This window comes from Neofelis nebulosa, chromosome 4, assembly GCF_028018385.1.
Source record: "Neofelis nebulosa isolate mNeoNeb1 chromosome 4, mNeoNeb1.pri, whole genome shotgun sequence".
Lineage (NCBI taxonomy): Eukaryota > Metazoa > Chordata > Mammalia > Carnivora > Felidae > Neofelis > Neofelis nebulosa.
Genome location: NC_080785.1, coordinates 6,954,487 through 7,021,727, shown reverse-complemented (window position 1 = coordinate 7,021,727; position 67,241 = coordinate 6,954,487). Strand labels below are relative to the sequence as shown.

Sequence of the window (67,241 nt, the reverse complement as noted above, 5' to 3'; positions counted from 1 at the left end):
TTGCCTTATAGCAAAGGCTCATGGACGGACAGACGGACAGACGGACAGTTGGGTTGACAGATCTCACCCTTGGAGCTGCTCCCTGTGGCCCCTCCTTTCACCTAGCTGCCTCTGGGGCCCTCTCCCCTCCTCACCTCCTCTCTGCTTCAGGGCCTCTGCTGCCCTTCTGGCCGACTGTGGCAAGCCTGTCAGCCTCTTCCTGCCCCCCACCCTCCAATCCGGTTTGGCCCCCATCTCCTCCCACACCCCCCCTCCAGCTCCCAGCCCTCCCAAGGCTCCTCCCCACCCCGTTAGGATAGGCAGCCAGCCCTGGAGACCTCCCACCTCCCATCCACCCTCCCGCTTCCCCGCCCTGACTTGCCGCCTGACCTTCACCCCAACCCTGGCCAATCCACCCTCCCCTCCACTTCCCCTTGGCTGAGGAGCCCAAGCATTCAGCGGTCTTGGCCCGGCTTCTCCATGGAATATGGGGCTGCCCGGCCCCCTGTCCTGCCTCTGTAGGGCTGCCGTCTTCTTCAGCCCCTCCTGGGTGACCAGTCCCCGGCATCCTCAGACCCACATTTCGGGAAAGCCTTCCCACAAATACAGACATCCTTCAACCCGATGAGGCCTCAGGAGTCATTCGACCCCTCCTCTCGCCTCCAAGGCCACACGGAGAGAGAGGAGTATGGTGTCCAGTGACTTATCACCAGCAAACATGTTCAGTCTTGATCCTGCGTGTCTCATCCTTGGTGCTGATAGATTCGGAGGTCTCGTGCGAGTCCGCAGGCATGTCTGAACGGTGTGATGGAATTCACCAGGCTAGTGTGGGACGAGGGGGAAACTGTCCAAATACCACTCAGCCGCCATGCATCCTGAGCAAATAGGAACCAGCTCTGGGACCTGGTGGGCCGGGGACCAGCACTGCCATTTCTCTGGCTCCGGGCCCTAGGCTAATTACCCCAAACAGAGGGTCTCATTTACCGCCCCCCCCCCCCCCAAATCCCCGGAACTTCTGCTTCCTTCTCTGCAAGGTGGCCATCAGAAACTCCACGCTACGGGCTTGTTTTGAGGATTAAATGAGGACATACGTGGAAAGTGACTGATGGCCCAGGGTTTGGCACAAGTTTCCTCCCCTTCCCTATTCACTCCTGCTGTGCTTCTCCACAGAGAGCTGACAGCTTCCTTTGCCATGTGCTCTGGGGGTACCAGAAAGACCCTTGGCTTCTGGTAGCTCAGTTACCACGGCTCCTTCCCAGCCGGCTTGTAGAACAGGTTCTGTGTCTCAACCATGGTTGTCTCCTTCCCGGCTTCTTTCTCCTTGTGAATTTGTATCTTTTTATTCATTTACCATCGTTTTGATGGAGTTTTGGAAGGGAGTAGGGATAAACACATGTGTGATCCAACGTGTTTAATCAGAGTCCATGAACTATTTTTATTTATACACACTATATACACTGTACTTTATATATGTGTGTGTGTGTATATGTGTGTATATATATATATATATATATATATAGAGAGAGAGAGAGAGAGAGAGAGAGAGAGAGAGAGTTATGGGCTAAATTGTGTTCCCCTAAAATTCATATGTTGAAGTCTTAACCCCAAGTACTTCATAATGTGACTGTATTTGGACTTTAAAGAGGTAATTAAAGTAAAACAAGGTCATGGGGGGGGGGGACACCAATCCAGTATGACTGGTGTCCTTATAAGAAAAGATTAGGACACAGAAGGAGGGCCACGTGAAGACACAGGGAGAAGACAGCCATCTACAAGCCAAGTAGAGGAGCTTCAGGAGAACCAACCGTGTGGACACCTTGACCTTGGACTTTTGGCCACAAGAATTGTGATCATAACTTTCTACTCTTTGAACCACCCGGTGTGTGTGTTACAGCAGCCCTAGCAAACCTACACACACACGTACAGAAGAAATCCTTTCCTAAGACTTGGTACTATGCACTCAACCCGATTATTAGAAAAGCCACGTCTTTGTCTATACGACACAATAATCAGTGATCCAAAGAATGAGGCTAGGATGGCTAATACTAGGCTGAAAAAGAATCAAAATTAACTTTTTAAGAATAAACATATGGGAGCGCCTGGGTAGCTCAGTCGGTTAAGCATCCAACTCCTGATTTCAGCTCAGGTCACGATCTCACAATTCATGAGTTCGAGCCCCGCATCAGGCTCCATGCACTGACAGTGCGGAACGGAGCCTTCTTGGCTACTCTGTCTCTTCCTCTCTCTGCCCCTCCCCTGCTTTCTCTCTTTCTCGCTCTCTCTCAAAATAAATAAGTAAACTTAAAAAAAGAAAAACATTAAAACAAAAGAATCAACATATGAATCTTGTATTTTATCTGGAAAAAATATTTAAGAGATCGGGATGCCATTTTTAATGTTTTGACGTGGCAGGAAATGAAACTTGGATTTTAATCAGTGGAAGTACCTTAATATTAACATGCCATTAACATTTTAAAATTTATAATTACTCTTTCAAGAAAATTCAGCAAACTAATACAAGGAATTTGCACCTTTATGGAGTACATTTAAAGAGTCAGCTTCATGATGCAAAAATATTTTCCTAAATCAAAGTGGTCAGAAGGCAAATACCAAGCTGAATATCCAACAGACCTCATGGAGTCCATTAAACCTCACGCAGGGATCCACCACTAGATGGAGATGGTGAGCACAAGCTAGGTCCTCTACCCCTTGCCAGTTCTCTGCCAATTTTTTCTTTAAAAAAAAAAAAAAAAAAAAAAATTTAATGTTTATTTATTTCTGAGACAGACAGAGACAGAGCATGAGTGGGGAAGGGGCAGGGAGAGAGGGAGACACAGAATCCGAAGCAGGCCCCAGGCTCCTAGCTGTCAGTGCAGAGCCTGACGCGGGGCTCGAACTCACGAACCACCTGAGCCCAAGTCGGTGGCTCAGTCGACTGAGCCACCCAGGCGCCCCTCTACCAATTTTTTCAAATAATAGGCTGTAGAATTATTTTTCTTACATACTTGCGGTAGCCTATGGTCACTTTTTGATTTATGGTTTAACTGTAAGAAGTGTTTTTAGCTCCATCTGACCCATAAATCATGCCAATCTGTTACAATGATTTTTGTCTACCCTGCACACGTTTGTTAGAACTGTGAACCAGGGCAGGCACAGATAATAAACAGCGTCTCCACCAGTGGAAGGTTCTTAGAGCAGTTTAGAAGCTATGAAATGAAATACTTTCCAAATGTTCTTTTTAAAATTAATTTTATTTTTTATAATGTGGTTGAAGGTAGTAATTTAATGGAATGTTACTGTGTACTAGTTAATGATGTTATATTGTAATTTTTTAAAAAAATTAATGTTTACTTATTTTTGAGAGAGAGAGACAGAGCGTGAGCCTGGGAGGGGCAGAGAAAGAGGGAAACACAGAATCCGAAGCAGGCTCCAGGCCCTGAGCTGTTAGCACAGAACGCGGGGCTCAAACCCATGAACTGTGAGATTGCGACCTGAGCGGAAGTGGGATGCTCAACCGGCTGAGCCACCCGGGCGCCCGTACTAGTGTAATTCCTAATAACGTCCTCAAAACAAACCTTCTTAAGTCCCGTTTAGAGGAGACTCTTCTCATGTTTTAAGACAGCTGAGGCAAACCACCTCTGAGAACATCTGAGGTCTCATTGGCCAGTTCTGAAGGCATCGAATTTAACTGTGACCCAGATTTGGTCTTGGAACGGAGGAGGAAGGCTCTGAGTTGCAACCAGGCTTTACGTTCTGACTCGCCACGTGGATTAGTTTGAGAAGAATCTGGGTGGGAATGAGCTCAGGTCGGAGGTAGCACTTTCGGTATTTGGTGAACACGCACAGCGGTGCGTGTCCCTTGCAGGAAGGAAACACTTGCACATACACCTGCTTCTGCTGAACTGCGAAGGCTTCACAGAGGTTCTATTTAGAATTTCCTTGTGTTTCTAAATCAAGCTTGGCTTTTAGTAGATTTTTAAACCACGAATGGATACCCACAGGCTTCCAAATCCATCTTTTGAATTAAGTTGAAGAAGACACAGCCCGATGCCAGTCGGGAGTAGAAATAGACATGGCATCATCCTAATAGAGGTGATCTGACCTGGAAAGGGTAAAAATGGAGATCTCCAGGGAAAGTCAAGTACCTCCTCTCTTGGCTGAGACGCCAAAATGCTTTGTTGCCACTCTTCCTGGCAGCGTGTGGTCCTGAGAGCAAATCACCAAGCGGCTGGTAAACGTGGTCCCCAGGACGTCAGGCGTCCTCCTCCCGCTGAGCATCGGTTCCCCTCAGAGCCAGAGGCTCCTCAAAGGTTCTCGCGTTCCTGTCATTCTAGAATAATGTTCTGGATAAAAGAATATGTCTGAGGCACTGCTACCTACAGTCAGAGTCCTTCAAGGGGGAGAATTACAGACCCAAGTTTTCTCCTAAGTGTCTTCTTTTTTGCCTCCCTCACATACTGATTGGAGTTTTCCTATGACGAAGTGGTATTTTTCTCTCAGAGTTCTGTGAGACTCCTATCATCTGCTTAACAAGCAGTGGCCAGGGTGGGGAGAGTTTGAAGTTTGCTGGTAAACGATTGATCCAGAATGCTGCCTCCACACCTGTGTGTTCTAATCCAATTCACTCAGCGTGGGCTGGAGCTCTTCTGTTTCCTCAGTCATTTGGCCCACAGCACTTACCGAGTTCCTACCATGAACCTGAAGCCTTTCTAGAGGCTGGCTACAGTAGACAAGACAGGCCAGATCCTTGCTTTCTAAGTGAGTACATATCTAAACGGTTTCCCGTGGGTGACGAGAGCAATGCAGAACAGTAAAGTCGAATAGGGCAGCTAGCAGGTGATGGGGTAGGAGCCGGTGGGGGGGCTGATAAAGACCCTCTGATCCCTGCTCAGGTCCCAGTGGCTGGAGTCTATGAATGTTACCTTATATGGCAAAGGGGGCTGCAGATGTGAGTAGGCTAAGAATTTCGAGATGGGGAGATTATGTTGGGGAGCGATAATTAACAACAAAATCTCCTACCAACCCGGCAAAAACTCTCCTCAAAGGCAGAAGAGAAAGAAAACAGTTTGTCGAATAAACAAGAAACCAGGAAGAGATGTACATTACAGGCAGTCCGCTAAGAGATCGGGAAAATAGAAAGAGATCTCACCCTGTTACACAGCCCAGCAGATGCACACACACATGCACACACACACACACTCTGACTCACTCACTCACTCAAGATAAAGTGTAACTAGTCCTTCCCGGATTTGTCACCCGTAGTTCATCCTGAATTCACCTGGTGATTGGGGTAGCCACCTGTGTTTGCTAATTGCCTTTATGCAAAGGAAAAATGCACAGCTCCTATCTTTATGGCAGGAGGTGGGTTTGCAGCTTGGAGCCAGGGGCCCACAGAAGTCAGGCTCCCACCCTTCCTCCCTGGGTGTGTGTGTGGGGGGGCGGGGAGGCAGTGGGACCCAGGATCACCATCTTCCTTGATGTTTACATATCAGAGAGGTGGCTCCCAGGGCTTTGGGAAAGAGGCCTGGGCTGCAAAGCTGGCAAGAGGCTTGTGGTGGCTTTTAAAAGGATTTACATGCATCTCCAAGGGGCAGAGAAAAACTCACAATGACAACTTTTCTTTTTTAATTTTTTTTTATGTTTGTTTATTTTTGAGAGACAGAGACAGAGCGCGATTGGGGGAGGGGCAGAGAGAGAGGGAGACACAGAATTCCAAGCAGGCTCCAGGCTCTGAGCTGTCAGCACAGAGCCCGACGCGGGGCTTGAACCCACAAACCAGGAGATCATGACCTGAGCTGAAATCGGACTCTTAACCGACTGAGCCACCCAGCCGCCCCATCATGATGAGTTTTCTCAAGTAAATGCTCTAGGGGAAGGGGTGGGGAGGGAAAGTCTGTCCCTTTTTGCACCAGGGAGAATTAAAACTTATTTTTCATACTTTTAACTTGTATTTGCCCTCGCAATTAGCCTGGATTGTTCGAGTGGCCCCCACACATGATCACAAGAGTCCTCACAAGAGAGAGGCAGGGGGAGCTCTGACTCCAACAGGGACAGATGTGGCAACCAAAGTGACACGCTACACTGTTGGCCTGGAAGCCGGAGGAAGGGGCCCCGAGCCCCGGGGAACACAGGACGCAGCTCCAAAAGCTGCAGGATGTGAGGAGACCAGATTTTCCCTTAGAGCCTCTGGAGGGAACACAGACTTGCCGACCCCTCGATTCCTGCCCTAACTGACTTTGGACTTCTGGCCTCTTCCAGAACCGCGAGAGAACACATGTGTGTTGTCCTAAGCCACCAGATTGGTGGTAATTTGTCACAGCAGGCCACAGGAAGCTCCTACAGGTGCAGAGAGGAGGGCCTTTCACTGGGAAGAGCGTTTGGAGGAGAGGAAACTCCAGCTGGGATCTGAGGGAAGTGATGAGTGATCCCAGCGGATGGAACCGCCACGGCAAAGGCCCCATGGGGGGACTGGGCTCTTGTGGCTGGGCAGCGTCCAGCCAGACAGGTGGGGGGGTGGCCAGGGACAGAGGCGGGCGTGGTCAGACCCGGTGGAACCCGAGAGAGACACTGGCCATCTGAGAGGTTTCCAAATAAAGGGCCATGCTGGCCCAGGATTGGGCCTGGGGCAGGGGGGGAGAGTAGGGGAGGCTGGCGGAAGGGCCTGGGGCAGTGAGGGGGCACAGCTGGGAGGTGCCTGGGCACTGGCTTTACCGCAGGAAATCAGATCTCTACCTGGTTTGCTACTGACCAATTCTGTGCTTTTCCTTTCAGAAAAAAACAGACACCACAGGAGAAGGTCTGGTGCAGCAGTTTGGGTGGGGGGGACCTTTGCCCTCCGTCTGAGGCTGCTCTTACAGCACCGCCTTGCCTTGCACAAGGAGGGGCGCTTTGATCTTTTCCTGAGGAGTTTCCACGACACTGAGCAGGCTCCTTTGCCCGGGTGCTGGCCTGGGACACTCAGGGCCTTCCTCAGTGGGGGCCGCAGCTGCTTTCTGCCCACATCCCCATGGGGGAGGCTCACGATGGAGGGCTGCCTGAGCAGGTGCACGGGGCCAGCAGGCATGCCCTCCACCAAGGTCTGCTGGGACATTTTCAGCCTCCTCCCCCGGCTGCCCGCAAACTCCTGGACTGAGCCCTGTGAGGGTTTCCAGTCTGCCTTCGGGAAGCTGTCTCAAGCCAGAGTTAACAAGTGTTAGTTGCGTTAGTGACGTTCTCTCCAGCTTTTCAACAGCCACCCATTCAAAATTTGTCAGCAACTGCTTGGTTTCATTTCATATTAAGTACTACCCCCCAAGAGAGATTTCCATCGCTAAACCAGGGCTACGAGTCCCCTCAACATCCTTTCATGGAAAATAGCGCGGGCCATTTCTGTGTGGCTCGTGAAGGGGTGAGCCTGTGGCCCAGTGGCAGATGGCAGGCGCTGACTCCCTATTTGTTGGATGTCCAGTGAGTCCAGTGGGGACGGCTGGGACAGTGTATCTGTGAGAGGTGGACGCGGTTTTCCCTCTTGCAGATACAGGACGGCTTCCAGACAATACTTGATCATGGGGGGCCTGGTGGCTTAGTGGGTTGAGCGTCTGAGTCTTGATTTTGGCTCAGGTCATGATCCCAGGGTTGTGGGATCGAGCCCTGTCTCCGGCTCTGCCCTGGACGTGGAGTCTGCTTGAAATTCTCTCCCTGTCCCGCTTGCGCACATGCTTTCTCTCTAAAATAAAAAATAATAAAAAGAGATGCTATGGCCTAACAAAACATTTTAAACAATATTCGATTCTCTTCAAGGAGGATTTCTGGAGACATGGTTCCCCTCATCCCCTGGCATGCCCACCTACTTTGTCATCTAATCCAGTAGTGGGAGCCAGCCATCGTGGGAGGGGAAGGGGGATCCTCCCTGAGCCCCTGGCAATTTTTGCTGTCCGGTGGGCCCTATAGCCTGTCCAGCCCCATCATTCTCTGGCGAGCACGTCAGAGCTACTCCACCGGGGCAGGCCACTTGGCTGGCTGCTGTACCTCCTCCCTACATCCTCCTCCCCCCTACACCCTCCTCTAAGGCATACTGAGGGGTGAAGTTTCAAATACCAAGGCCTAGAATTCCTGGCTGGTAGAAAGTCAGGGAATCCCTCGCAACTCCTGTGTTCATTTCGTCTCTGCAGAGCAAGGGACCCATCATTTCCTTTGGCTATGCCAGAAGAGGAAGTTACAGCAGGTGCTTAACTCCTGACTGGGCGGGAAGACACTCCTTCCATCGGGGCCCAGGGAGTGAGGGAGTAGTTAATGGACTTCAGTGAAGAGCCTTTCGACTAAGAGACTCTGATTACCAACAGAGGAAAATACTTTGGAGGGTCTGTGAAGGAATTTCCCATTGAGGGTGCTTGTGGGATTGCAGTGTTTGGATGTATCACATTTAGCCATGAACTGATGGATATCTCACAATTACTCTGGGCTGGCCCAGCATTTGGTCTACACGTTTGTTTATTTTTGAGAGAGACAGAGTGTGAGCAGGGGAAGGAGAGAGAGAGAGAGGGAGATGCAAAATCCGAAGGAGGCTCCAGGCTCTGAGCTGTCAGCACAGAGCCCGACACAGGGCTTGAACTCACAAACTGTGAGATCATACCCTGAGCTGAAGTTGGACACTTAACTGACTGAGCCACCCAGGCGCCCCTACATTTAATCTACAAATAGAAACCTTGACTGTGAGAAGTAAAATAAGACCTAAACAAATGCAGGGACCTGAATCTCAAATCTCTTCAAATGGATTTTAAAATATTGACAAGAAAAAATTTTAAATATGGGCAAATTCTAAAGTTTATTTGGAAGAATAAACGACTGTCTGTAGCCAAGAAAGTTTTTTTGGGGGGAAAAAAAGAAATCTGTGCATAGGGGGAGTACTTACATTATTAGATATTAAAACTTATTTTCTGTGATAAAAATATACACATAAAATTTAATTTGGGGTGCAGTGGCTGCTCTATATATGACACCCAAGGCAGAAACCATGAAAGTCTTTTACTTTATAAGACATGAGCCCCCAGTGTGATATAAAACCAATTTCCCAGCTTTTAAAAATGGACGAATAGAGGGGCGCCTGGGGGGCTCAGTCGGTTAAGGGCCCAACTGTTGTTGGCTGGGGTCTCGATCTCAAGGTCGTGAGTTTGGGCCCCACACTGGACTCTGTGCTGGGCGTGGAGCCTACTTAAAAAAAAAAACCAAACATACATACAAATAGAAAAGTGAGCAAAGGGACATAAGCAAATTCGCCAAAAAAAAAAAAAAAAAAAAAAAGAAATACTAAAAGGCAACACATAACTATGTGAAAAAACAAGTCAGCTCACTAGTAATCCAGGAAGTGACATATGAAATTCAAAATAATGAGAAATAATGACTTTATTTATTTATTTTTTTAATGTTTTATTATTTATTTTTGGGAGAGAGAGACACACACAGCATGATCAGGAGAGGGGCAGAGAGAGAGAGGGAGACACAGAATCCGAAGGAGGCTCCAGGCTCTGAGCTGTCAGCACAGAGCCCAACATGGGGCTTGAACTCACCAACAGTGAGATCATGACCCGAGCCAAAGTCAGACACTTAACTGACTGAGCCACCCAGGCACCCCAACAATGACTTTAAATTTGGAAAAAAAAAAAAAAAAAAAAAAAAAAAAGCCTGTGTTGTCAATAAGATGGAAAAATGGGCATTTCTCAAGGGAAAGCTAATAAAATTTCCTGGAAGGTAATTTAGAAAACATTTAAAAAATATACTGTGCCTTTGACCCATCAGTTGCCCACTCCTAGAATTTTAAAATCAGGCATGTACGATAAAGGATGAATCTATAATGATCAATGATATAGAAAAACAAGAAAATGTATCTGTACATTTATTCTGCCATTAAGGATCATGTCATAAAAGAATATCCAATAAAATGGGAGAAATGGGCAGGATACATTTTTGCATCGCATTATCCCAATCACATCAAACATGCATAGGTAAGCATAGAAAAAACATCGGAGGAGACATACCAAAACACGAAATGTAACGGATCTAAGAGTAGGAGAGATTTTTATACTCTATTTCCTACTGTTGCAACAGATTTAAGTGTTTTAAAAATGTATACTTAACATTGACTTTGTTGAAAAGCACAAAAGTGCGTGACACTGTAATAGCCTGGAAACCCCAGGAAGTGTATGGTTTGGAAAGCCACGGCCACCTGCTCGGCGGTGAGTCACGGGCGCAGGCTCGCACCTGCCTCCGCACTCGCCAACCGGCTGCCGCGCGCTTCCAAGCGAAATGCCCGGTGCGAGAGCTGTCCCTGAACCAGGCTCCATGCCCCCGGCCCCGGGAAGCAGCGAACGCCTGCTCGTGGTAATTTCTGGAATTGAGGGCATTCCCTTTGTAAAGTTCACGCGATCGGGCCTTTCCTTTCTCCACTCGTGAACAAACCAGAAGCCAGACTTTCGGGTCAGCCGCGCCGCCCCCAGCCAGGGGTATTTCGATCCTGCAGCGAGGCCAGAGGTCGAGGTGGCCGACGGCGGCCGCAGCTGGGCAGGGGTGGCCGGGATGCCGCGAGCGCCCTCTCGGAAGAAGCCAACGAGGCCGGGTCTAGCCCAGGGACCGCGGCCCGGCCACGCGGTCGCGCAGGGACGCGTGTCCTCCGTAGGGACAAAGGGTCGGGAAACTTGATCCGGGCCCGTCCCGGAAAATCCGGGCTGCGGTCGCCATGGCTACCGAGTCGGGCTCCCGGCAGCCGCCCCCGACCCGGCCCAGCCCGCGAGGGGGCGCTGGGAGGAGGGGTGCGGAGGGGACTGGCCCCGCCGCCCGCCCCGCCCTCCGGCCGCGGCCGCGGGCCCCAGCCAGCGACTGACCCTCGGCAGCTCCTGTAGTCACGTGGCGCTGGGAACCGGCGGGGGGGCTGGGCCCGGGCCTGGCAGTTGTGAACTCGAACCTGCCGCTGTCGCCGCGCGGGGTGGGGAGCGCGGCCGCCGGCGCCGGCGTTCCGGCCTCATGGACGCGCGACGCGCCTCCGCGCACCCCGCCGGAGAGGTTCGTCCCGGGCAGGGCGCGGGGTTCCACGCGGGCCCGAGGCGGGCGGCCCTACCTGCCGGGCGCGTGACTGTGTGTGCGCTGTGTGTGTTTGGGGGGGGGGGGCGGACAGTGCTGGACCGAAGGGGAGGGCGAGCCCGCGCACCTGCGCACAGGCTCCGCGAGGTGCGCTCTGCGTGGGGACCCGAAAGGGCCCATTCGGGGTGCGCGGAGCCGTATGTCCGCGACGTGGACGGGGGACACGCGCGAAAACAAAAGGGGGGTGTGGGGTCTCCACGACCCTTTGCCGTCCAGAAGGCGCAAGGGGATTGTGACCGAGACCTGGCCACCCTAGCTCGCCCTACGCAGCCCCTTGGGAAACGGGCCTGGAATTCCTGTTGGGAGGAGGGTGGGGGAAGGGGAGCCAGCAGGGATTCCCGAGTTTCTGCCATCGGCCGGCCTTTGGCCATCAGCATGGAGAATTCGTGCTGTGACCTTACCAGTGGAGGAAATGACCCCCGAACGCTGGCGTGTACTTCCTTGGTGAAGGGGACACATTCATTTATTAATCCAGTAGCCATTAAGGTTCCCCTGCCGGGCGGGGTGTCGAGCCTGGGTGGGGGAGGGGGTTGTGGCTGGCGAGGACACAAAGATGACTGCCCTAGAGGAGCTCAGAGCCTCACGCGTGTTTTCTCTCCCCTCCCCGCAGGTAAGGCTGGCCTCTCTGCGCTCAGAGGTCTGAGCTCTGCCATGGGGGTAGGGGTGTCTTTACTGCTGCAGTTTTCTCTGACATCTGGGGGCTACCAGAGTGTGGGCCGAAGCAGGCGCTACAGCCGCAGAAGTATCCCCAGGAACATCCCCCGGAGGAGCTGGAAAAAGCCTCATCTCCAGCTCTACGGTCTGCAGGGTAGAGTCTGGCCTTCTTTGTTGGGTTCCCACACCATTCCACAGCCCCAGTGCTCAGATCTCCTCCTGGAGGAAGGAAGTCACCTGTAGGGGGGAAGGATCACATTCTCATACCAGCGTTTTCCCTGTGCTCAGTCTGGCCGTGGGGAATGAGTCATGTCTGAGCTCCTCCAGAGGAGTTCTGCTCTAGGGGATTTAGGGAGGATGTGTCCGGAGGTTGCAAGCCCGCAGTGAAGGTCCATTAAGAGGCTAACTACCATCCACCCCTCAGTGGCTATAGGAAGCTCTTCTTGAGGAATCTGGGCTTCCTGGCACCGCGGAATAGCTGAATGTGGGGCAGCCCCCGGTGGGGTTGGGGCATGACCTGTCAGGGGACCCAGATTACAGTCTTGTCTTTCCTCCCCTTCTCTTGCCCCAGTAATCGCTACCACCCCGGGGGAGGCAGGGATCCGGGCCCGAGGCTAACAGGCTGTGGGTGTTCCTTGGATTCATGGGTGCTTTCCTTCTCGCGATGTCCTAATCGCGTGTGGGTGGAGGGGGGCAGGCAGGCAGAGTTGTGGGCACCGCCTGGACAGACAGTGGCCTGGCGTTCTGCAGTCCTGGGAGTACCATCCAAGTGCTGCCCTCCTGTTCCCCAGAAGCGCTGTTCTCTCTTGCTCTCCAGGCTTCCGCCCTGAGACACTGAGGTTAGGGAGGCCAGAAATGCCTCCCCTGTGGTGCGCTTAGAGCCCGGGAGAGGGTAAATAGGATAAGGGCCGTAGGAGTTTCTGTGGGAGCTGTACACACACCCCGGTGTTTTGGAGGAAAGAACGCTAACTGGGAGTTTAGAAGGCCTGTCCCCTAGTCTTGGTTCTGCTTTTGGTTTACTGTGTCCTCTCGGGCAAGTTCCCTCCTTCCTCTTATGCCTCAGAGTTGCTTCATCTGTCAAGCAGGGAGCTTAATAATGTCTGTTCATCCAGCCTCACAAGGTTGCTACTCAAAGGTAGCAAGAGGAAATAGTAGAAACAAGCCGAGGGCAGCAGGGAAGCACTTGAAAAGTGGAAAGCACTAGAGGGAGAGGGGACGGCGTTTTCTGGTGAGTCCTAAGGCAGGAATGTTTGTGCAGCCGACGCTGGAGTGTTTACTCCATGCCAGACCCGGGGTGACTGCCACGAGGGGGATTCCAAGAAGTGTCAGAGTTCCTCCCTTCTGGTAGTTTCCAGGCTCAATGAACACTTAGGACAAATACACTTGGAATGGTATCTAGAAGCCCCTGACTGAACTGACGCAGAACACAGAAGGCAATAGTAGCGTAGTCCTGATTCAAGGGCTCTAGCAGTTCAGAGATTTGAGCTCCTCTCGGGCCTGGGGTCGGCCAGGGAGGAACGGGGGCAGGATGAGTTGATCCCCAGAGTGACACTGCTTTTCCACCTTCAGCAGAGGAAGAACCCATGCTGGAACGTCGCTGCAGGGGCCCCCTGGCCATGGGCCCAGCCCAGCCCAGGCTCTCTGGGCCCTCCCAGAAGTTGCCCCCGACCCTGGAGAAGGAGCCCCGCGGGCTGAGGTTACAAGGCACTTCCGTGGCCCAGTCGGGCAGCCAAGCCCCGGGCAGGGCCCATCGCTGTGCCCACTGTCGAAGGCACTTCCCCGGCTGGGTGGCCCTGTGGCTTCATGCCCGACACTGCCAGGCCCGCCTGCCCCTGCCCTGTCCTGAATGCGGCCGGCGCTTCCGGCACGCCCCCTTCTTGGCGCTGCACTGCCAGGTCCATGCCGCCGCCACCCCAGATCTGGGCTTCGCCTGCCACCTCTGCAGGCAGAGCTTCCGAGGTTGGGTGGCCCTGGTTCTGCATCTGCGAGCCCACTCGGCCGCAAAGCGGCCCATCGCCTGCCCTGAATGTGAGAGACGCTTCTGGCGACAAAAGCAGCTTCGAGCTCACGCGCGGAGGTGCCACCCCCCAGCCCCGGAGGCCCGGCCCTTCATATGTGGCAACTGTGGCCGCAGCTTTGCCCAGTGGGACCAGCTAGTTGCTCACAAGCGGGTTCACGTAGCCGAGGCCCTGGAGGAGGCAGCAGCCAAGGCTCTGGGGCCCCGGCCTAGGGGCCGCCCGGCCGTGACCGCCCCCCGGCCCGGTGGAGACGCGGTCGACCGCCCCTTCCAGTGTGCCTGCTGCGGCAAGCGCTTTCGGCACAAGCCCAACTTGATCGCCCACCGCCGCGTGCACACGGGCGAGCGGCCCCACCAGTGCCCCGAATGCGGGAAGCGCTTCACCAATAAGCCCTACCTGACCTCACACCGGCGCATCCACACTGGCGAGAAGCCCTACCCGTGCACGGAGTGCGGGCGCCGCTTCCGCCACAAACCCAACCTGCTGTCTCACAGCAAGATCCACAAGCGGTCCGAAGGGTCCGCGCCGGGCGTCCCCGGCGCGGGGAGCCCCCAGCTTCCGGCCGGCCCGCAGGAGGCCTCGTCGGAGCCCCCCCCCGCCGAGGCCCCGCTGAAACCCGCCCTTGAGCCTGCGCCCGAGGCCCCGGGAGCGCCCCCGCGGGCCCCGGCGGCCGCGACCCCCTCGCTCTTCGGCTGCGAAGACTGTGGCCGCAGCTTCCGGCTGGAGCGCTTCCTGCGGGCCCACCAGCGGCAGCACACCGGGGAGCGGCCCTTCTCCTGCGCCGAGTGCGGGAAGAACTTCGGCAAGAAGACGCACCTGGTGGCGCACTCCCGGGTGCACTCGGGCGAGCGGCCCTTCGCCTGCGAGGAGTGCGGGCGCCGCTTCTCCCAGGGCAGCCACCTGGCCGCCCACCGGCGCGACCATGCCCCCGAGCGGCCCTTCGTCTGCCCGGACTGCGGCAAGGCTTTCCGCCACAAGCCCTACCTGGCGGCCCACCGGCGCATCCACACCGGCGAGAAGCCCTACGTGTGCCCGGACTGCGGCAAAGCCTTCAGCCAGAAGTCCAACCTGGTGTCCCATCGGCGCATCCACACGGGCGAGCGCCCCTACGCCTGCCCCGACTGCGACCGGAGCTTCAGCCAGAAGTCCAATCTCATCACCCACCGCAAGAGCCACATCCGGGACGGCGCCTTCTGCTGCGCCATCTGCGGCCAGACCTTTGACGACGAGGAGAAGCTCCTGGCCCATCAGAAGAAGCATGATGTGTGAGAGGGCAGGGGCTGCGGAGGCTGAGGGCGAGGGGTCCCCGGGAGCCCTTCACAGGGGAGCGTTGCCGTGGGCCTGGGCCGTCGGGGGGCCCCTAGGTTGCTGCTGGTGTAGGCGAGGGGTGGGAGAGGCAGCCAGTGAGCTGGGGGCCCTGTTAGAGAGGGAGGTCTGGCCCCCCTGCGGCCGGGGAGGCCACTGTCGGGGGCACAGGGACCCTGGCCTCCAGCTGGTGTTTGCTAAGGTTCTGTCCTGACTGTCCTGTGCCCTGGAAAAGTAGCAATAGCAGCTCCACTTACCCCTTAGAGCCCTCTGGCTGGAGGGGCCACCAGGGGGCAGGAAGAAGACCCTTCCCCTCTGGCCCTCTGGTGTTAACGCCTTAATGTCCTTGTCCTTTATTATGAATTCCTTCCGCTGGTTTTTTTTTTTTTTTTGGAAGTAGGTGTGGTACAGTCCTTAGTAAATGAGCACTTGGGAGGAAAAGTGGACCAGCTGGATACACCTGGGAGAACCTGCTGGCCTTGTTAGGCAGCACCTGGGCCTTTTCCAGCACTGAGAGGTGAGGCCGTGCTGCTGTAACCTGTCCCACCCTGTCCCCTTCCTCCTGCCCCTGCATAGGCACCTGGACTGAGAGAGACCCATCTGCTGTTAGCACTCAGCTCCACCCTATCCCTCCCCACCGTCAACACCCCGCCCTCCCGGCGCTCTGAGCGTCCCCTGGCTGTCAGCAGCCCTGTGTCCAGGCTTTTGTCTGAACACCCCAACCCTCCACTCCTTCCAGAACTCAACATGGTGGAAAGGACTGCCCCACTGATAATGGAGGGTCAGCCGGCAGGAAGATAGGGGCGAGGTTCCTTTTCAGCCTTTCTAGGGCATGGATGCCCAGTCTCGGCTTGAACACTTAGGTGACGGGTAGTCCCCACCTCCTGAGGCCCTGGTCCTATTGTAGGATAATTCTAATTGTTAGAAATTCTTCCTTAGAATGAATGGAATCTGCTTTCCTGTAATTTCTACCTACCGGGGCTCCTTCTGTTCTCTGGAATGAAACGGAACAACCGCTTACCCTCCTTTTCAAACTAGAGAATAAAGATTTGGTTTTAGAGCTGGTGGCCGAGTGTTCCTTTCTCCCAGGGAGCTGTGTAGTTCGAAGGAGCAGCAGCATACTCTGCTCTGAGGAGGGGAATTTGGGGGCGGGGGTTGGCCACAGGACAAGTGCCCCACTCGGGCTCCTTTGCACCCTGCCTCCAGTTCTTCCTGGGGGGGAGGCCAGGTGCACCCCGCAGGTGGGACTGGTTCTCCGGGGGACTTTCTGTGGGGTCGAGTCAGACTTGTCTGGTGCCAGTTATCAGGAGGAAAAGGTCTGATGTGAATGTCCTGCAGTGCCTTCGAGGCTGGCCCGCTGCAGCCCCCGACATCTGGAACTACAGATGCTTCCCTGCACCGGTTGTCTCCTACAAATTTGGGTGCCTATTTTTGACACATATCGGGAGGCCCTTTTCCCGCCAGGTTTAGTAATTTCTGCACCGATCCAGCACCTAGCATGCAGCGCATAATAATAACCGCAGTATGGTTATGTGAGTGGCACCTCGCAAAGAAGTTTACCTAAACCGTCTCACGTAATCCTGGTGTGGTAGGTGCTCTTCTTTCACAGGTGAAAACATTTGCTCAGGGGCACATGACTGAGAATCCAGATTTCAGATTTCAACCCAGGCCTGTGTGGCTCCTGGAACCTGTGCTCTTGACCCCTGCCACATATTTATCGGGTGAATGCAGTATGCTGCTGCTTTGGGGGCAGATCGTCATTAAATGCCCACCATGGTCTTGATGTCGCAATGGAAACTAGGGGTTTACCAAGACAAGATCTTGTCCTTACCTCCAAGAGGCCCAAGTCCGGGGAGGACGTGTATGTGTATGCAGATGACAGCAGAGACGATGGGGACTCCCCCATCCCAAGCGTGTAGGATGGAAGTAGATAGCTTCCAAGTTTCATACGGGTTTATGACGGTAGGGAGCCACTGAAAAACCTGTGTGGTAAATGGCAAATTATCTTTCAGAGACTGGAAGCATTGTCTCAAGAATGCCTCACTTCTGATATCTCTCTTTATGGGACCCCAGGGCTTCAAGGGAAGGGGAACCATGCTTTTTTGGTGGGGGGGAGGGCAGGAAAGTAGGTCAATGTCTGGAGATGATGGGCAGGGAGCAGGAGACAGGTCCTCAGGCATCTAGGGTTTTTACTTGCGGGTTGGGGAAAAGCATGTGGGAGAGGGGATCTGACCAGGGCTCCTGACTTTGAAAAACCATCACCTTTATTTATTAAACATTTTTTAAATGTTTATTTGTGTTTGAGAGAGAGAGAGGGCGCACAAGTGGAGAAGGGGCAGAGAGAGGGAGATACAGAATCTGAAGTAGGCTCCAGGCTCCGAGCCATCAGCACACAGCCTGACTTGGGGCTCGAACTCACCAACCGCAAGATCATGACCTGAGCCAAAGTCAGACACTTAACCGACTGAGCCACCCAAGTGCCCTGAAAAAGGGAGAGCCACAGAGGTTGCCTTGAGAGGGCTGGTAAAGCTGTGACAGAGCTGGGTCCGTGGGTCCTTTCTGGGTCCCTTGGGGGACCAGGTGGTTCCCAAATCCTTGCTCAGCATGGCGCACTGCTGACAGCAGTCTTGAAGGAGGAAATGCTCAGGCTGGAGGGGCCATAGTTCTGCAGACAGGAGCTATGCTTCTGTTCCGAGGTGTCCAGTTTTATTTTCCTCCTTTTTCTTCTACAGTTACAAAAGTACTCAATTATCTTGTCAAAATTTAATAATACAGACATATTTTTTAAATGTGGAAGTCTTCCATTCCCCCCTGCTCCCCATTCTGTCTTTTCTCTTTTTTTCTTTTTATTTTTTTTTTAATTAAAAAAAAATTTTTTTTTCAACGTTTTTTATTTATTTTTGGGACAGAGAGAGACAGAGCATGAACGGGGGAGGGGCAGAGAGAGAGGGAGACACAGAATCGGAAACAGGCTCCAGGCTCCGAGCCATCAGCCCAGAGCCCCACACGGGGCTCGAACTCACAGACCGCGAGATTGTGACCTGGCTGAAGTCGGACGCTTAACCAACTGCGCCACCCAGGCGCCCCTTTTTTTCCTTTTTAAAAAAATGTTTATTTTTGAGAGAGAGAGAGCGAGCTTATGGGTGCATGCAAATGGGGGAGGGGCAGACTGGGGGACAGAGGATCAGAAGCAGGCTTTGTGCTGATAGCAGAGAGCCTGGTGTAGGGCTCGAACTCACAAACCTCAAGATCCAGACCTGAGCCGAAGTCGGAGGCTTAACCAACTGAGGCACCCAGGTGCTCCGTCTGTCTCTTTTTTCTTAATGCAAATAGGATCCCAGATGGGCTTCATTCTTTTGGTCCTTGAAATACTCTTGGTCGTGAAATGTCAATCTGGAGGAAGTCTTGCACTCTTTAGAGGAGGAACCATGTCCAGAGAGAAGTGGTCTTCTCATTCATAACCAGTGGCAGATCTGGGAACTAGCATACTGGAATTACACAAGCCTTTGTTAAACCTTCAGTAGGCAATCAAGAAAATGAAGAGACGAATGGGATTCTGTAAAAGGTTGATGGCCGAGTGGCTTCTGTGTAGGGTTTTATGCTTTATAAATGCTTCCATAGACAATTGAACAATTTGGGTCCTGCAAAAATCCAGGAAGGTAAGTATCTAACTAGGAAATTATTAACTCCTTTACAGTCAAGTCAAAGTCCAGCGACAGAAAAGTATCTTTTGTAAAAACTGCACAGAAGTTAGTGGCAAAATTGACAGAATCTCAGTCCAACAGTATCTTTTGTTAGGCGGCCAAACAATAGCTGGGGCCGTGGCAAATGCTTAGTAGGCAGCTTTAGAGTAATTAGAATGAGGTCCACCCGCTTAACGGTAGATTTGTAGGAAGTCTCGGAGAGAGAGCTGCCAGCTTATCTTTTTAACAACCTCGTGTCTTAAAGGCAGTTTCTAGGCAGCTTCAGAGAGCATCCTGCCGGTGGGAGTTGACCTAGGTGGCTTGAGGCAGTACTGTAAGGAATCTCACTGGTATAAAGGAACCTTGGCTTCCAATTAGTGTGGGTAGAAATGAAAATTCTCTTTCCTGAAGATCCCCAGGAACAGAAGATCCTCCTTGGTCGTCTGGACCCTGCCTCTAAAAATCAGCAGTGGCACTCGACCTAAGAACGTGACCTCTTCAGACCGCTGTTTCTTGACGAGAAAGCGAGGGGGTTGGATTTAATGATGTCTCCGGCTCTTGCAGAGACCCCAGGATCGTCCATCACGCGCCCACGACGTGCCTGGGACCGCGCGGGGTGCGGAGGGCGATTTCTCTCGGGTCGCGCGAGACAAGTACTGCTTCTCACCCTAAGATTTGGTGTACCATAGTGCCAAGTGCCACCACCATGTCACACGCACACTCGAGTGGGAGCGTCAGAGTGGGGCTTGTACGTCTCGTTCCCCCGGATCCCGGCACCAAGAGCGGTGCGGGCGCGTCCCTGAGTCGGACGGATAGTTGCGGAACGACCGGATCGATCTGAGAACGCGTCCGCGGGGCTGGAGCCGGAGGGAGAACACGGCGAGGGGAGCACCAGGGTGCCGCGGCGCCGCCCGGTCATCAGCACCCGGGCTCGTCCCCGTTGCCTTCCCTGCCGAGCCCTGGACTCGAGTCCGGAGCCGGCGGCCAAAGCGTTAACGCTGCGCGGGGCCCCGGGAGGCCCCGCGGGCACCGAGGTCAGCCCGCCCACGCGGGCTATTGGCTCAGGAGAACAAAGGGGCCGCCCCGCGGGCTTCTCCGATAGGGCGGAGTTGGTCATCTGAGCCTCTCAGCCAATCAGGCGGGGGGACGGCCCTGGGGATGGCCAGGCCCATTAACCAATCAAGAGCAGGTGCCCGCCCCGCCTGTCCCGGGACTGGCGGGGCCGGGGAGCCCAGTGCCCAAGTCGCCCCGGGGTGGCAGTTCCCGTTAACCTTAACCACAAAGTCAAGGTATTTATTCCCGTCTCCTCCCTCCGAGTCCCTCCGAATCCGGGCGGGAGGGGCGTGTGGAGGGACGGACCGTGTTGTGGGGCCAGCGCCCGGCCCGCTCCTCCCGCGCTGCCACCACCCAGCCTCGGGCTGGAGGCGGCCTCGGGGGTCTCGGGTCCCCTGAGCCCCTGACGCCGCGGCCCCGAACTTTCCCCACCCCCACACAGCCCCTGGGGAAAGGGGCCCGGGTCGTGCGTGGGAGGGGCTGCAGGCCGGGGCAGAGAGCAGGAGGGGGGTGCCGTGAGAGCGGGAGGGACAGGGTGGTGAGCGGGGGACTGATCCCTAGTCCCTCCGGGCGCGTTCTGCCCAGGCGCTGCCCGGATGCTTGGGAGCTGTGTCAGCTGTGCGAAAGACCGAGCTTCTGGAGGGCAGGAACCCCAGTGCTCGCCGCAGAGTGACACAGAGTAGGTGCTTAATAAATGAGTAAATGAGTGGGCATAAACACTGGGAGTGCGAACAATAAGAGGGAAGCACCACAGAGTGCGTGCGTGTGTGTGCGTATGCGTGTGTGTGCGTGCGTGTGCGTGTGCGTGTGTGTGTGTGTGTGTGTGTGTGTGTGTGTGTGTGTGTGTTGGGGAGGCTCCATTCCAGGAAAATGGGCACCGGAGTCAAGACCTCAGTGGGGGTGGAGGTAGGAGCTGGGGACTTCTTCCCCTGTAAAGGTGGAGGATGGATACAGAGATGCTGCCTCCTCCAGTCCTCTGGGTGGGAGGGAGCCTGGAGTGTGTCCTGGTCAGCCAGACCTGGGGTTGGGTGTGGTCAGAGCCCAAGAGCTTGAGGCTGCCTGATGTCCAGCCTCCACTAATTAGCTGTTCTTTTTGGGTCCTTGTTCATCTGTAAAATGAACAGATTAGAGGGTAGAGTCTCCTTTCAACTCTAAAGTTCCATGATTCAGTGCTTCTAATCTGTTTTGGACTTAAATTCCTGTATTGTAAATGTTTCTTTATTAGAATTTTCATTCATGGTTTACAACACTTGGGACCTTGGGCTGGATGTTGGGGAGAGAGAAATACTCCATGATGAGATCTTTATAGTCTTGTTGTGGAGACAGATGAATTATTATTATGCTTTTTAATGTTTATTTATTTTGAGAGAGAGAGCAGGGGAGGGGGAGAGAGAGAGGGAGAATTAATCCCAAGCGGGAGCCCGACTCAGGGCTAGAACCCATGAAGTGTGAGATCATGACCTGAGCTGAAACCAAGAGTCGGTTGCTTAACTGACTGAGCCACCCAGTTGCCCCCAGACGAATTATTATTCCATGTACATGATATTGGGTTGGGCAGGTGCACAGGTCAAACAGAAGGGCCCCTAACTGAGGGTGGCATACCCTGAAAGGCTTCTAAGTCCATGTGATCCCTGATCTAGGCTGGGCAGAGAAGTGCTGGGCAAGAGTGTTCCAAGACTGGTCATGGGCGAGCCAAGATGCTACAAGGTCAGGGAGTCACATGTTGGGACAATAGGGAGCTGGGAGGCAGTGAGGAGAGGTGAGCAGAGGCCAGGTTCTAAATGGTGTTGCCAAGACATTTTTAGCTCAACCTGCAAGTGGTGGGGACCCACTGGAATATTTTAAGCAAAGTAGTAACCTGTCCTCACTGTAATTTTAGGAAAAGTTTTTGAGTTCTGGGTGCTGAATGGATTGGAGGGGCAAGAGAAGCTATAAAACTATAAAGCTACAGTCTTTGGGCAAGAAAAGGGAGGCCTGACTGAGGTGGGGCAGTAGGATGTTGCAGGCACTAAAAATAGCATTAGTACAACTTAGTGACCGATGCATTGGGACAGTTGCACCTTGTGGTAGTGACAAGTGGCTGTGGTGTTGGGAGGCCCGATGAAGACCCGTTGTCCCCGCTGGAGAGACAAGGGCTACCCGGGACAAAGTGCAGAACTTCATGGAGGTCTGACCCATGCACTTGCCTCCTAGTGAGGGTTAAGCTGAGGAATCCAAGATTTCCTAGCGCAGGGGTGGCTGGGAGGGAAGAGTGTGGTTGGGGTGTGCAGAAGGAGACCTTAGGTCTAACTCTTTGAGGCAAGGGATGTCACCTCAGGGCTTTGCTTTCTTCATCTGACAAGTGGGGTGGCACTCCTTGCTCTTTCCAAGCTCTTTTGAATGAAGCAGGGAGTGCGGAAAGGTGTTTATAAATGGAATCGTGACATCTGTTCAAAGTGTTGTTAGCAGTCAGTTTCATCCCTTGCCTTCAGATCGGGTGACGGGGGTCCCCAGGCTCTAGCAGCCTCCTGAGTCTTGGACTTGGGGCTGAAGGATCTCCTCTAAAGGGAGATGGGTGAACAGAGACTGGGGCTGTGAATGCCACAGGTGAGGGACAGGCACGGGGGCAGGGAGGTGGGGGTGGGGCAGTCCCTGCAAAGGTGCCAATGTTGGGCAGGTGAGGGCAGAGGTCCTGGAAGGAGGGCCCTCTGACACTGGCCTGGGGTGAAATCCTGGACCTTGGGGAGGTGGACAGGCATGAGAGGATAAGGCAGCTGCCTGGGCTGTCTATGGACCTGGTTCCCTGGGAATGCTGCCGGAAGGAACCTGAAGCCACTAAACGGGGCTGTTCTTACCAGGCAACCCTCAGGTGCAGTTCTTACAATGTGGAAGGCAGGGAGGGGGTGAAGGCAATGCAGTGACCTAAAAATAATTTGTCTTGCACTTTGTGAACGTTCTTCAGGGTCCTTTCACACTGTTTTTCCTCCTTGCTTGATTCAACAGTTCTATACACAGGAACAGGTGTTCTTGTTTTCCAGATAACCATTTAATAATTTCTGTGGCATCGTGGCCCGCCCTTTCCCCTTGCTCCCCACCTCTGACCCCTCTTCTAGGACTGAGGACCCTGTGTTTGGGAGACTGAGGTCTGGAGATGCTGGAGTAGAAGCAGGAGAAGGGGCGGGGGTTGGAAGAAGGTGCGTGGGACACCCACACCGCACCCGGGGCTGAGTGAGATCTGAGGAAGACGGAGTGGAGGCCCAGGAGGGGCTGGGGAGTCCTGTGGGAGTCACAGAAGGATGTTGAGCATGCTAACGTGGGGGTGTGGGATGGAGGTGGGCCTCTAGGTGGTGGAGGAGACACCTCCCTGGTCTGAGGGACCTCTGGGCCTGCTTGTCTGTCTTTGGGCCCTGGGGCCATGTAAGGTAGGAAGCAGGTGTCCTGGGGCCCTGAGAGCCGTTGGGCTGTGTTTCTGATAAGATTTTAAATCCACTGTTTTGTGTGTCCTCCTTGGTCATAAACTCTGGATGAGAGGAAGGTGGGAGGTCTGGTGTCCAGGGGCCTGAAACCTGGAGAGAGCTGACTATCCAGAGGCCAGCTGGGACACAACCCCAGGGTGCAGGCCTTGTACAGGAGTGGCATTTGTAGGACTGGCCTTGGGGGAGGGCCCAGTGGCTTTGGAACAGGTCCCGGGAGACAGGCTCCACCGACACCCTGCCCACAACAGAGCTGAAGCTTTGAGCCTCAAACCAGCAGAAGCATCCAAGGCTTCTAGTCCAGTCCTCCTACCTGGCTCTCAGCAACCCCAGCTCCCAGCCCTGCCTTCCTTACCACTGCCCACAGGGCCATCTCCGCCCCTACCCTGTTAGGCACCCGCACCCGCCCACAGGAGCCTCTCCTCCCCCAGGGCCGCTGAGGGTCCAGTGACCTGCCATACATGGAGCTGTGCGAGGCCTTGAGGTAGTCCCGACAGTAAAATCCGGGCACACCCTCTTCCTCCCGCCAGGCCGGCTCACGCTGGTGAGCAGGGTTGGGGGTGACTGAGCGGGCGTCGGAGGCCTCTGAAGATTCTGAAGCAGCTGGAGGAGTAAAGGTTTAGGAAGAGTGAGCGGCAGTGGCCCTTTTGGAGAGGGCTGAGGGAGTGGGGAGTGGGTTGTTCTCAGTCCCTGGGAATGGAAGAGAGAGAGAGAGAGACCGCTGGTGTGTAGGCTTCGGGAAGCTTATGTAGTGTTCCTACAGCTTTGTCTCATTCGGTGCTCGAGACAAACCTGGGGAGCAGGCCTTTCAGTCACCTTCACCTTAGGAACCTGAGGCCGAGAGGCAAAGTGGCTTACCAAGGACAGGTGGTTTAGGACTCAGGGCCCTGATCCCCAGTCTGGGCGTGACATGGGCCTGATGTGAGAGACCGGGTCCTGAGAAGAGGGGCAGGCTTTGGGAGCAGACCCGGCCGAGGGGCCAGCACTGTGGGGCTCAGGGCTGCAGGGGAAGGGTTTGCTGCTTCCTCTTGGGCTAGACCCCCTGTAGGACTGGCCCTGGGAGGGGGCTTTTGCTGCTCTGGGCTTGTTGAGCAGACCCCAGTGCTCCCATCTGTGGCTTCCTGGGTGGATCTGACTTCTCCCCAGCCAGCGACAGCCTGGCTGACCTCATCCCGTCCCTTCCCCCAGCGCAGGTGACCTAACAGGTGGTGGTCCCCCATCATGCTGCCGTCTCCCTGAGATCCCTTTCTCAAGCAGTGGGCAGTTGGGAGGATCGTGAACGTGCGAGGATACTCGTGTCCTGCAAAGATCCACATTTCCACTTTCACGAGCACGCCGTGCCCTGCTTATGTGGTTCGCCCTGGCGCACGCTGGTCTCTGTGGGTCTGCAGGTGTATCTCTGGGTTTCTAAACACCTCAGTTTCATCGTACTTTGCATATAGTTTTGCAACTGTTATCTCAGGGATGAGAGTCTCCGTATTGTATTTGTGCATCTTGGGACTTTTGTTTACACAGCTGTGTTAGATGTTAGATACGGTGGTTTCTGGATGTGTTTGTGTGTACATTTAGTGTTTATATCAGCTTCTTCTCGGATGCCTGTGATTGCCGTATGGTAGATGAAAACATCTACTGATATTGACTGAAATTGGATTCCCAGGCAAAAAACATCATCAACTTGTCCTGAGATCGTGGTCATTAGTGACCAAGGACTGGGGCCAGAGGAGCCCTCTCTGCACTCCTTCATTTGTTTTCTCCATTCATTCAATCATTCATTCATTCCTTCATTCATTCAGTATACAGGCATACCTTGGAGACATTACGTTCATTCCCAGACCACTGCAGTAATGCAAATACTGGGATAAAGCGGATCAAGTGAATTTTTTGGTTTCTCAGTGCATACCAAAGTTATGTTCACACTATATAGTAGTCTGCTACCTGTGCAGTAGCATTATATATATGTTATGTCTAAAACAACAATGTACACGCCTTAATTAAAAAATAACTTCATTGCTAAAGAATGCTAACCATCACCTGAGCTTTCAGCAGGTTGTACCACTGATCACAGATTGCCATAAAAAAATACAACAATAATGGAAACGCTTGAGATATTGTAAGAATTACCGAAATGTGACGCAGAGACACAAAGTGAGCAAATACTGTTGCAAAACGTTGTGCCAATAGACTTGCTCAGTGCAGATTGGCCGCAAACCTTCGGTTTGTAAAAAAAAAACAACAAAAAAAATGCAGTATCAGTGAAGTGTAAGAAAACGGCGTAATGAAATGAGGTGTGCCTATAAGTCAAGCATATCAGGGACTGGGCAGGGCAAGCCCAGAGCTTACAGTCCAGTGCAGTGCCATCCAGCAGAGCTTTGTGAACACGGGGATATCCTCCGCTGTCCATACGGTAGGCCGAGCGTCATGAGGCCTTGGAGCACTTGAAATGTGGCCAGTGTGATTGAAAAACTGAATTTAAACTTGAATTTATGTAAATCTGAATAACCACATGTGGGTACAGAAGCCAGACTCCTGAAAACGAGGGATTGGAAGTTTAAGGTTTGGTTAAGTCCTGCACTTTCTCCCAGGAGGCAGCGTGGTCCAGGAGAAAGAACTCTGGCTGGGGCAGGCTGACCCCAGTTGGGTTCTGGCTCTGGTACTTAACTAACTGTGTGACCTTGAGCAAATGACTTAACTTCTCGGAGCCGTGGCTCCTGAGCCGAAATTGGTTGTAAGGGCTGAAATGAGCGATGCCGGCTAAGTGCTCAGTAGGTAGTGGCTGTCTTCCTGGCCGTAGTGGAGTCTTGGCTGACCACCCGTTCTTTCCACAGCCAGATCAATGTCAAGATCTCAGGGAAGTCCCGCACTCCCCTCAATAAACGAGGTTAGGAGAGGCAGAACCTCCGTTTCCAGGGGACATTCTGAGAGCATCTGCCCAGAGTGGGGGCTGGCTGGAGCCTGTGCCCGCCGTGCCACCCCCTTGCAAATGCTGTCCTGAGCCACAGTCTGGAGTCCCGTTCCCTGGGCATGTGACCTGTGTGAGCCAGCACGGTGGGTCAGGGCAAGGAGATGAGAAGTGGTGCCTGCCCACAGGGAAACAGGACCCGAGGAAATAAAGCTGGGAGCGGGCCAGGCGGATGAGAGCATGTGGAGGCCAGGGTGGGAGGCTGGGCGGGTGGGCCATCCACTGCGGAGCGGGTGGGATCAGGCCAGCTGAGGGGTGGGAAAGATGGGGTTAATGGAAGCGGAGGATTCGGGAAGCATGGCAGTCTTGCTGGTGTGGCAGAGGGGGTCGGCTTGATGAGGAGGGGGCACTTTGGGAAGAGCGGTTTCCGGGGGGGTGTGGGGATTATTGGGAGAGCAGTGGTGGGTGGTGAGGAGCTGGGTGTGGCCCTGGGGGGAGCTCATGGCTGAGAAGGGCCTGGGAGCTGGGCCTTTGGCCAGGGTTTGGGGAGATGCCACCCCCTCCAAGCCTCCGCTCCTGGCACGTGGCCAATCCCCACGCCACCAGTGACAAAGGACACGGGAGGTGCCATCCAGTTCTTCCTGCCTGAGGCTTGATCTGTGAAGAAGGCTGTGCTTGGCTGCTGGAAAAAGCTCCAGGGGCTGAGGTTGGGAGCATGCGGGGAGACGTGGCCATGTCCCTGCACTGCCCCTCGCATCTGTGGCCTTTCTCTTCACCCCAGCTGCTGTCCGCTCCCCTCCCTGCCCCCACGTTTCTGCTGAGAGCAAAGCCCCTTTGTTACCGTCCCCTGCCCCCAAACCTCACCACCTGCTGCAGGGCACAATCCCCGCTTTGTGTGGTCTGGCCTTGTCATGCAGCTGCCCCCCTCCAACCCTGGAGGCCTCTCTTTGGGGGGCTGTCATCCCAACTGCAGCCTGACCCAGTGTGGGGAGGGCCGGGCCCAGAGCCAGGTGCTGGGAAGGGGGAGGTGACCAGGGGTTTGTCCCGAGATCCACAGAACTTGCTGAGCAGGGAGGGGGGAGGCCCTTGGAGATTGGGGTGAGGGCCCTGCACGACAGGCTGAGCAGCCTTCAGGGACTCAGTGTGGGCACCCCTCAGTGTGGGGGTGGCGGGTCAGCCTCGTTTCCTTCTGTTTTCTGGGCGGGCTGCACTCCAGGCCAGGTCAGGTGAGCCGTGTGTCAGGGAGGGTGGGGGAGTGGCGGGTAGGAAGGGGCGTGCAGAGCAGTATAGCAGGGCGGAGGCAGAAAGGGCATAGCTCAGGGTGGCCTGGCAGACAGACCTGCAGAGACGTGGCCACACGCGGAGACTTTCCACCGTTTGGCCTCCTCAGGGTTTTACCTGCAGGACACCTGTTGGCCTGTTTTCCAGACACATCCCACCTGAGCACCCAGTTGGAGATGGGCCCTCAATACCTGGGGGCCTGCCCCCCGTTGCTGTCCTCTGTGTCTCCCCTGTCCCCTGTCTCCTCGGGTCCCCTTCCCTCTGATCCCACTCTGCTGACTCGGACCACACCCTGAGCCCTAGTGTGGCTGGGGCAGAAAGAAGTACCCTGGGACACGGGAGGGGCTGCTCTGTGGCTCGCTGTGAATTATCTACCAAGAATTGAAGCCTTTCTGACACCTGAGGTGATTTTTAGGTCCTAATATTCCTTGGAAGACAGAATGGATCAAGGAGCACTGATCTAATCGGGCTCAAGGGTGTTGTGTATGGCTTTTGTGAATGAAGCCGGGCCCTAAGCTCTGTCCTCACCTTGAATTGTGGCCCCGGGGGCTCTGACCCCTCTGAGTTTTCCCCGAACTGAGGTGTCAGCCCTCTGAATTTCTTTAGGGGGCCATTGTATCTCCAGCGGGTGAGAGGCTTCCCCAAGGCTGGCACACACAGGAACCCCGGAGGGAAGAGGGGGCGTGAGGGCAGGTGCCTCAGCATCCATCAGGGTCCTCCCGGCGGGCCTTCTCCTCCCGTCTTTGACACCCGCTTTTTCTCTGCACCACCAGCATGTTTTAGTGTCTGTAGGAAACCACAGTAGGAGCGCACGGCAGACCCCTGTTGGGGAAATAGAATTAAAAACAAAATCTCCTGCCAAGTCAGAAAAGCTCCCACAAAAGGAGGAAAGAAAGAGAACAGTTTTTTTTTTTCCGATTGAATAAGCATTAAACCAGAAAAAGCTGCACATCACAGGCAATCTGCTAAGAGATCAGGAAAACAGAAAGAGATCTCACCCTGTTACACAGCCCAGCAGATGCGTGCGTGCACGTGTGTGTGCACACACACGTTCAAGATAAAGTGTAACTAGTCTTCGGGCAAGAGCACTTCCTCGATGGTACCATTTGTCACCCGTAGTTCATCCTGAATTTACCTGGTGATTGGGGTAGCCACCTGTGTTTGCTAATTGCCTTCATGCAAGGGAAAAATACACGGCTCCTATCTTTATGGCAGGAGGTGGGTTTGCAACTTGGAGCCAGGCGACCGCAGAAGTCAGGCTCCCATCCTCCCTCCTGTGGGCAGCGGAACCCAGGGTCACCATCTCCCGTGATGTTTAGGTATCAGAGAGGTGGCTCTCAGGGCCTTGGGAAAGAGGCCTGGGCTGCAGAGCTGGCAAGAGTCTTGTGGTAACTTTTAAAAAGATTTGCGTGCATCTCTAAGGGGCAGAGAAAAACTCAGAATGACAACTGTTCTCAAGTAAATGCTGTAAAAGAAAAGGGAGGGGCCTCTTTCCCTTTTTGCCCCAGGGAAAATTATTTACCTATTTAAAAAAGTTAAAAAAAAATTTTTTTTTTTAACGTTTATTTATTTTTGAGACAGAGAGAGACAGAGCATGAACAGGGGAGGGGCAGAGAGAGAGGGAGACACAGAATCGGAAGCAGGCTCCAGGCTCTGAGCCATCAGCCCAGAGCCCGACGCGGGGCTCAAACTCATGGACTGCGAGATTGTGACTTGAGCTGAAGTCGGACGCTCAACCGACTGAGCCACCCAGGCGCCCCAAAAAAGTTTTTTTTTTTTTTAACGTGTATTCATTTTTGAGAGACAGAGAGACAGAGCATGAGTGGGGGAGGGGCAGAGAGAGAGACACACACACACAGAATCTGAAACAGGCTCCAGGCTCCGAGCTGTCAGCACAGAGCCCGATGTGGGGCTCAAACCCACGAACCATGAGATCGTGATCTGAGAGGGTCAGACGCTTAACTGACTGAGCCACCCAGGTGCCCCGATTTACCTATTTTTTAAATGCATTTTTGCCCTTTGCCCCTGCCCCCACCTCTCTGGGCAGGGCCCAGGTTCCCAGCCTGGGTCCTTGTCCGGGAGTGGCTGTTGGAAGGGGACCTGGGAGAGGGGAGGGGGACGCTTTTGGGATGGGGCTTCTCGAGGGCCCAGGTGAAGAGCAGGACACGGCTTTTCGTGAGGTGGCCGAGCGGCAGGAAGGAAGCTCTGACTGTGACCTGGAGAAGCGCAGGCACATACATACCACGTCAGGTGGCGGAAAGTCACGGAGGAACCTGAAGTGGCGTTAGGGCTGTGACTTTGTACACGGTAGCCTGGGGAGACCACTCTGAAGACATTTAGGCAGAGACCTGAAAGGCGGCGCGGGGCTCCAGGGTAGAGCCTCCCCGGCAGACGGGCAGCATGTGAGGTGTAAAGCCTGGGGCCCCCCAGCAGAGTGACCTGTCCCTGACAGTGAGCCGGTCAGGATGTGTCCAAAGCCTTGAGCATTAAAGAAAGAAAAGGCGGGGGAGGGGCGCCTGGTTGGCTCAGCCCGTTGAGCCTCCGACTCTTGATTTAGGCTCAGATCACGATCTCACGGTTTGTGAGTTTGAGCCCCAAGTCGGGCTCCGTGCTCACAGCGTGGAGCCTGCTTGGGATTCTCTCTTGCCCTGTCTCTCTCTCTCTCTCTCTCTCTCTCTGATTCTCCCCTACTGGCGCGCGTGCGCGCGCTCTCTCTCTCTCTCTCTCAAAATAAATAAACTTAAAGGAAAAGAGATGAGCCCCAGATTGGTGAACTCTAACCAGCACCCCGTATGGCCTGTGTGTGATTTCAGGTGGAAGGGGGCAGCAGAGGGGCCGGTGATTTGGGAGGACCAATTCTGCCTTCCAGGGTGTCTTCACGGCCACTCAGGAAGGTCCCTGGACTCAGCTGAGTTTCCTGGGGTGGTGTCTGTCACACCCTCCCCTGCCGGTATTGAGCCCGTGGGCGTGAGGCTCCGGTCTGGGAGTCAGAAGACATGGGGCCTCACCGGCGCCACTGTTCAGCCACCCCTGTGACTCGGGGCATGTCAGTGGCCCTCCCTGGCCTCAGTTTCCTCCTCATAAAATGAGAATAATTCCTGCCTAGCAGGTAAGTGTGCAGCTTATAAAAGCCCTGCGCTTTCAACTGAGGTCACGGACAGAGGAGCTCTTAATGAAGAGGGAACATGTTCTGTGAGGTGGCAGGAGGGCAGGGGGCCCCATTCGGTCCTTGTCCTGATGGCCAGCTGTCCTTCCTTTGCCCCCTTCTCCCCCACAGACGGCAGAGCGGGTGCCCCGGAGGCCTCCGCGGATGGAGGGTGGCCTGGCTGGTGCGAGCACAGGTAAGGGAGCACAGGGAGGGGTGGGAGCCAACAGCGGCCTCCTCTTCCAGGTCGTCCCCCCTGCCCTGCCGCTGAGCGCGTGGTGCTGCCCTCCCTGTAGAACTGCATGGCGGGACCAGGATGTGGAAGGTCATATCAAAGAATGGAAAGAAGGGGCGTCTGGGTGGCTCGGTCGGTTAAGTGTCCGACTTCAGCTCAGGTCACCATCTCCTGGTTTGTGAGTTCAAGCCCCGCATCCAGCTGTCTGCTTGTAGCCTGCTTCAGATCCTCTGTTCCTCCCCTCTCTGCCTCTCTCTCTGAAAAATAAATAAACATTAAAAAAAAAAAAAATGGAAAGAAGACAGACTATGGAGCTAATACAATGACAAAGTCCGCTGTGACTCACCAGGCAAGGGGACGTGTGCACACCCGCGTAGGAAGCCATGCCCGAGGGCGAGCGAGGTGCTTGCTAAGTGTGGCACAGGGAGTGCGCGGCGGGCGTGCGGATCTAACTCTGAAAACCAGCACTCCGGGTGGGACGATCCCTGTTGGTTTTCCATCACCAAGTGCAGTTTGGTCCATTAAGGCTTCCTGGGGTCACTCAAAGTTCACGGTCCGATGGGAGGAAATAGGCCATCAGTTTTGGTGTCTCTCAAGCAGGTGCTGCTGTGAGCGGAAAGTCCTGTGCTTTCAGCGGAAGACCCCCCGCCCCCCCACCCCCCCACCCCCCAGCATCCCCAGCCTCCTCGCAGGCCCTGGGGAGAGTATAGCCACCCTTTTACAGAATGGCTCTGGTCCTGGGAGGAGGGTAGGGCCCATTCCTAGGAATGCTGCCCCTAGGCTCAGTGATTCAGTTTCCTTTACCTCCCCTCCCCTCCAGAGCCCCAACCCTCCCAGGATAAACGTCGCGATGAACCTAAGATGGGGACAGAAATCAGCCGGTAGGGTACTACAGGAAGGAAGCCTCCAGCTCCAAGGGGCTGGTATGATGCATGGACACCACACATTCTGGGGCTGGGTCCTGACACAGACTTCGGTGAGCATTGCCACCCACCGCTGCCCTGTCACTTTGAAGGCTGAGTCCTCAGGTTGTGTGTGTGTGTGTGTGTGTGTGTGTGTGTGAGCGATGCTGACATTACCATAATTATAGGAAAACCAAGGACATGGTTCCAAACATTTTAGCAGAAGGAACCTTTTCCCGGGTAAACTCGTAAGGAGAATCCTAATTCAGTCATGAGAGGTAGGGTCTGCCAGGGCCCTTTCCCCGACCTGTGGCAGCTTCTGGGGTACCCTGGGGTCTTAGGAAAGAGGCGGAAGAACACTGGCTTGGACCCCTGAGGACAGAGGCACCAGGGGACTGGGGGGCGTCTTGGGCTGCAGCCACATCCTTGCGGCTCTGGGCCTTCCACAGGCTTCCGCCGCCTGCTGGCCAGGCTTAGGGAGGACTCTTCCTGGCTGGCCAAAGTTTCCAGATAATTAAGAGCTTACTTTTTTTTGTTTTTGTTTTGAACTAGAGACAGCAGGCAGAGGAGGAGGAGGAGGAGAGAGAGAGAGAGAAAGGGAGAGAGAATCTCCACTAACCATGGAGGTCTCGACCTCACGCCAGTGAGATTGTGACCTGAGCCCAAATCGACAGTTGGATGCTCAACCGACTGGGCCACCCCTGTGCCCCAAGAGCTTACCTCTTTTAAGCACCTTTTAAGTTCTGTTTATTTTATCGTGGTGAAATATACGTAACGTGAAAGTCACCATTTTCACTTTTTTTTTTTTTTTTTTTTTTAATTTTTTTTTTTTTCAACGTTTTTTATTTTTTATTTTTGGGACAGAGAGAGACAGAGCATGAACGGGGGAGGGGCAGAGAGAGAGGGAGACACAGAATCGGAAACAGGCTCCAGGCTCCGAGCCGTCAGCCCAGAGCCCGACGCGGGGCTCGAACTCACGGACCGTGAGATCGTGACCTGGCTGAAGTCGGACGCTTAACCGACTGCGCCACCCAGGCGCCCCCATTTTCACTATTTTTAAGCGTACAGTGGGTGCGGTGGTATTAAGTCCATTCACAATGTTGTGCGAGCATCTCCCACCGTCCGTCTCCAGAACATTTTCATCACCCCAGAAACTCTGGGGAGTAAGAGCTCCCCATAGAGCACCTTTTTATTTTATCTGAACTGCTTAGAGTTAAAAAAAAAAATTAACCTCTTTATGATAACTGAGGAGCAGAACCTTTGTTTTAGGGATCCTTCCACAGGTAGAGGCCAAGGCCTGTCTTCCTTACATTAATACCTGAGCCCCGAGGGAGAAGTCCCAGTGCATGCACTTCACGGGGTCGACACATGCACAACCCGGGCACTTGTGTCTTCTCTGGGCCCCGCAGCCGTGGCCAGGAACGTTCTCTGGGCTCTCAGACCGGGGTCTTCTTTTTGGCTGGAGAGGGTGAACCTTCCCAGCCATCAGGCACCATGATGAACGTCAAGGTCAGGTTTAATGAGAGTAAGGCAGTGGCTTTTGTAGGGCTCTGGGGCATTAATTGGGACCCTGTCACGTGAGTATATTTTGGATTCACTACCCACCCAGTTTGGACCCCTAGCCGCCCCGTAAAATACTTCAGCCGCCCAACACTTCAGTGCATCTAAGGAAACCCTCTTAGAATCAAGTGAACTTCTTACAATTGGGTATTCACTTCCTGCCAATGTGCGATTGAAGTTACCACTTTCATTTTCAAATTATGATTTCTCACAACTGAGCACCTGCAGAGGCCTCACAAGGTCATTTTGCCAGGAGGAAAACTGGCCCCTCACAGGTACTTTCTGTGACTCCCACGTTCATCCCCACGGTCACCATATCCTCTTTCGAGTCCTTGTGACGGGCAGCAAGGCTGTGGAGCAGGGCGGAACTCTCTGGCCCGAGAACCAAAGGCTGCCAGATTCTAGGGGAGGTTTTCTTTTTATTTCTTAAAATGTTTTAAAGGTTTGAAGTTATATTGAGTATCCTCATAAAAATTCAAACAGTGCAGAGGAGTGCCTGGGTGGCCCAGTCGGTTGAGCATCTGACTCTTGGTTTCAGCTCAGGTCATGATCTCACCGTTGGTGGCATGGAGCCCTGTGTCCGGCTCTGTGCTGACCTTGCAGAGCCTGCTTGGAATTGTCTGTCTCTGTCTGTCTCCGACCCTCGCCTGCTGGTGCACATGTGCTCTCTCTCTCTGTCTCTCTCTCTCAAAATAAATGAATAAACAAACAAAAAAAAATCGAACAATGCAGGAAAAGCAAGGGTCCCCTTTGACCTCTTCTGTCTAGCCTTTATATTGTCCACATTGTCTACAGGGTGACCACTGTCGTGAATCATCCTGGACTGTGCATATGTACGTCCATAGTTTTATTTTTCATAAATTGGGTCAGACGACACCATTTTGCGATCTGTGTTTTTTGTTTTTTCCTTAAAGTGTTTCAGAAATCTTTATGCCACCCTGTACTGCTCTTTTGTATTCTTTTATTTTTATTTTTTTATTCTTTCAAAGTTTATGTATTTATTTTAAGAGAGAGAGAGAGAGCACGCACCAGCAGGGGAGGGGCAGAGAGACAGGGAGAGAGAATCCCACGCAGGCTCCGGGCTGGCAGCGCAGAGCCTAACGGGGGACTTGAACTCAAGAACCCTGAGATCATGACCTAAGGTGAAGTCAAGACCCTGACCTTTAACTGACTGAGCCCCCCCGGGCGCCCCTGCCTTTGTATTCTTTTAAATTGCTGCATACTATTCCATACTGTGAAGGGAGTGATAATTTTGTTTCAGTATTATTGATGGGGAATCGGTACTGGTTACGAATAGCGCTGCAGTGAATATTTTCAGACATTCCTCTGTCTGCTCACACGGAAACATTCATTAGGACGAACACCCAGAGTAGAAACTGTTGGGTGGAGGAAGTGGAAGGTCAGATACATTTATAATTGTAATAAGCATTGCCCAATTGTTCTCCAAAAGGTCTGAATCAGTTCATGCCCCCGGCACACCCACGCGTGCACTTGTCCTGCGCGGTTTGCCTGTGCAATCCACATCTCGGTGCAAGTTTCTGTGTGGACAGAGGTTTTCACCTCCTTTGGGTGTAGACCTGGGGGAGCGGTTGCTGTACCGTGTGGTGAGCGTAGGTCTCCTTCCGCCAAACTGTCTTCCAAAGTGGCTGCACCATTCTGCATTGCCTCCAGCAGCGGGTGACAGTTCCCGCGGCTCCACATCCTGGCCTGCATTCGGTGTTGGCGGTGTTCTGGATTTGGGCCGTTCGAATAGGCATGCAGGGGTAGTATTTTAGCTTTCAGTGGTGCAGAAGCCAGATTCTTCCTGGCTCATTTTATTGTCTCCTGGATGATTTATGCACATCAGAAATTTTGTAATTTGCTTCACCAGGATGACACCGAATTTAAACATGTTTTGGAGTGAAGAGCTTCCTTCCTCCTCGTCTAGGAGTATGATGTTTCTGTCCTTTTCATTACCTTTTCTTTATCCCTCCAATAACGTTTAATAGTTTCCTTTATATAAGGGTTGTTTTAAGTTTATTTTTTTGAGAGAATGTGTGTGCGTGCGCAAGCGGGGTAGGGGCAGAGAGAGATGGGAGAGAGAGAACCCCAAGCAGGCGGCTTCCCAAGAGAGTCGTCAGTGCAGAACCCAACGTGGGGCTCGAACTCACGAACCATGAGATCATGACCTGAGCCGAAATCAAGACTTGGACGCTTAACCGACTGAGCCGCCCAGGCGCCCCTCCTTTATATAAGCTTTGCATGTGTATCAGGTATATTCCCAGTTATTTCATAGCTTTTATTGCCGTTTTTAAAAAGGAATTTTTGTATGTTTTTGCATCTGGCAATCTTGCTGACCCTGTTATTTCTAATATTTTGTCAGATTCTTTTGCACATCCTAGGTGAATAATTATCAGCCAATGACACTTTTCCTTTCCAATATTTATATATGTTTTTCTTTTTCCCCTTATGCTTTGGCTAGTTCTGCAAGGACAATGTTGAAGAGTGGCAGTGACGGTGAGCATCACCTTGTTCGTCACTTGAATGGGTTTCTGATCTCTTGCCTTTGGTTATAACATTTGCTGCAGCCTCCAGTGCAGCTTCTTTGTCAACCTAAGGAAGTTTCCTCATATTCCTAGTTTGCTAAGAGCCTCCTCCCTCCAGCCCTTCTTCCTTCTCTCCCTCCAGAAATGATGTTGAATTTTGTCATAGGACATTTTTTATGTATTGAGATTGTAGAAAGTTCTTCACGTTTAAAATGTCAATGTCATGAACTATGTTGAACCGTCTTTGCTTTCCTGGGGAAGATCCCAGCTCAACTTGCTTTGCTAGTATTTTTGCTTGTTTGTTTTTGGTGTCTACTTTCAAATGTTAAACCTATAGTTTCCTGCCTGCTCTGCCCTCGTCTTATAGACACTGGACCATGCTAGCCTGGGGGCTCCCTCCCCTTCCTAGTCACTGTCACAGTTTATGCATGCTGCGGATAAACCTTCCCTGGAAGTTTTAGTAGAACCTGTTTTTATAATTAAGAGGACTGTTATCCATTTTCGAGTTAGAACGTTAGCTGTCCTTTTTGTATCTTTTAGCATTTTCTTTTTTTTTTTTTAGTTCCTCTTGAGTTAGTTTTGTTAATTGATATCGTCTCACAAAATCATCCTTTTTATATAGATTTTTCAAATTGATACAACATTTATGCATTAGGATTTTCAGACTCCTTTTTATATCTCTATGTTCCCTTTATCCTATAATCTCTGCTTTTATCTTTATTAATCTCTTCTTCCTATTTCCTTGGGTTTACTTTATTGTTTTTTTTTTTATATTGGAACTTATTTAGAGTTTCTCTTTTTTTGTTCACAACTGTTTTATTTCATCTACTTTTTTTTTTTCAGTTTATTTATTTTAGAAAGAGAGAAAGAGAGAGGCAGGGGCAGAGAGAGAGGGGGACAAGGATCTGAAGCCAGCTCTGTGCTGACAGCAGAGAGCCCGATGTGGGGCTCGAACTCACGAACTGAGAGATCATGACCTGAGTGAAAGTTGGACGCTTCACCAACTAAGCTACCCAGGCGCCCCAATTTCACCTGCTTTTTATTGAATGTAAACTTTTTGTTGAGGTATAACACAGAACAAGGCACAGATCACAAGTTCTATAAATTCTTATAAAGTGAACATGTTCATGAAGCCAGCTCCCAGATTGACAAAGAGAACGTTGCCAGGACACCGGAAGGCCCCTCAGGCCCCCTTCCAGTCACAACACTGTCCATAGGCGGGCCGTTACCCTGACTTCTAACTCACTGATTAGTTTTGCCAGCTCTTGAATTCCATCTAAGTGGAATCACACAGTCTGTATTTAGTGTCTGTAGCAGACCTTTTCCATCACGGCTTATGTCCACGAGCAGGGGAACAAACACCCTGTAGACCTGAGCTCACGGCGCTGCTTGGGGAGTAAAGCAGCCTGGGTTTAGTCAGGATGGTGCAGCACCTATTTTGGGTGCTTAGACCTTTCTGGCCTACTTTCTTGTTCTTGTTCTGTTGGAGACAGGGTGAAGTTCCCGAACAGCCAAGGTCCAAGAAGGTGAGGTGCTCGGGCACCGGGGCGGCTGCCTTGGAGAGCCTGGCAGTGGAGTGGAGCTTAGGCCCCCCAAACACTGAGGGGCCGGGCGTGCGCTCACTTTGCAAGCTCCCGGCACATGGATCCTCTTAGAAAAAGAATGAGATGCCGGTGGCTGGGTCGGTTGAGGGTCCGACTCTTGATTTCAGCTCGGGTCATGATCTCATGGTTCGTGAGACTGACCCCCACACTGGGCTCTGGGCTGACAGCGACAGTGCGGAGCCTGCCTGGGATTCTCTCTCTCCCCCTCTCACTGCCCCTCCCCTGTTTGCACTCTCTCTGTCTCTGTCTTTCTCAAAATAAAAATAAACATTAAAAAAAAAAAAAAAGAATGAGATGCTTTGGAAGCTTGGCCGTTTTCTGCTTGGTGGGAGGGGTCATTGGCTTGGTTTCTTTAACCTTCCCTGCATCTCAGGGCCTCAGGGCAGAGAAGGCGGGGCATCAGCCTCTCTTTGCCCTTCCCCGCACCCCGACCTGCCTTTATCTTACTGCCTTTCTACCGTCCCTGCTCTCTTCTTTATACCCCCTTACTTCCTCCTAAAAGCTGCCTTCTGCACTCCTCCTTCCTGCCCCGTTGCCTTTGCTCTGCCTTCCTGGCACTTCTTTCCCTCCACCCCACGAGCAGTGAGTGACCCTCCGCGTCCACTCTCTCTCTGTCCCCGGCAGGAGATGGGCCGGTGATGAAGATCAAGCAAGAGAAGCCCGAGTGGCTGCTGCAGACGCTGATGCCGCAGGCCGTGCTCTCCGAGAAGGATAAGGAAAACATTTTCCAGCAGCATCGGGGCCTCCCGCCATGCCAGACCGTGGGGAAGCCTCGGGCCCTGGGGGGACAGGAGGAGCCTGGGGGTCCAAGATGGGCCCCTCCCCCTGAGCAGGCCGGGGGGCTGGCGGGCCGGGCTCTCTCTGCCGGCGAGGGTCACTTCGTGTGCCTGGACTGCGGGAAGAAATTCAGCTGGTGGTCGTCCCTGAAGATCCACCAGCGCACCCACACCGGGGAGAAGCCGTACCTGTGCGGCAAGTGCGGCAAGAGCTTCAGCCAGAAGCCCAACCTGGCGCGCCACCAGCGCCACCACACGGGCGAGCGGCCCTTCTGCTGCCCCGAGTGCGCGAGGCGCTTTAGCCAGAAGCAGCACCTGCTCAAGCACCAGAAGACCCACGCGCGGCCCGCCACCCACTCGTGCCCCGAGTGCGCGCGCTGCTTCCGCCACCAGGTGGGCCTCCGCATCCACCAGCGCGCGCACGCCCGGGACCGCCTGGGCGCCCGCGCGGGGCTGCAGGAGTTGCTGCGGGACGCCGCCGCCGCCCGCAGGGGCTGTCGCCTGCGGCCCGGGCCGCCGCGGGGCCGCCCCGAGTGGGCCTGGCTGGGGCTCTGCCAGGGCTGGTGGCGCCAGGCGGGGGCCCGGGCCGCAGTCGCCGCCGCGGGGCCGGGCGAGCAGCGCCAGTTCATCTGCAACGAGTGCGGCAAGAGCTTCACGTGGTGGTCGTCCCTGAACATCCACCAGCGCATCCACACGGGCGAGCGGCCCTACCCGTGCCCCGAGTGCGGCCGCCGCTTCAGCCAGAAGCCCAACCTGACGCGGCACCTGCGCAACCACACCGGCGAGCGGCCGCACCCCTGCCTGCACTGCGGCCGCAGCTTCCGCCAGAAGCAGCACCTGCTCAAGCACCAGCGCACGCACCTGCCCGGCGCCCAGGCGGCGCGCTGCCCCAGCTGCGGCCAGAGCTGCCCCAGCCGCGCGGCCCTGCGCGCCCACCAGCGCGCGCACGCCGCCCCCGCCGCCGCGCCGCCGCGCCCCGGGCCCGCCGTGCGCAGCGAGCCGCAGGCCGAGGCGCCCCCGGGGCTGACGGCGCCGCCGCGCGGCCCCCAGGCGGCCCGGGGCCCGGGCGGCGCGCCGTGGGGCCGGGCGCGGGCGGGCCTGGCCGGGCCGGGTGAGCCCCGCCAGTTCATCTGCAACGAGTGCGGCAAGAGCTTCTCGTGGTGGTCGGCGCTCACCATCCACCAGCGCATCCACACGGGCGAGCGGCCCTACCCGTGCCCGGAGTGCGGCCGCCGCTTCAGCCAGAAGCCCAACCTGACGCGGCACCGGCGCAACCACACGGGCGAGCGGCCCTACCTGTGCGCCGCGTGCGGCCGCGGCTTCAGCCAGAAGCAGCACCTGCTCAAGCACCAGCGCGTGCACCGGGGGGCCCTGGCGCCCACCCCCAGCGCCAAGGACCAGGCGCTTTAGTGCGCCTGGGACCCAAGCGGACTCGTGGGGGCGGGAGGGGATGTCTGTGGGGGTGCGCGTGGCCAGGAATGGTGGCTTCTACGACCCCAGGGGGTAAACCCCCGTCAAAAGGCGATTTCCTCCAGGCTCCGAAAGCTAGAGAACAGAATTCCAGTAGCATCCCAAAGGGGACAGGTAGAGGTCCCAGTGTGGGCTCAGGGAGGACGTAAGACGAAGCATTGCTCACTCAGGAGCCCGGATGTGTCCGTCTGTCCCTCGGAGGTGGGAGGGAGGTGGGGAATGGCCCAGGGCTGGACTGATTGTCCCATGCAGGCTGCCGGATGGCCAGAGGCCAGTCTAGTGCGGGGAGTTTTAACAGACGCGCTGGTATAGCAAGGACAGAAGCCAAGCAGTAGCGGCTGAGGAGGGTCAAGCACAGTCCCAATGTCAAGGGCAGTGCCTGGCACTTAATGGCCATTCAGTGCATATGTTTGGAAGGACTGAATGGTTCTGCGGTCCTTCTCAACCCTGAGTGCCCCAAAGCCCAGGGTGCTGCCACAGCGGGCTGGACGTTGGGACTGGTATGGGTGTGGTGGCCGGACTGGCACCAGAGGGGTGGGTGGCAGCTGAGGTTCAGTAGCTTGGGGAGGGGCCCACAGCAGGAAAGGAAGCCCTCGTGTGGCGCTCCCAGTGGCCATCACTGACTTGGATCCTTCTCAATGTCAGTGTTGCAGAAGAGAAAAAAATGAAGGATGGACGGTCTCACGTGGTCTCACTGTCCTTTGTAAGCTGCCCTTTTGGAACTCTAGGTCTGTGTGTGCTCTGAGGCATCCATTTGCCCCCAGGACCGGGACAGGGAGCTCGACCTTGAGCGTAGCAGCTCCCCATGCCTGGTTCTGGCTGGGGGTGGGGGGCAGTACTCTCCTACCCTCTCCAAGCCATTTGGTATCTTCCCACATGCCCTCCTCTACTTCTGGTCCCCAGAGGTCCCTTCCAAAACCAGGATGCGGGGCTCCAGGCTGGGCCTCTGGAGGGGAGGGTGGGTGTTGGGGCACTAGGGGTGGAGAGCTGGGAGGTGGGAGGAAAAAGAGGGGACCCTAGCATTCTGTAGGAGGACGGACTGTGCCTGCCTGTGTCCCAGGGGCCCGCCGGTTTCTCTGAACTCGAGGAAGTGCCACCTGTTTTCCAGGAGCTGCCGGATTTAGCTCGGCTTCTGGCCACCACGTTCTCAGGTTCTATTGAATCCCTTCACCTGGCAGGAGCTCTGATTATTGTAGCATCATGGGAAGACCTGTGGAGGCGACGGGGTTTACTTGGGTTAACGGGGGCACCAGTAATGGTCAGCGCTCAGCCGAGCTGCCCAACTGGTCCAGGTCTTCCATTGCGAACGCTGCTGTGTGGAATCTCCCACTGGGCGAGCTGGGCCCAGTTGTTGGCACGGATGTGAGAGCTGGGCTCTCAGCCCAGCAGGGTTCTTCTAGGCGCTAGGCGCTGCCCTACCTCCCTTGTGATGCCTGCCCCCTCCTGCAATTCCTGTCCCAGGCTGCCCTGCTCAGGGAGGCCAAGGGCCCGGGATCTCAGCAACACCTACTTGAAACACGGGGAAAGTTCGGGAGTCATCTGCTTCTTCCACTTTGCCACTCAGCAAATCCTGAGGCCAACTCCAGCAAAGCCCACCTCCTCCAGGAAGGCGTCCCGGAGTACCATTCCTGCATTAGAAGGCTGCTGTCGGGAAGGACAGCAGCCTGTGAGACCCTGGAGCCCTGTCAAATCAGGTGCCTGAGGGGCAGTGCAGGCAGACAGTGAAGGCCTCAGTCAGATGGGAGTTTCTGTACAATAGAATGAGCCGTTGTCCACAAAGGCCTGTGTTTGATGGCCAAGTCAATCAAACAGCTGTGTTGCTAGGGGTTAACGAGGGCTAATTGCAGCTTTCTTCCCCGTGCACATTCATGAGGCTGTCCGTTCACTAACCTGAGGTGACCGGTCCTCACAAGTGAGTGCTTTGGGTCACAAGGGGGACAGGGTCCCATTAGAGCAGAGAGGTACTGCGATGCTTGCCCCATGGACCAGGTCAGGGGAGGGCAAACATCGGTTCACTAAACAAGCCTACTGTGTGCCAGGCGCTGTGCCAAACTGGAGTGACGCTGTGGGCCACCACAACAGAGTGCCACGGGCCAGGGGCTGAAACAACGGACGTGTATTTGCTCACGGTCTGGAGGTTGGGAGTCCAAGATCAAGGGGCTGGCAGATTTAGTTCCTGGTGAGGGCCCGCTTCCTGGCTTGTAGACAACCACCTTCTCTCTGTGTCCTCACACGGTGGGGACAGGGGTGCGTCTCTTCTGGCGTCTCTTCCTTTTCTCACAAGGACGCTAATCTCGTCAGGAAGAGCCCAGTCTCACAACCTCACTGAAACCCAACTGCCCCCCAAAGGACCCGTCTCTGAATGCCATCACCGGGGGGGCGGGTCAGGGCTTCGATATGTGAATTTGGAGGGGGACGCAATTCAGCCAATAGCAGTCAGGGCCCCTCTCCTTGAGGAGTTCATGAACCTTCATGGAAAATCACTGATACACACGTAGCTCAGAACAATCTGTATGGCCAGCTCTTGAAGAGCAGCCCCCAGCCCCCTTACTAAAGCTTCCTTGTTCATCGTGTCACTTAGCCTCGCTGCGGGTCGTTGACCGTGACAGGGCAGTGATCCGGGAAAGCGGGATGTTGCAGAGGGACTTGTCTGCCAGGTCGCGTTTCAAGTTACGAACTAAGGGCAGGTGCCGGGCCTCCTGTTAGCCAGGCCCCTTCCACTGTCCCGACCCCAGGCTTCTCCCAGGGTGGCCTGGATCGTTAGTTTCCATATTCATCCCCGCTCATTTGGGAAGAATAAAACTAGGCCAGGGAATACTCAGGAAACGTCGTGTCATAAAATCAGACAAGGAAGGAGGTCAGGTCTATCCTAGTGGCTTACACTCCCGAATACTCTAGAGCATGCGGAGAGAAAAGAGTTCCACGGGGGAACAGAAAACAACCACCAGCCAGTCAGGATCTTCAAAGACTTCTGTCCACATCCAGGTAAGTGCAGGTCTGCGGCAGGGACCCCGCAGTCAAGCTTCCAACGGGCCGGATGAGCTTGGTGGAGCTGGGGTTTCCGGAAGTGCCCGCATCATCCTCGTGTTAGAAGCAGGCTGGGAGCTAAGAAAAATGACCCCGGAGCTTGGAAAATGGTGGTTCTTTGGCAAGCAACGTAAGCTCCCAGTCAGGAGTCAGCCGGCAGGGGGGCAGCCTCCTCAGGAGGGTTTGGCTTCCTGCTGCCCAGCCCCAGGGAGGTGCCCGAGGGAGAATAGGCCGGAAACCCTCTTAGCAGGTGCACCCACAGGGAGGCTGCGGGACCAGCAGGGACTTGGTAGCTCCTGGTGGGTGTGGGGGATGCTTCTGAGACCTTTTCCTTTTATCAAGTCGCCTGGCAAAACAAACAAAAAAATGACCTTTTGGCAAGAGGAGGAGTGTTGCGGCTGGAAACAGTGTGTTCTCACATGGCAGTGTTCTTACCGGATCGTGGCAGAGAAGAGAGAGAAACGGATGGTATCCTAGAGCTTGTCTTTTGGGTTCAAAAGAGAGTGGTGTCTCCTAGGTTACTCAGATCTGGAAGGAGGGGTGCGCTATCCGGTAGAACTTCCTGTGATGATGAAAACATGCCATAGCTGTGCTGTCCGATACCCTAGCCACCAGCCACATGTGGCTACTGGCTACTTAAAATGTGGCTTGTGAGGCTGAGAAGCAGAATTTAAAATGTTGTTTTATTTTAATTGATTTAAATGGCCACACGTGGCTATTGGACAGTACAGTTCTAGGAGTAATGCTCCTGCCGAGAAGGGGTAGAAATGTTGTGTCTCTCTCCCTGCCACCGCGTAAATCTAGAAAGAGCTTTCCTTTGTTGTTGGGAATAGTGGACAGAGTCAGAAGAGTTCGGGGGCGGACTTCTGCCTTTCCCACCTATGCTATGGGACCCCGTGCAAATAGCCTGTGGGAGAGCATGTAGTATAGTGCCCGGCACACAGCAAGCGCTCAATAAATAGCAGCTCCAGTCGTCACGTTGATGAACTCCATGTGTGGCTACCTGCACAGCATTTGTACAAGTGGACGTTTATTATGGAAAGAGAAGAATGGGCTTTTCCCCAGAGCGCCATCCCGTAAGGAGGGAGTCGCCACCTGTGTTAAGTAGGCCAGCTGCAAGTTTAAGGGCTTGGCTGAGTTGATCATAGGTCACATTTTGGGTTTTAGTGTCAAGGAAAGAGACACTGCAGGTGACACCACGCACCCACAGCCCCACATCTCCGAACGGGGGTCGGTGGGGTCTCCCAGCCCCCAATGCTGGGGCCGTAGCCTTCCCTGCAACCCCGCCCCCCCCCCCCCCCCCTCCTTACAAGACATCAGCATGCTGGCTAGCTGGGGGTGGTGGGGGTGGTGGCATCTCTTCTCTCCACGCTCCCAGATGGAGCTTGCAGACCTACATTCATTCATTCAACAGAGATTGACTGAGGAACTATTATATGCTGGGCGCTTGGGATGCAGAGATGCCAAAAACATGGACCCCGCCCTTTGAGGCTCACAGCCCGGTGGGAACACAAAGGTGTGCTAAATCCCAACTGGAAGTCAGCACAAGGTGCTTTGGAAGGGGATGTTAGTGACCGCTGTCCAATTCGGGGGAGATGGGAGGAGCTAGTGAGGGGGGAAGTGGTTGGTCAGCTGAGCAGGAAAGCCCTGGGGACCGAGCCCAGAGCAGGAGAGCTGGAGGAAGGCTCCCCGCCCCCCCCCCCCCCCCCCCCCCCCGGTACTGCAGGAGCAAGCGGGGGGTGGGGGGGGGTGGGGGTGGGGGGTGGTGATTGTCCACCTAGTGAGCCCCGGGCGAGTGGGAGGGCCCTGGGCAGGGCTCTACTCACAGCGGGGGGCCACAAGCCTGCGTTCTCGGGGACACTTTGGCTGTGAGCAGCCTAGGCTTTTGTTAGGGTCCAGTGTCCGGCTGTCACAAGAGCCTGGTGGAGCCGCGGTGATTGCTGGGCCGGCCACTAGCCCTGCCTGTGTAAAGAGGCATGGCTTCCCCTGCAAAATGTCTCCACATCTCCTTTCTATTGTGTTCGCTGCAGCACATAAGAAGGGTGAGGGAGGGGTGTCTGTTGTGGGGGGGGGGTTGCATGTGTATGAAACCAGAGAAATGGGGTGACTCAGCAGAAATCACACATTGGCAGAGCAGAGAGTGGAGGCCTCCGGGATCCCCTGGCCCTTGGCACTGACAAGGTGGGTGTTAGGTGGCATTGTCTCCCTCCTACGCCCATCCCCCCACCGTGTGCCTTTCCTGTCCTTTCCATTTTGGCACAGCTTACTTAGAAAGTGCTGCTAAAAATATGGGTGACATCCTCAGGTATAGTGTTGTTGCTGCTTTTGAGAAACCTGGTCATTTACCAAGTGTCCCATTTGTCCTGTAGCCTGCAGAAGAGATGAAAGCTGGTTGCTCTGGCAGGTGACAACTTTTGCAAAGGGAGCTGGAGAGCTGGGAGGTGTGGCTGTTCCCCCCCCCCCAGCAAAGTGCCAACCCCTGGGTAGAGCGTGGGTATCAGTTATCAGTGGTTAAGGGGTCCTTTTGTCAATGCCATGGGCACATCTATCCTGGTGGATTCATTTCTTTTGGCTTCCCAGAATTCCCTCCCTGTTGCTTCTATTTTAAATACCAATGTCTTTGGGACTAACTCATGAAGTCCTGCATACTTCAGTGAGTTGCTACAAAAGCAGCACGGAGAGGGTGGGGTAGGGGTGGGTCCTTGAGAGGCTGAGGGTGGCAGGATGGACCTGCTGGGATGCACTCACTGGTCCACAGAGTGGGATGTGAAAGCAGGCAGGCCTGATCTTCAGGTCTGGTGTTGAGAATAAGGGATTGAGTTTATTTCCACCTACCCCCCCCCCCCCCAGCCCCGGAATTCTACGATTCCCAGGCTTTGAGGGTGGAGTGGCAAGGGTGACCTCACGGGGCTGGGAGGCCTGTGTCTCCCACAGCCCCTCCTCAGGGATGGCGCCACCCCAGCTGTCACATCCACCATCTGTTGTAAGGAGCTCTGCCCGGGCCCCAGCTGGCAGCAACCGGGGATTACAGGGAAAAAGGCTACTTGATGTTCCTCTTAGCACTTTTAACTTAAAATCGCTTTCCCTTCCGGCCTCAGTTTCTTGACCTATGAGATGTGAATTCTGAGGCACTTTCTCACTCTGGACAAGATTATTTCCAATCACGATCATCACACCCTGTTTCTGTTTGGGGTTTGGTACCAGGGGGGTGCAGGGGACAGTGAGTTGGGTGGTGGCCCTGTCTTCCCATCTGGGCTCGGCCGCTTAGAGTGTTGGGTCTCCAGGGAAGCTCTCTGTATTTCAATTTTATTTTATTTTCCCATCTATAAAATAGGATAATGATACTTGTGTAACATACACGGCACATGGTTATTGGAAGGCTCCCACGAGATAATAAATGGGAAAAGGCTTTGTAAAAAGAAAAGTAATGTATAGGTAAGGGGTATTATTATTGAAGGACAGTTGAAAGCTGGAATTCAGCCCAGGCCTGTCTAAAGGGGTGTGATAGGTGGCTCTTTTATGGGATATCTTTTTTTTAAATTTCTTTTTAAATTTTTTTTTTTTTTAATGTTTTTTATTTATTTTTGGGACAGAGAGAGACAGAGCATGAACGGGGGAGGGGCAGAGAGAGAGGGAGACACAGAATCGGAAACAGGCTCCAGGCTCCGAGCCATCAGCCCAGAGCCTGACGCGGGGCTCGAACTCACGGACCGCGAGATCGTGACCTGGCTGAAGTCGGACGCTTAACCGACTGCGCCACCCAGGCGCCCCTTAAATTTCTTTTTAATGTTTATTTATTTTTGAGAGAGAGAGAGAGAGAGAGAGAGAGAGAGATAGCAGGGGAGGGGCAGAGAGAGGGGGAGACACAGAATCTGAAACAGGCTCCAGGCTCTGAGCTGTCAGCACAGAGCCTGATGCAGGGCTCGAACTCAAAAACCGGGAGATCGTGACCTGAGTTGAAGCCGGAGGCTCAACCGACTGAGCCACCCAGGCTCCCCTATTTTTTTTTTTTTTTTATGTTTATTCATTTTTGAGAGCATGAAAGCAGGGGAGGGGCAGAGAGAGGGGAGCAGAGGAGCCTAGGCGGGGCTCTGCGCCGACAGCAGAGAGCCCAGTGTGGGGCTCCAACTCAGAACCGTGAGAGCATGACCTGAGCCGAAGTCCAGGCCCCTCCGGTATACCTTTTATGGGATATCTTTGGTCAGATCGGAATGAGACCAATTCTGAGGAGGTGGGAACAGTAGGGGTATCACTTCTTCCTTGCTGCCAGCCGTCCTGGTGGCATAAACCGGGCCACAGAGTAGGGGGAGGCTTTCGCAACCCCGTCAGCTGGGGCAGCTCTGATTCCGCCCCTTTGATGGCTGTCTCCCAGACACCCCGCCCAGAGAGGCTGCGCAGCAGGGGCTCCTGCCTTCACCCCCTGCTCTCTCTTGCAAGGAAAGGCTTAAACCGCCAGCGCCCCAGACCCTTCCGGCTTCCTGGGGGCAGATCGTGGGCCCGGCCTGGGTAGCGCTGTTTTAGGATGACGGAGATGGGGATGAGGCTCTTGCTGCTGGACTGGGGCCTCGGGGGGATCCGGCGATGGGAATGGCCGAGGCCGGGGGCGGGGGGGTGCCGGGGAAGTTGGGGTGACCCGCCCGGCGGGGCTTCCGGCTCCCGAAGCGGCTCCCGTCGGCTTCCCTCTCCTGCCCGCGCGGGCGCAGCGCTCGCAGCCCTCCTTTTTCCGCCAGCCAGGTCGTTGGCGAGTTAGACCTCCCAGCCTCACGGGGCTGCTGTGCGGCTGCGGCGACGCTGGCGACTGCGGCGCTGCGGCGGAGACGGAGGGCTCGGGAGGCGGCGCCACGTGAGTCCCGGGCCGCCGGGGCTGGGGCCGCGGCGGGAGATTACCGTATTTATCGAGGCCAGTGCCGGACCCTTGGGGGCGGGTCACTGCGGGCGCGCTACCGTATTTGCTGGGAGCCGCGCAGAGCCTTTCCGGGAGCGGGGAGCGCCGCGACTTAATTGCGTATTTATCCCGGGTCGCGTGGTTCTCCCGGGGGCGCCGCGGGAGCTGGGGGTGGGGGTGGGTCGCATCCGTGGCCCGAGGAGGCCAGGCCTTGCAGCGACGTGGGGTGGGTTGCGGCAGCAGGGTGGGAGGCCTACGTCTTTTCGTGGGGGCGAGGTTGCGACGCAGAGTTTCCCATATTTCTCCTGGGTCGCTCTGGCCCCGGGAGTCGGCCCGGTTGTGGGTGCGGAGGTCGGGTGGGTGGGGTCAGCTCTTTTGATTAATGCAGCAGTTTGATGAGGAGGGCGGTGCGGGAGGCTGGCCGTCTTTATGGGGGCGAGGGAGAAGGGGCGCGGGAGTCGCTGCGGGAGAGTTACCGTATTTGCGCTGGGCAGCGCAGACTCTAGAGGAGAGAGCCACTGCTGGAGACCGGAGGAGCAGGGGCGCAGCCTGGGCTGTGAGTGCGGGAGGGGATGGAGGAACTTGGGGGAGAAGAGGGGGCCGTGGCTTTCGACCCTCTCCGTAGTGGGGGCCTTGGTCAGAGATACATGCCGGGGAGAGCGAGGAGGCTGTCCAGGGACAAGGCCAGGCTGAGATTGGCCGAGGGGACCGTGATGGTCTGTCTTTGCAAATGTCAGTGCAGCTGGCGGGCTGAGAGCCTCGTGGGTGGGGTCCAATGCAAGTAGTACTGGTCCCCTTCTCCAGGGTGGGTGTGTGTTCCAGCCTGGCCTGAGGGTAGGGGGAGAAAGAAGGGGGATCTCTGAGACCCCACTCTGCAGATAGATCGACTGAGGTTGTAGTGAACAGTGAGATCTGGAAGTGTAGAGAAGGCCTGCATGGAGGTCTAGGTCCCTGACGGGGGTGGAGGACCGCAGGGGAGTGCCGGCTCAGCCTGCTCTGGGGCAGGCCTCAGTGCTCTGCAGGAACAGGAGCCCTAGGCTTTTATTTGGCGGGGAGGGCGTGGGAGGAGTGGTTGCAGACAGGGTTGTACAGGAGCAGTGGCCCTTTGGGTGATCTAGAACTCTGCAGTGGTCAGGATAGTGGTGGTGGTGGTCTTGTACATGCATGTGTATTTTGAGGGGAGTTTAGCTGGTGAGCAGCTGGCACATTGAGAAGAGCTTTTGACAGTGAGTCAGGAAACTTAGGGCCTAGTCCGAGCTCACCTTGTGCGACCTTGGGCAAGTAAGGTGACCTCACTGTGCCTCCGTTACCCCGTCTATAAAGTAGGGCTCAATAAGCCCTGTTCCTTCCTTGGGGTTGCTGTGAGGACAGTGGGAAACAATTTAAGAGACCACGGTGCTATGGGGAAGAGAATCCTTAGAACCAGCATGAATGGAATGGAGCCGAACTTGGGGGTGTTTGCTGAGCCTCGGGGTCAGGCTTCCGTGTCTTGGGGATGCCAAGAGGAATCAAGCTGAGACCAGCACCGCCCCCCCCCCCCCCCCCAGGGAAGGTCACCCTCCCTTTCAGTGATTTGCAAACCTTTTGCAGGCATGCCACATTTTGATAAACAAAGAGCTGCTGCCTTTAATGTTTAATTGAGATTACTTTCAAGTGTACAGGGTTTTTGTTTTGTTTCTTCTTTTACGCTTTTAAAAAATATCTGTGAACCACCGGTGACCCCATCCCTCCCTCCAGATTGGGGATGCACCTACCTATCCCCTCGCTCCTTGAGATGCTGGTTGGAGAGATAAGACATATGCAGGTGCTAAGTTGTAAGACTAGAAGCCCCTGGATATCACCCGTTGGCATTTATTCAGTACTTTGTGTGGCAGGTTGGGTGCTTGCTGTTGGGGATAAAAGAAGGAGGCGGCTCTGTCCTTAAGGCATCACAGGGCCAGGGCTTTGTGATGACTGAGGGTCATAAGGTTGGGCTGTAGGGCTCAGGAGGGGCTGGAGGGGTCAGGGAAAGGTTCTAGCAGGAGGTGAACTTGAGAAAGGCCTTAAGGAGGGGCAGGGTGTGATTAAAGGGTAGAGGAGAAAGAAGGGCTTGCCAGCAGGGGAACGCTGGCTTGAACAAGACTGTAGAGGGGTGGATGCTGAAGTTGTGGGAAGCCAGTTCAAGGTCCAGTGTCCCTGAGGTTGGGGGCCGCTGATCCTTGGATCCCCCCACCCCTGACTCCTCTCTCTGCTTCTGCTTCCCCAGGGACTGGTGACTGCAGCTGGAAGTGCCCATGACAGAGCTGGCGTCCTCGGGGGGCGGGTCCCCTGCGGGGGACGGGGAGGAGGGTCTGGGAGACGAGCGAGGCCTGGTCATCCACCACCCCGCGGAGGAGCAGCCTCACCGCTGCCCACTGTGCGGCCAGACCTTCTCGCAGCAGCCCAGCCTGGTGCGCCACCAGAAGGCACACGCTGGGGTGGGCCGCGCGGCCGCCTTCGTGTGCCCCGAGTGCGGCAAGGCCTTCAGCGTCAAGCACAACCTGGAGGTGCACCAGCGCACGCACACCGGCGAGCGGCCCTTCCCCTGCCCGGAGTGTGGCCGCTGCTTCAGCCTCAAGCAGAACCTGCTCACGCACCAGCGCATCCACAGCGGCGAGAAGCCGCACCAGTGCGCGCAGTGCGGCCGCTGCTTCCGCGAGCCGCGCTTCCTGCTCAACCACCAGCGCACCCACGCGCGCATGCCCGCACCGCACCCACGCCGCCCCGGCGTGTTCGGGGAGCGGCGGCCCTACTTCTGTGCCCGCTGCGGCAAGAGCTTCGCGCGCGAGGGCTCGCTCAAGACCCACCAGCGCAGCCACGGCCACGGGCCCGAGGGCCAGGCGGCCCATTTAGGCCGCGTGCTATGATGCGCGCCAGGCCTGCCGCCGCCGGTTTCCTGCCCCAGAGCCGCATCCGTGACTCCAGGAGATGGCGCTGGGCTGCGGCCCCCGTCCTGGATTTGATCCTGAGAGACGAGGAGGGCTGGCTTGGGGTCTTGAAGGAGTGGGCCGCTGCCCCGCTTGGGCCGCCTCTTTCCGAGTCTTCTCCACCCTACGGCTGGTCGTCCACAGCTGCTTTGGGCCCCTGCATTGGTTTTCCTCCTCTGGCTCACCCGGCCTAGAGTAGGTGAGACCTAAGGTTTGGCCCGATCCCCTCTCAGGCCTGGGAAGGGGTTGGGGGCAGGGGCGGGCAGGGAAGGTGGGGTGAACTGGGCTCTGGGTGTATGACAAGCTTCTTACTAGATCTTCTTTCCCAGAATGTCAGAGTTGAAAGTCACCTGGAGAGGGCCGCTCTCCACAGTCCCCAGACCCACCCACCCCCTACCCCCTCCACACCCAAGGTCTCCTGACTCCAACACTTACTATCTGGTGTACTTGAGAAATCATTGCACTTTATGACTCAGTTTGTTCATCTGTTTAAGTTGTGTTTAAGAGGGACTTCTCCCTGGGATATTGTGAGGATTGTAGTCAATATTACTAGATAAAAGAGGGTGACAGCGCTGGTCTGGAAACATTTATTGAGCACCCCAGTGTGCCACGCACAGTGCTGTGCTCTTGGGAGGAGGCACTGACACAAAGCCTTGTCATCTGAGGGGTGACACTTGGTACACACACAGGTGATGCAGGCTATCCTATTGGACAAACTATAACGTAGTCTGGGAGGTGGGGGAGGTGATTGGTGTCACCCAAAGCGTTTGATGGCTTGAACTGGGTCCGGGGGATGAATAGAGGTTCTCTAGGGAGAGCAAGGGTGTGTGGGGTTTCTGAGGTGGGGGTCAGATAGAGGAAGCCCATATGTGCCCTACAAAGGACTTTGTGGCCATAAAGAGAGGACACCAAGATGTTTAATGAGAAGAGCGTGGTGATCTCAGACATACGGTTCAAGGGGTAATGCAAGCACTGTGAGGACAGGTCAAAGTGGGGTGAGCAGGAGCCTCCAGCATTGTGGGGTCATCTGGGCAAGAGAAAATGAGGCCCTAGCTAAGAAAATGAGGCCACAACAGGGACAGTGCCTCCAGCATTGTGGGGTCATCTGGGCAAGAGAAAATGAGGCCCTAGCTAAGAGACTTGACCAAGGGGGAGAGCCAGGAGTGTCTCCCAGGCTCCTGATTCCAAGTTGGTGCTCTGAAGCACAGGCTTCTTCAGCCATTTGGCAGGTGAAGAAACAGGCTCACCCAAGCTTGCCCCAAATCTCACTTAGTACTCACTTAGTACTTAGTACTGTGGTGTCACAGTGCAAGCCTGGCCCCCAAGACCCTTCATCTCTATTTCACTGCCCACAAGAGAAGCTCTTACTGGCGGGAAAATGGAGTGTGGAGGTCGTGGGGATGTGACAAGATCCCACGTGGTAGGATCCTGGGCAGGGGCGCTCCTGGGTGCCCGAGGGGGTCTTGGCGTCCACAGTAGCAGGTTGGGAGGAAGGGAGCTGGGGGTGTCGGAGGAGACCTGCACTCACAGAGCCCTTGCTCTGTGCCCAGCCTGTGCCACCACCTTGCTAGGTGCTGGAGACCTGTCCCTGCCCTCTGCCCTTCCTTAGAGTTTGTGGCTCCTTGGGCATCAGTGGCCCTCGGCCTGCCACCAGGTGGCTGCTGCAGTGTGGACTAGTATTTAGTGGCAGAGATGAAGAGATTAATCTGTGACCTGGGACATCTGGAGCTCACATGCCCCAGCCCCAAGTTGTCTCAGGGGTTCATGGGATTGATAATCCTGGAGTGCTCCGTAGGGGGCTAAACGGACTGGCTGAAAGCCTTGGACAAGTGCAGGGTGGCCCCACGGACTCTTCCCGCCTAGCCCCAGAGAGGTGACTGAGGGATGGCTGGGCAGGACCGTGTCAGAGCCCCAGACCTGACCCTCGTCTCTTTGTCTCCATGAACAGATGTGGAGTGGGCAGGACCTCTGGGCAGTGTGTGAGGCACATCTGGGCACAGAGTCTAGGAATGGGGCCCTCTGGAGCCCTGCCCACCGGCATGAGGACATATCCCCTAAGAAGACCTACCTCGGGAGGTGCCCTGCAGAGGGGACTGATGCAGCCTGGAATTGGAGGCCGGTTCTGTGCCCCGGTGGAAAAACTCCCTGAACCAGTTGGGAGTCATGGCCAGAGAAGAGCTCGTCCTGGCTGCCTGGCCACAGACTTCCACTCTCATGTGGCAGCAGGGACAGTGCCTGTGTGGAGAGCCAGCTTCTCTGCGCCTGCCTGGCCCATCAGAGACAGCAAGTAACTGGCCCAAGAGAACACAGCAAAGTCAGCAGGAGGCCTGGCTCTAGAGGCGAAGCCTTTCCCCCAGGTGTGAACCATACTTTCAAGGCTCCACTTTCCTTTCAGAGCAATGGTTCTTAAGACTTTGGGGGTGTGAAACCCTTGGGAAATCTAGCAAAGGATATGAACCTTCTCCCCAGGAAAACGCGCATACTCACGTAGACACGAGAATCTACAAACAATTCTAGAGCTCCTGGACTCCTGGCTGAGAATCTCAGCCCCAGGACAGAACCTGCCACTCTTTCTTTACCTACGATAGATCCCTGGGTCAGGGCCACCCCACAAGTAGCATTTCTCCCTCCCCCTGCTGAACTTCCTTCCCTCACTCAGGAATAAAGAATTCTGAGGAGGGGATCCTTTTAGTCGTTCTCTTCTCCCAGGCCTCACAGGGCCACAGGCTTCTGGAACCTCTCTTCCCTTCCACAGACGTTGCTGGAGGCTCTCTGGGCTGGGTTTGCTCTTCTCTGGTTTGGGGTTGCTTGCTCTGGCTGCTGGGTTTCACCATGCGTAGGATCCCTGGCCCGGGCTCTGATCTCACTGTGAAAGCGGCGGGGAAAGCAGGGAGTTCCATGGTGTAGGGTGTGCGTGACCTTGGGTCCACCCGGGGGGAGGGATCCTGCTTCCCAGCAGCCAAGCCTCTACCACACCAGGTGTTTAGCCAGGCCTGATGTGGGGAAGGCTGAGGGGGCAGACGGAGCTTGGCTCCTGGTGCCCGCCAGCTGTGGGGCCGAGGAGCTTTCCCGAGGTCGGCGCATGGATGTGGAGGGGCAGAGGCTGGACCACCAGCAGGGAGAGGACTTCTGTTTCCACCCTGAGTGGGTTGGCCTGGAGCTCACTGGCCTCCCCAGAAGGAACCACTCATCTGAAGAGGTGTGGTCGATTAGGGCTGGGCTGGGGTTTCAATGACCTCCAGATGCAAGTTCTATTTAGTGAAACCCTTGGGGGTGGGGAGAGGCCTGGAGCCATGGATTTAGATCAAATCCCAGCAATGGGAGTTGTGGGGGGCGCCATGGAGCGTTCTGGTGGGAGGTCCTAGGGCCCAGCTGGGCTTTGGTCAGGGTTGTCTGGAGGCCCCCCTCCCCAGCTCCTGCCCTGGGATCTTGCCTGTCCCGTCTCCCTTGCAGCCTGCTGCAAATCTGCCGCACGCCTCGTCCTGGAATAACAAACCGTGCTGGGGGAGATCAGAGAAACAGGAGGCGTTCTGCACTCTAGAAGCTTCCATTTGCTCTGATCCTTGGCCTGCCTGGAGGGAGCCTCACAGATGGACCCCTTCTCTGCCGATCGTCAGCTCACCTCCCTCCAGTCTAGCCACGCAGCCCTCATGCGCTGTTGCGGCCTCTGCCTTCCCTGGTATTGCTGTGAAATGCGCCCCTCCCCCGTCCTCCCCAAACCCACTTCTCCACCAGGACCTCCATCGTGTTTCTCTGAACGGTCCCTGTGTTAACACCGTCTCACCCTCGGGGGCACATGCCGCCTTGCACTCTGGCTTTCCGTGCGTGCGCGTGTGTGTACGTGTGTGTGTGTGTGTGTGTGTGTTGAGTCTTCAGCTAGACTGTGCGCTCCCTGAGGGCAAGGGATGTGCCATTTCCTCTTGAACCCCAACAGGGTCCAGCACAGGGCTGGGCTCATAACACTCAGGAAATACTTGTCTACTGGCTGATGGGTCAAGTGCTGGAGGCTGGAGGGTGGCTGGTGGTGGGAGGAGGTGGCGGGTGAGTTCACATGTGGGTTGTGGGTTCGTTTCACTGGGCTGTGAGCTGGCTCCCCTGGGGCACTAATGACTGTAGGAGACCTCAGGTCCTCCCCTACTTGGGCCAGTGGGACAGGAGGGACGCCCCCATGGCTACGCGGGAGTGCGTGTCAATCGTCGTCCAGGCTGGATATTTCCGTCGGTCACCAATACCTGCCAGAGCTGACCAAGTGGAATAAATGTTCTCTCGACATCAGCTGGCGTGAGCAGTGGTCATTTGGGGCTCCGCCGGGAGCAGGGAGAAGGGCTCTATCTCTGTGTCCATCGTGTCTCGAGGAGCTGTGTGCTATGGTTTGTCAAAGGCTATAGCAAGCAGAGCTCAAAACCACAGCAGTGAATAGTTTAGCTCCCCCCTCCCCTGCAATCTGGATGATGACTGCTATTTGGATTTGGGTAACGGATATTGGGGCCCCTTCAAGCGGCCCCGACTGTTTGCTCAGCCGAGACTGAGTCCAGACCTGCTGAGAGCCTGCGCGGTGATCCCCATCACCTGGGGGCCTTGGCCAGCCGCGTGTCTTTCCTGAGCTTAGTCTGCTTAGCTGTGACAGTCCTGTTGTTGCCAAGGCACCGGCCCTGATCACAGCCCAGGCTCTCCCCAGCACCTTCTTTCTGTGTCCTCCTCTTCGTGACAGATTTGGGGTTGCATCGATGGTGTCTATCAGCCAAGGGAGGTCCTGAGTGCCAGTAACTCAAGGACAGGACCCGTGGAACCTGGGTTTGTTGGGGGTGGATCCGGCAGGACTCTTGTTGGACTCAAATTGACTAATGCCTACATGGGGAACTGCGGACTCAGGGGACAGAAATGCAGTGACTTGAGGGTGATAGTCGGGACCCAGCCTGTCCTGGGCTCTGCCCTCCCTCCTGGGGGCTGCCTCCCCAGCTCGCACCCAGGCCGGGAAGAAGCCCTCCGTCGGCTGAGGCCAGGTTTCTCCCCCAAAGGTCCGAACCAGTTGCAGGGCTGATGGGGCGGCGGAGGGCAGCGATCTGAATGGCCAGGCCCCGGGGCACACAGTGCCGCGGAGGGGTCAGCCCCCCTGGAGCTCGGGTCTGTGGGCAGGTGAAGGAGTGGTTGGTTCACCAGGGGACAACTGGAGGGAGAGGCGGTGAGTGGGTTCCAGGTGGGCAGACCGACACCCTGTTACTGACCGGTGACATCGAGTCACCTGGGGGCTTGTTATGATTGCAAAATCGCAGCCCCGCCCCAGAATCTGAGTCAGAAACTGCATTTCAGTAGGATCCCCAGGCAGTTGCGTGTGTAGACACAGGTGCTCTGCACTGTCACTTGCCCGCCTCTCTGAGGTGGGCCTCTGACTCAGACATGCCATCAACCCTCTGTCAAAAGGAGGAGACTGAGGGGCGCCTGGGAGGCTTAGTCGGTTAAGTGTCCGACTCTTGGTTTCGGCTCAGGTCGTGATCTCACGGTTTGTGAGTTCGAGCCCTGTGTCGGGCTCTGTGCTGACAGCTGCGAAGCCTGCTTGGGATTTTCGCTCTCCCTCTCTCTCTCTGCTCCTCACCCACTTGCTCTCTATCTCTCTCTCAAAATAAATAAACTTTTTTTTTTTTTTTTTAAGAGGAGATTGAGATGTGGCATACCTCTGAGGCAGGCTTGTGGGTGTGGAGGCAAGATGCTGTCTCCACCAGGGTCCAGGGCCCCTGCCTGGCCGCCCCCACCACGTGTGGGGCCTGGCGTGCACGCCAGCAGCAAGCACCTATGCTGACCTGGCCTGCCCAGCCTGGCTTTATGCGAATGTTTTGGCAGGAGAGAAAGGCCCAGAAAGTGGCCAGTCCTGGGTGAGGAAGCAGGTGGTTCACCCAGAGCGATTCCTCTACCCGGTCTGTATACCGCCCCCCGTCTTCCCCCTCCCTCCATACGAGCCCCTTCCAAACGTGGCAAGGCCTCAATTTCCTTTTTGTAATGATGCCCAAGTGAGAGGACGTCTGCCCCGGGTGCGGCTGGTGCCATTTCAGATCCCCTTTCCAAGCTCTTATGGGTGTGGGCGGCTAGTGGTTCATAGCTGGGTCGCCTGTGGGGCTGCCCCTCGCCAACCCCCACAGGGGGGCCAACTCTGAAGTGTAGTCCTGAGGGATCCGATGATGCTAGTTTCCAGCTGAGACCACATCACTGGCTCTTCTCCCCACCCAATCCTGCTTCCCACTCCCCTTTCTTCAGAGAGCACTTCCCAATAACACCTGTTCCCCTTGGATGGAATCCTTGCCTCAGGCTCTGCTTCTAGGGACCCGAGCCTAAGGAAATGTCTCTGGGGAATACAGGTTCAAAGCACCTTGCACACGCAAGAGACCACGACCAGTATCTTTATTCACTTCTGGGCGGTGCTGGTTACCTGTAGGTTTCCAGCAAAGAATTGTCAGTAGATTAACAGATTGCGGTGGCCATCTCCTTTGTGAGGGGCCAGGCCCGAGCCTTAAGTGCTGGTGTAACATCTCCTCACCAGCTGCTCTGAGGCCCCTCCCAACTGGAGACAAGGCAGAAGAATCTAGATCAAGGGTCAAGGGTTGGGGTCTAGGATAGCCCCATGGCTTTGGCCAGGATCCTTACCATTTTGAACCGCAGTTTTCTGATCCACGAAAAGAGGAGTGAGGAGTAGCCACCCCCTCATGTTTCTTTTAGGGGTGAGATTCTATAGTTGGTTTCTGACTGCTCGTGTGGGCTCTATTGGGTTGCAAGGGGCAGAGACACTCTGTGTGGCAAGGCCTCATGAGATGCAAGGGGACCCATGCACCGCCGTGCCCCCCCAGGAGGACATTCCTCTCCTTGGTCCCCACACTGTTCCTGGGACTCAGCCCTGCTCCTTCCTGTGGCTGCTCTCACCCTTTACCCTCTAGCAGATGCTTGTGGAATGAGATACTAATTTTGTTTTGTCTTTAGGCGACACCACTTGCTACAGTTTCTAGCAGCAGAGACAGAAAGACACCTTGGAACAGACCTTTGTTTCTGGAAGGCCATCGGTTAAGCTCATGTCAAACAATTTCCCACTGCTAGTCTCAAACTAGCCTTGGACTTGGGCACAGATGCTTCAGGACAGCATGTTATCTGCTGTGTTTAACAGTAATCATCTTAATGGTTTTTTTTTTTAATTTATTTTGAGAGAGAAGGAAAGAGAGAGAAAGAGAAAGGGGACACGGGTGGGGAGGGGCAGAGAGAGAGAGGGAGAGAGAGAATCCCAAGCAGGCTCCACGCTGTCAGCACAAGCCTGATATAGGGCTCGAACTCACAAACTGTGAGATCATGACCTGAGCTGAAATCTAGAGTCAGAGGCTTAACCAACGGAGCCATCCAGGCGCCCCGATAGTAATCATTTAAAAAAATCTGCTGCTGGGGAGCCCGGGGGGCTCCATTGGTTAAGAATCCACTTCGGCTTAGGTCATGATCTAACGGTTTGTGAGTTCAAGCCCCGCGTCGGGCTCTGTGCTGACAGTCAGAGCCTGGAGCCCGCTTAGGATTCTGTGTCTCCCTCCCTCTCTGCCCCTCCCCTGCTCACACTCTGTCTCTCAAAAATGAATAAACGTCAAAAAAAATTAAAAAGGCTGTTGTTAGGCAGAGCCCCTGGGGATAGGCGCCTCTCAAGTGTGGAAAGGACCCGAAATTCTTTCATTCGGGAGGGGCTGAGCTGGTCCCCCTTCCGGGATGTGGAAACCTGCTAGGGACAAGCAGTTGTCCCCAGACATTAGGTTTAAAGAGCGTGGATCTAAGACAGACTTTGTTTGTGGGAGCAGCGTGCCCTGTGTCCAGGTGTGGGGCCAGAGGGGCTCTGGAGAAGGGTGGCACAGGGGGGTGCACTGCGGGGGTGCTGAGAGGTGACAGGAACACTGGCGGAGGGCGGGGCAGGCAGGCGCCTCCACGTGTTGAACACTCCCAGAAAATTACCAGGTGTATGTGTGGCGTGGGGTTCCTGGGGGAAGAACGGATCGTCTGGAGTTCTGGGGATCGGGGATGGCTCAGTCTCGACTCGAACATACGAAGCATATGGCGGGCTGGTGAAGGGGGACACACTGGCCATCTTTGCCACCTCCTGTCCTGTGTTCGCTGTGGCGCCTGTGATCTTGTCGCTAATGCCGCTTTCTGCCACTGCCCTCAGCTTCCTCACCACCACCACTCTGTCTTTCTTTGTCTCACATGCAGAGTCCTCAGGGTGGATTTTGGTGTGATTGGTCACCATCCCTTTAGGGAGGCCCTGGGACACAGCCCATTCTTCCAGCATTGATGTTGCCAGTGAACCTTGGTACAGGTGCATGCTGGGTCCGATAGCTACCGCCAGGGTGTAGGTCCTGGGGGCTTCTGAGGGAATGCCCGAACTCGTGTCCCCAGATGGGGGTGAAGTGACAGGCAATAGGGCTGTCTCTCTGGTCCGGCCAGTACTCTGCTTCCCCCCCCCCACCCCGTAACTTTTACTGGGCAAATCCCTCACCTGGCAGATTGATCCAAATGCCTCGTGTCCTTTTTTATACCGTTTTCTTAAGATTTAACGTCTCATGCCTCTGGCTGATCTCCAACGACAGGTAGCATTTGTACACCGTCTGGTAGTCCACTTTCTTGTGTGTAAAGCCCTCAAGGACTCAGGGGAAACTTTGCAGGTCTGGGACCATGGTGTCCAACACTGGGAGCCCAGGGAACAGGTCTGTGGCCTGGACGCGCGGATGTTGGCTTCGACTGGATTCATGCTCTGCGTGTTGTGCTGGAGCTGGAACAAAAATGTCACTCGGGGAGTTTCTCTCAGTTCCTATTGCCTCTCCCTGGTTGGCAAGGATTGATGGTCACTTCTCTCTACTGCCTGGAGATGATTAGAAAGTGGGACCGTTTTCTTGGCCATTGTTGGAGCGGATTCACGAAATCTTACGAGAAAATTGAGAAACAGGCCCATAAATACAACAGTCCCATTTATTAGGCAACTCACAAAAAAGCCCCAAATAGCACTGAAAGATCATATCATGCGACCACAATATAATAACATTAGAAATAACTGGGGGGTTTCTGGGTGGCTCAGTGGGTTAAGCGTCCAACTCTGGCTCAGGTCATGATCTCTCGGTTCATGAATTCCAGCCCTGTGTCGGGCTCTGTGCTGACAGCCTGGAGCCTGGAGCCCGCTTCGGATTCTGTGTCTCCCTCTCTCTGCCCCTCCCCGCTCACACTCTGTCTCTCTCTCAAAAATAAACATTAAAAAAAAAAAGAAATAATTGGGGCACCTGAGTGGCTCCATCGGTTGATACGTTGCTGGTTATAGAGATTTTGTTGAAGATTTATTGATTTTGATTTTGCAGATTTGGGGGGTATTTTTTTAAATGTTTATTCATTGAGAGAGAGATGGAAACCAAGCAGGGGAGGGGCGGAGAGGGAGGGAGTCAGAGGATCTGAAACAGGCTCTGTGCTGTCAGCTTAGAGCCCTATGCGGGGCTGGATCCCCAAACCGTGAGATCATGACCTGAGCCGAAACCAAGAGTTGGACGCTTAACCAAATGAACCACCCATACAGGTGCCCCGAGGTTGTTTTTGGTATTTTGAAATAAAAATAGCCTCAGGGGCGCCTGGGTGGCTCAGTCGGTTAAGCGTCCGACTTCGGCTCAGGTCATGATCTCGCGGTCTGTGAGTTCAAGCCCCGCGTCGGGCTCTGTGCTGACAGCTCGGAGCCTGGAGCCTGTTTCAGATTCTGTGTCTCCCTCTCTCTGACTCTCCCCCGTTCATGCTCTGTCTCTCTCTCTGTCTCAAGAATAAATAAATGTTAAAAAATTTTTAAAAATAGTCTCAAGGTCCTCATAATTTTACAAAGTCTGTAAGCCCTAAGCATTAAGGCATTGTGCTTATGTGTTAATGGTTAAATGGACCTGTTTGGGGAATTATATAACTTCTATCTTTCCCTCTTTGTTTTTGCATCTAATAAAATGGAGTTTATTTCGTTATTAAGGCGCAAAATGTGTGAGAGTCTTCATTTGGGTTGACTACGTGGTTAGGTGTCCAGAATCCAAATAAGATAAAGGGGACAGGATTCATGTTGCTTAAGGGTACAAACTTGCATGTAGTAGAAAATCAGCCACAGAGATGTAACACACAGCACACTGAGTATAGAAAATATGGTACTATAGTCGCTTAGAGCGATAGACATCCGAACTGCCATCATATTAAAATACAGAAATATATCAAAGCAACACATTGAACATCTTAAACTTCCACACGTTATGTGTAAAAAGTATTCAAGTGAAAAAACAAACAAACCCTAACTAGGCTGCCTGAGCGCCAGACTTTTGTAGCAGAGGCCAATGGGAGAGTGGTGCCCTCTAGTGCACGTTTGGAGAACTGACGTTGAGTGCCTGAGACTTTGCAACCAGGCCCGTTTCTCTGATGCCCTAAAGGCATCCCTGCCTTCGAGTCAGGGAGCATGGAGGCTGTCAATAAATATTTCCTGAGCGAATAAATATAACCGTGAGGCTTTTTGGAGGGCTCCGTGGAAGCGAGTCAAAAAAAGCCGACTTGTTAAAGCCAAGTTGTCAAAGTAAATTGTCCCCTTAGAGATGAGATGGTTGGCGGCTGATGGAACAAAGGAAAATTGGAGGCATAGAAACTTGATGTGTGTTTCTTAACTGGGTTTCAAGAGGAAATAAGAAGGAAACATAGAGTAACTTTCCAAAGAGAATTAGCCAAAAGAGCCTGCAATTGGGGCGCCTGGTCATGATCTCGTGGTTTGTGAGTTTGAGCCCCGCGTCAGGCTCTGTGCGGACAGCTCAGAGCCTGGAACCTGCTTTGGATTCTGTGTCTCCCTCTCTCTCTCTCTCTGCCCCTCCTCCGGTCACACTCTTTCTCTCTCTCGAAAAATAAATCAACATGAAAAACATTTCAAAAAAGCCAGCACTCAACATTTGCTCCATTTAGCCTAATGCGTCCTAAAAGGGAATAGTTGTGAAATCCGGAGGGGCACTGAGTCCCTGGCTGAGCGGCCAGGGACCAGAGGGAGGGAAGCTTGAAAGAAGAGTGCGGAAAGCAGTGACAGGCTGGAGAGCCGTGGGCTGTTTTCATCTGTAAATAAATCTTCAAAATGTAGATGCTCTGGGGGGAGTTTGAGACTTACGTGTATTCGATGATACCGTTTATTAGCTGCTTCTTGGTAATAATTAGGTTATTGTGCTTATGCCAATGAAGATCTTTAATTTCAGAGATACATAGGGAATGAAATGCTGGGATTTGCTTCCACCCAGGCTGGGGGATGGGTGTGAGGGTGGGAACAGGAATGGGCCACAGGGAGCACATGTCGACAGCCTGAAGGACAACAGGTGCCTGGGGCTCATCTCATTCTACCATTGCCGTGTGTTTGAAAATTTTCCTAAGGACAGCTTAAAGTGTGCTTCTACTCAATCCTTTTACCCTTTTGAAATTTCCCACCTCAATGCTGCTAGAGGAGCCAGTGTTGGTGGGGGAGAGGACACGCTTGAGTTCCGCCCCTGCCCACCTGTCGGAAGGAAGGCTCAAGGCCATCCTTAGAAAGAGCAACTGTAAACCGGCACTCACAGCGCACAGTCTGTTTAAAATGGTAATTTCCTGGTGAAGGTCCAAGTGGTGCCCATTCCAGCACTACGCCTTTACCAGGCTCTGCCGAGCCACCCCTAAAGGCTGGCGGGTGTGGGCGGAGGGTCCGATTCCCCGATCCTGTGCCCAGTTCCGGCGTGGAGGGTGTCCCGTGGCGATCTGGGTGCCCCGCCCCCTGGGGCCTGGAGCAGCTGTTCCACTGCCGGGAGGCGCTGAGCCATCTCCAGACAAACGAGAGAAATGCTCAGAGCGACAGATGATGCGAGGGCTGTTCCCGTCCTCTGCTGCTCCCTTTGCCTTCGTTTGCTTTTGCAGGGCACCAGGGACCCGTTCCTAAAATGCAGTGTTCACATACTTCACCGGCCCCTCCGTGCCTGCTGGGCCCTCCCAGGGCTTGGGGGTTACGCTGTGAGCTACCACCCGCTAAGAATCCCCCCGGGATGGGCACTTCCTCATTCACCAGCCTGGTCTCCCTCAGTCCCCCAGTCTGCGAGTCTCTGAAGCGTGTTCCACTTTCGCTGTTTTGTGTAAGAGAACAAAGTGTGGCGAGTGCAAGCAGTCAGCTCGGGGATGTGCCGTTCAAAAGTAGCAAAGATGGGGCCCCTGGGTGGCTCAGTTGGTTTGGCTCCAACTTTGGCTCAGGTCATGATGTCACAACTCACGAGTTTGAGCCCCGCATCCGGCTCTTTGCTGTCAGCACAGAGCCCGCTTCAGGTCCTCTGTCTCCATCTCTCTCTGACCCTCCTCTGCTCAAGTTCTCTCTCTCTCAAAAATAAATAAACATTAAAAAAAAATAGCAAAGGCAGGACTCAAACCTGGCCTGACTGACTCACCCAGCAAGCCGTCACCACGTACATCAGGGAACACAGAAGCAGGTCTTGCCTTTTTATTTTTATTTATTTATTCTAATTTTTACATTTATTTTTTGAATGTTTTTATTTATTTCTGAGACAGAGAGACAGAGCATGAGCAGGGGAGGGTCAGAGGGAGGGAGACACAGAATCTGAAGCAGGCTCCAGGCTCTGAGCTGTCAGCACAGAGCCCGACGCGGGGTTCGAACTCAGACTGTGAGATCATGACCTGAGCTGAAGTCGGAGGCTCAACCGACTGAGCCACCCAGGCACCCCTATTTATTCTAATTTTTAAATGTTTATTTATTTTTTGAATGAAAGAGAGAGAGAGACAGACAGAGCACGAGCAGGGGAGGGACAGAGAGAGACGGAGACACAGAATCCGAAGCAGGCTCCAGAATCCGAGCTGTCAGCACATGGCCCGATGCGGGGCTCGAACTCACAGACCGTGAGATCATGACCTGAGCCAAAGTCGGATGCTCAACCGACTGAGCCACCCAGGCACCCCTGTTTATTTATTTTTTCTAAAGAAAGGAGACTTTTTAAAATTTTAAATGTTTTCGAGCTTTATTGAGATGTTATTGATGTACAACATCCGTAAATGTAAGGTGTACAATGTGATGATTTGACACCCGTGTGTCTTTTTTTAAATAAAAAAATTGTTTTTCATTTCTTAATATAATTTTTTTTTTTTAAATTTTTTTTCAACGTTTTTTATTTATTTTTGGGACAGAGAGAGACAGAGCATGAACGGGGAAGGGGCAGAGAGAGAGGGAGACACAGAATCGGAAACAGGCTCCAGGCTCTGAGCCATCAGCCCAGAGCCTGACGCGGGGCTCGAACTCACGGACCGCGAGATCATGACCTGGCTGAAGTCGGACGCTTAACCGACTGCGCCACCCAGGCGCCCCTTAATATAATTTTTTAATATAATTTATTGTCAAGTTAGCTAACACACAGTGTATACTGTTCTTGGTTTCAGGGGTAGGTTCCCCCCGAAAACAACACCCAGTGCTCATCCCAAAAAGTGCCTTCATCAATGGCCATCCCCCATTTTCCCCTCCCCCTGCCCCCCATCAACCCTCAGTTTGTTCTCTGGATTTAAGAGTCTCTTACGGATACCCGTATGTATTGCAAAACCTATTGCAAAAACCACACTAAGGTTGATTAACCCCTCCATCTTTTGTGTGTGTGTGTGTGTGTGTGTGGTGAAAACATTTATGATCTAGGCTTGGGGAGGGCGGTGGGGGGCGGGCGGTGTCCCAAGGCCACCATCTGCAAACCGGGCTTTTGGGGAAGTTTTTGTTTAGCTCAGAAGTTCTCCTGAGTGCTGAACGATTCTTCACTGTCTACCCATATCTGGTCCTTAGCCCTTAGCCCACGGAGCAGGGGCGCCCAAGACTGAAAGCAAGAGGCAAGCGACTCTAAGTTTCTTCCTGGCTTGTGACTGGTCTGTTGCTCACTTTTGTTTTAGCCCCACTATTGTTCCTGGTTTGCCATGTTGCTTTTGTTGGCTCGGCCGTACAGTAAATGCCGACCCCTGACTGCCTGCCGCTCATGCTTGATGTCACGTTAGCCATGCTGAAGGTCTTGACACTGTGCGGTATGTCTCTGGGAGAGGTGGCTCAGGGCGAGATCCCTGCTGATGTGCCCCGCCCTGATTATTCCCTGGGATGGCGGGAGATGTACCTTTCCTTCAAGCAACGCCTAGTTGGGGCAGGAGGTGGTTGTGAAGAAAAAATCGCTCGGTTCTTTAAATGCTCACGCTCATTTGGGTCCCCCAAGCCCAGCGTAGTACCGTGTGGCCAGATGAGCGGGATTCTACCATCTGCCATGATACTGGGAATACCAGGAAGATGCTATGTAAGGGTTGATATCACAAAATACTATTCTGGCCACATATACAATTTCAAACTATGGGTGTAAAATCATCAAATTATGATGAACCCAGGCAAGAAAGGATGAGAGTGACCATGAGTATTGACTGACTTGCTTCCTTGATTTTTTCTAGCATTTTCCGGCTTCTTGTCTGTAGGTCCTGAAGAGCCACAGACAGAAGCGATTTTGATGAACAGGCCACATCTTCACAATTGGCAACGTGAGAAGGGAAAGACCTATTGGTCAAAAGTGGAAGGAAGAAGGCAGACAGGGGTTAGGAAGCAGGAAGGGGAGCATGTCCTTGGGGAAGGAAAGCAGTTGGCACTTGGGGGGCTGTGAGTTGAGCGGTCCCTCGGTCTTTCTGCTCCTCTGCCTTGGTTTGGAGTATGAGGTCATGGACAGCCTGAGGACCACGTGAGGAGGTCTGGGTTGAGATACGAGTCATAGCTGAGGGGTGGGAAGCGTCAGTTTCTAACATGGCGCATGCTGGCGCTTGACATCACAAGGCTTGGTTTGGGGACCTGCTGTGTGCATGTTCTGAGTCTCTTGGCTTTCTGGCCTTTTCTGGTTCCTCTAGAAATAGAGAATACCAGGACGGTCCATAGTTAAAGCAACAATACTGAAATCACCCATCTACACCCCCCAAATTGGCATGAGGGCTGCGATGGAGAGCACAGCTCCTGACAAGTCACGGCAGGGACAAAAATTTCCTGTCTGGGGCTTGGCAAGTGAGTATGGGGTTTATGGTCAGACGGGATCCGTTTCCTGGGTGCCGGGGCCAGGGGCCCGACACTGGAAGTGACCTCGGTTAGGTTCTCAGAGAAGATGTGTGGCCTCAGAGTCTCCAGACTGAGGCCCAGGGCTCTGCTCTGAGGCCCAGGGTTCTCCAGCAGAGTGTTGGGCCGGAGGGAGGGAGGCCCCTGTGTGCCACAGTCTCGGGGCTGCCCCACGGGGCTCAGCCCTGAGATGAGGTCTGACCCACCTCTACCCTTCCCCTCTCCAGAAATCTTCGTTTTTAACAGGTGAAACAATCTGGAGAATTTGGAGAAACTTCACATTGTCACATTGTCTCCCCTGACAGGCAGCTCGAGAGGCTAAGCTGCTGCAGAATTTCACAGGAATGACCTTTCCCTTTATGCTAACATGTTCCTTCCTTTTTTGGGTGGTATTCCTCACGTCAAAATCTGGCCCCTTGCTAGCTTTTAACTGCCCTTGACCTTCCAAAACTCTGATAGAAAAACACTTTTAAGCTCCACAAAGCTGTTTTGCTGCCAGTATCAGTCACTTAGGGTTTAAGAACTTACTTTTTTCGCTGCCGATTCAGGTCTCGAGGCCTCTTGTGCGTGGCCTGTGTCTCTCTAGAATTTTCCAGAAGCAGTTCAACTCTTTAATCCCTTAGCTGCCAGCTGAGGCGGCGAGAGAATGGCCATTGCCAGAACAACAGGGAGCATGACGTCTTGCTTGCAAGGAGCACAGCAAGTCACAGCCAGCGTTCAGGACAGCTCCTCCTGGCCCTTCACTGCAGGGGACCACCCGCCCCCCTCCAAGTCTGCCCCCGGCGCCCTGGGCACGGGATGGCTTTCTCCCTCCTGGCTGCTCTGGAATGTGACTGGAGAGGCCATCGTGGGCCTTATGGAGTAGGAGTGTGGTGTGGGGGGTGGGGGGTTCTCACAGCAGCAGACGCCAGAAACAAGTTTCTCGTGACTGTTTTCTCTTGGGAAATAGAGAAGAAGGAACAAATCACATCTGCCCCTGGGTTTGTGTTTTTAGTAGCAGCCCACTGGGTTTCTGGTGGGGATTCTCCTCACAGGCCCGCCCGGGCCCCTCTCCACTGCTCAGCACCTGCAGGGAGCACGGGTGGCTTCCTGCTTGTCTGGGTGAGAGCGAGGTTGGCCTGGTCCTGCCGAGAGGCCAAGCCAGCCTGGGGCTCACCCGCTGTGCTGAGTCTCCTTTGGAGAAGAGGGGACAGAAAAACAAAAATCTCAGGAACCAAAACCGAAAGTAGCAGCAGCATTGGGTGGGTGGGGGGACAAAAACCACTTAGGAAACCCCCAAACCAAAAATGAGCAGGAAAGAAAAAAAAATTGAGAACGCCCTGCGGAAACTGAGGGTTGTCTTGAATTGGTAAATGCAGAGTAGGGTTGCTGGCTTCCGCCCAGAGGCTCTAAGGAGACAGTGAGTTGGAAGAAAGCTCATTGCAAATCCTGTTTTGCTTCTTTTCCAGCCAGCAGCCCAGCAGCGGCAGGGGCAGGTGTCTTGGAATACAGTTGAGGTGCTAGAAAAAGTCCCTCCAGGTGCTGATGGAATCATCTGGAGCAGCTGCCTGTGTGTCTGCTGTCTGGGCCTCCCTCCCCAACACTGCCTGCCTGGGGGATTAAAGCCTGTGGGCACC

The 67,241-nt window shown here is 54.5% G+C and overlaps 4 protein-coding genes across 24 annotated transcripts in view; 3 read left to right on the top strand and 1 right to left on the bottom strand.

Annotated features, from left to right (window-relative positions):
• Positions 1-244, bottom strand: part of RARRES2 (retinoic acid receptor responder 2) — a 3,386-nt gene extending 3,142 nt beyond the window's left edge. The window contains exon 1 of one of the 3 annotated variants that reach the window (XM_058723887.1): positions 135-244. The gene's annotated coding sequence lies outside the window, so the exon portion shown is untranslated. Of the gene's footprint in view, positions 34-67 lie in introns of those variants that run through there. The other 2 variants (XM_058723888.1, XM_058723889.1) reach the window with 2 other exon arrangements.
• Positions 245-10,317: 10,073 nt separating this feature from the next.
• Positions 10,318-16,128, top strand: REPIN1 (replication initiator 1). 5 transcript variants are annotated; one of them, XM_058723879.1, is made up of 3 exons: positions 10,318-10,335; positions 11,702-11,899; positions 13,315-16,128. In XM_058723879.1, exons 2-3 carry the CDS (start codon positions 11,743-11,745, stop codon positions 15,030-15,032), a joined length of 1,875 nt encoding a protein of 624 aa, XP_058579862.1. In that variant the 5' UTR covers positions 10,318-10,335; positions 11,702-11,742; the 3' UTR covers positions 15,033-16,128. The 5 variants fall into 5 exon arrangements, with proteins under 5 accessions (XP_058579862.1, XP_058579863.1, XP_058579860.1 ...); XM_058723877.1 differs by lacking the exon at positions 10,318-10,335 and adding an exon at positions 10,883-11,013; XM_058723878.1 differs by lacking the exon at positions 10,318-10,335 and adding an exon at positions 11,144-11,535.
• Positions 16,129-19,825: 3,697 nt separating this feature from the next.
• On the top strand, positions 19,826-40,550 carry ZNF775 (zinc finger protein 775). Of its 10 annotated transcripts, XM_058723871.1 has the most exons (6): positions 19,936-20,040; positions 30,714-30,777; positions 30,878-30,994; positions 31,637-31,792; positions 35,740-35,774; positions 38,032-40,550. In XM_058723871.1, the coding sequence occupies exons 5-6, from the start codon at positions 35,753-35,755 to the stop codon at positions 39,591-39,593; spliced, it is 1,584 nt and encodes a 527-aa protein (XP_058579854.1). In that variant the 5' UTR covers positions 19,936-20,040; positions 30,714-30,777; positions 30,878-30,994; positions 31,637-31,792; positions 35,740-35,752; the 3' UTR covers positions 39,594-40,550. The 10 variants fall into 10 exon arrangements, 9 of the variants coding, with proteins under 9 accessions (XP_058579850.1, XP_058579858.1, XP_058579854.1 ...); XM_058723873.1 differs by lacking the exon at positions 30,878-30,994; XM_058723874.1 differs by lacking the exon at positions 35,740-35,774.
• A 6,188-nt stretch (positions 40,551-46,738) lies between these two features.
• LOC131508762 (zinc finger and SCAN domain-containing protein 2) lies at positions 46,739-54,785 on the top strand. Of its 6 annotated transcripts, none has more exons than XR_009260134.1 (3): positions 46,739-46,911; positions 49,811-50,709; positions 52,459-54,785. XR_009260134.1 is itself a non-coding variant. In XM_058723865.1 (2 exons), the coding sequence occupies exon 2, from the start codon at positions 49,839-49,841 to the stop codon at positions 50,448-50,450; it is 612 nt and encodes a 203-aa protein (XP_058579848.1). In that variant the 5' UTR covers positions 47,839-48,121; positions 49,811-49,838; the 3' UTR covers positions 50,451-51,081. The 6 variants fall into 6 exon arrangements, 1 of the variants encoding a protein (XP_058579848.1); XR_009260132.1 differs by lacking the exon at positions 46,739-46,911 and adding an exon at positions 47,312-47,523; XR_009260133.1 differs by lacking the exon at positions 46,739-46,911 and adding an exon at positions 47,530-47,685.
• Positions 54,786-67,241: the final 12,456 nt, after the last annotated feature.

Excerpts from the sequence above, each read along its gene's own strand:
- REPIN1 (XM_058723879.1), top strand. The coding sequence starts at position 11,743 with ATGGGGGTAGGGGTGTCTTTACTGCTGCAGTTTTCTCTGACATCTGGG. Across the intron at positions 11,900-13,314 it reads CCAGCTCTACGGTCTGCAGG|CAGAGGAAGAACCCATGCTG; the intron begins GTAGAGTCTGGC and ends TTCCACCTTCAG.
- ZNF775 (XM_058723867.1), top strand. The coding sequence starts at position 30,747 with ATGGAGGGTGGCCTGGCTGGTGCGAGCACAG. Across the intron at positions 30,778-38,031 it reads CCTGGCTGGTGCGAGCACAG|GAGATGGGCCGGTGATGAAG; the intron begins GTAAGGGAGCAC and ends TGTCCCCGGCAG.
- LOC131508762 (XM_058723865.1), top strand. The coding sequence starts at position 49,839 with ATGACAGAGCTGGCGTCCTCGGGGGGCGGGTCCCCTGCGGGGGACGGG.